The sequence below is a fragment of the Cupressus sempervirens genome, chromosome 7 (genome assembly GCF_028749045.1).
Source record: "Cupressus sempervirens isolate cs-2001-9-10 chromosome 7, ASM2874904v1, whole genome shotgun sequence".
Lineage (NCBI taxonomy): Eukaryota > Viridiplantae > Streptophyta > Pinopsida > Cupressales > Cupressaceae > Cupressus > Cupressus sempervirens.
This window is the reverse complement of record NC_143124.1, coordinates 707,640,360-707,712,448: the sequence shown is the minus strand read 5'-3', so window position 1 is coordinate 707,712,448 and position 72,089 is coordinate 707,640,360. Positions and strand designations below refer to the sequence as shown.

Here is a 72,089-nt window from a genome sequence, read left to right as displayed (position 1 = left end):
ACTTCTTTTTTGGTCAATTTTGGTCAAGTTGATCCTCCAACCCTAAAATAGATCACTAAAAAGATGAAATGTATCTCATTTTATGTATTTTTTATTCACAATGAAAAGTATTCTTCACATTATTCATTTTAATGGTTCTTACTATTAATTATCCCATGACATTTTTTGCAGGAAATGATACATTTTATAGGAGGCTTTATGACCTCGTGCTATGAAGATTCAAGCCCACCATATGTAAAAAGTGGAACATCATAACTGAACTAATTTTACCCCACTATTTTTTTTCATATCATTAATTGGTGCAACATTTCTCCTTTCATTCAGGTATTTTCTTATACTAGCTATATCTAACAATTTTGTGTTTTTTCTTAAAAGGTGGAACTACCAAGATCAAAAATTAAAAGATGAGCTCATCAAAGATATAGAGCATGAGTTTGATAGTAATATTTTTTATCATAAGAAATTGTTACAAAAAGCTTCCAGACATCTTAAGGTTGTGAGGGACACATATAGAAAGAGTCTCGTCCTAAATCCGAAGTACGAGCATCCTCTAGCAAATCCGAAAAGGTATGCAATAGTATTAACTACTAGTACATTAATGAGAAAATTTAGGGATCAACTACAATATCAACAATTTCAACTAGCTCAATTTAATCTATCTATTGATGAAAGATATGTAATTCATATGCTGACACAATTGCTTTCACCCTATTATGAATGCTCTCTAAAATTTGAGCATCTAATAAACTGTGGTGGTTGATTGCACATAGAATGCCTGTATACAACTATATATATCTCAATCTGGGCATAAATCCTACATAAGATATAAATAGTGCACTTATAACTTCACATATAGCCATATTATGTCTTGAAAATATAGTAATGCTCAACTACATGTACCATAGTTGTATGTGTTAGCAGTATAGGTGATAAATGATATTCAGTCAGTGTAATGACAACTACAATTTTTTTGAAAAACTTTGCAAGAATTTTACTAATGGTCACTCCCTTAAAAGTAATAAGCATCATGGTCAATGCCAGAAACACAAGTTAATGACAACTGAGCACTCTCCTAACAGTATGGTGTAGTTATGTTATAGGATGCTAAATTGGTATTGTACCTGTAGATGTCTAAGATGTATTTTGTCTAGCTACATTGGTACCTGATTTCTACTAAGATGCATACTATCTGATTGATGATCTACCAATCATATAGTTATGTGCAACAAAGATAAATAATGGGTGAGAGTTAATATCGAATTCGTGAAGTTTCCACAGTCCTTATGATTTCAAGATTTTTTTCCCTTTTGTATTAGACCATCTAGATATTTTGTTGCCTATGTTTTGGATCAAATTCTATGATTCATCATCAGGGTAGATGGCAAGAGAAGAACTAACATTGTTTTTAATCCATATGGTGGCAAAAATGCTATCAGAAAATAACTGAATATGATTTTGGCATGAATGTTTTGGTTCACTTTTTGTGATCTATCAGATTCATTATCAAGATGAGAAATGATATGTAGATCGTAGTTGTTAATTTTCTATTTATATGTTTGTTTTGTTTTGTTTATGTTCTCATAAACCATACTGTAAAAACCCTTTGATGAATATTCCTTAATTTAATCAAAATATGTTTTACTCCCCAACCTCTTAGCCCAATTATTTCCTAGACAAATGTACCACATACAAACATCTGCATGTGGCACTAGCATCTCGCAAAAAATCCGCAACTGGGTTGAATGCTGAAACATTCCACTTTCAAGTGTTTTGGCAGTGTAACACCTCTATCAACCCTCCCAGGCATCGTAGATGAATCCAAACCTGCTATATTGATGGTAAAAGCTCTATTTTTCTGCTATTCAATCATTGATTGAGACTCTCTGAAGCTCCTTCACAACTGCTCTAGCATTTATCTGCATTGTTACTCCTCTCCGACATGCAGCAGCATATCAGAATTCTTATTGCCACATTGAGATTATTGTTGAAGTTTTGAGATCGCCCTTTCTTTCTTGCAGCATTTTTGTGAGGAAACTCTGTCCTTGGACACTTGGTCTTCCTCTTCTAAAGGATTAGTAATTTGCACATTTGAAGCTTTCTTATGTGATAATACCTTGCTTTTTATTTGGTATCTCCATCTATCTTCATTGTCCATGGAGGTGGGAACACCAAAGTGGTGATTTGACTACGGCAAGATCCTATTCAATCATCACAATACAAACAAAAACCTTCAAGACTTCCTAAATTAAACCACAATCTTATAATTAATTGAAATCCAACGATTGTGTTTTTGAGTGTATTGTAGGATTTGAGCTCTCAAAAGATACTTATCCTTTGTAGTGGTTCACTTCCCACAATCTACAAGTCATGCAATTGCAAGAGATTGGATCAATTTTTTTTATTTGTTTATTATAGATTGTTCCAAAAATTATCCCCTATACGTCACAAACTCCATGGATAAATAGCATGATTACACATGTCAATTAAAGGTATGATGCTATAATTTCTTCCCTTTTTTCATATTTTTGGTGGAACATGCTACTTTATGCTAAAACCTTCATACCAATATATAATAATCCACTAATTAGTATTCATCTTTATATCTATATCATCTAACATATTTCAAACTTTTCATAGGTTGCAGGACATATCAAAGGCAACGAAGGCGAGGCTAGAAAAGGTTGGGCAGCACAGACTTGGCTCTGGGGGATATTCAAAAATCAAAGCACGCGTTGTAAGTAGCAATAAATGAATTGCAAAGAAAAATTATTTATAAAATGAAATTAATTTTTTTAATTAATAAAAAATGTAGGGTGCTGATTTTAATCTAGAGGCCACGAAAGAACACAAAAAAATTGCCTTCAAGCAAGGCTATGCAACGGTGGCTGAATGCCTACAGCAAGCTTCCATTGCCCCAACCGAATAGTCTCCTGCATCATGTGCACAGGTAAATATGCCAAAAAATATATTAGAAATTGAATACTTGAGCAACAATTTATTTGATAATAATGTGCATGACATTGCAATGCAGCCTGTTAATCATGACACAGATCATACGCAGCATCATGAAGCCCCTGATGTGCATCGTACTATCTATGGAGGTGCTCATTTTTTATTTAAAACTAATTATGTAATTATTAATACAATTTAACATCTTTAATTGAACTTAGTGTAACCTTTTTGTGTTGAGGATATAGAATTATGTCGTGTTAAACGAGTGTCGGAGGATGTTTAGACTGATCAACAGGTAGATCATGTCACACATTCAGGTAAAGAAAATCTATGTTTTGTTCTTTTAAATTAATTTTTTGATTTATAGTTCTTTTACTTAAATAAAAACTCATAATTCACTAATATAAAATGGTGCGAATTTAACTCATGAAGTACTTGTTATTGCAGCGGATCCCCCTTTGGTGCAGCGTCCTCATGATGTTCCTGAACGGATGAGGAGGAGACATGTGTTAGAACCATTAAAGGAGGGGGATGACGAGGATATTGATATTCCTCTTAGAAATTTTATGAAAAAAAGAAACGACAAGAAAGCAAAAAAGATATGATTATTCATGAATGACTTACTCTTGAATATTGTTAATGAATATTGTGTTAATGAATATTATTCATTAATGTTGGGTGTTAATGAATTATTCATGAATGACTTACTCTTGAATGTTGTGTGTTAATGAATTTTGTGTTAATGAATTATTCATGAATGTTGTGTGTTTATGAATTTTATGTGTTAATGAATGTTATCCTGTGATTATAATGATTTAATATTATATTTCAAAAATGGATGAATTGAATGTTATTAAATGTTAATGGGGAATTTAGAGTGATGTTGGGGGGGGGGGGGGGGAGGGGAGGGGCCAAATGAGCTTCCACCTTCACGTGGTTGGCCCTGTTAAGTAGAGAATATTTAACTATTCTTGAAACCAAGTGAAGCTCAAACTTTAAAGATAAGCTTATAGTTAATAGTGACAACCAATTAGCAAGTCAAAATGAAGTTCTTCGTTACAGGTACCTTTTTAGTTTTTAAAGCACGATGTCATGTTTTAATATTGTATAGTTTTTTTTCTTAAGTTAAAGTATTATTTTGGGTGGGGGCCCTAGCTCAGTTGGCTAAATATTCCCTATTGCAGGGGGTTTGTCACGGGTTCTAGTCTCCCCGATCCCCGTGGTATCAGTGGGCGTGTCGCGTCAGCACTACCGATCATGTTAAAAAGTTTACCCGGTGCACTACAGTTTATAGGGGGGGGTCGTGCTGCACCCGATTCCTATAGTCTAATAAAAAAAAAAATAAGTTAAAGTATTATTTTACTATAACAACATAATTTATGACCATTTTAGTAACTATTCTAACATCGCTTTATGACAAATCCTATTTTGGCCAAGATGGGGAAAGTGGTGTTGTCTATTCCTTGGGAGATTGGATTGCATAGGTTTGTATCTCAACATCATTTGCATGTGGTAGAAATGCATACTTACAACCATTTCATTCTACATTTAAAAACATTGATGATAATATTTCTTGTTTTAATTTAAACTACATAGTTGAATACTACAATAATTTTGTGGTTAGGCAACGATAGCGATTCTTCTAAGCCAAAAGATGAGACAACTATGTTTCATCTTAAGATGGCAATAGAGTTATTCATGTATGATTCCTTTCTTTAATGGTGATTTGGATGTTTGACTAGTTCTAAATATATTGCTATAGTGCCTATTCAACCTTGTCTGTGTATATTAATTTTTTGTAGTGTAAAGTATATATTCAACATCTTTTTGCAGCTCAAGTGTTCAGACAGGTTGAGAAATACTCTATCCACATGCATATTCCATAGCAGACTACCTTTGCTTGTCTTCGGTAACCTTGGTTTCTTGAGCTTTTTTCTCTGGTCATGATCCTTCAAACTGTTTGGTTATAAAAATATGTTGTGCCAAGATAAGTATTGCAAATCTAAAGGTAGTTTGACAATAACTCATAGCCTTTTTTTTTTAATAGGATAAGTTGATTTTGATTTTAACTAAATAAATAACCATCTCTAGCAGTTCTGGTCTGAAGCATGCTAACGGTTGTTTCTTTTCTGTCCTATATTTTCAGTTTAGTAATGCTTGTTGGTCATGATGGTGAGCTTCCTGATAAGCTATGTAACTTGGAACCACATCTGATAGAGCATGTTAGCAATGAGATAATGGACCAGGATCTGAATGTTCAGTGGGATGATATTGGTAAATTTAATATGACTGAATGAATTGATGATAATATTATTCATGTTTATTTCTATGTACCCATTAACATTAATATTTATTTTTCCAAAATTATATTGAAGTTGGGCTAAAGCATGCCAAAAAGTGTGTGACGGAAATGGTCATATGGCCTCTATTGCAACCTAACATCTTTCAAGGCTATCACTCTCCAAGCAAAGGGCTCCTCTTATTTGGCCCTCCTGTAAGTCAGTCTGATTTATTCTCTGTTCTTTATATGTTGGAAATTCTTTTTTTTTTACAATAAAGTACATCTAATTTGCTCTTAGGGTACTAGGAAAATGATGATTGGATAAGCTATGGCAGGAGAAGCCAAAGCTAATTTCTTTTATATTTATGCCAATTCATTGACAAGTAAGTGGCTAAGTTCCTAATAAAATCATGCTTTCAAGTTCTTTTATTGTTTTGATTCTTGAATGTAGAAAGCCTTGTATAATTGTTTTTCTAGAGAAGCACTTGTGCTTAACGAAAGTCTTACATAATAAAGATAACATCAAAAAATATAACAAATGGTTTCTGTTTGTGAGAAATTATACACATATAAGGATTGCATGTGCAGGTGCAACTTCTAAAGCATATACCATGGCAGGAGTTAATGACCAACAAAATTCAATAACAAAAAAAAACATTTTCCTATGATTGATTTCTGGAATTAAATATTGATTTAAGGGAAGAGCGCAAATTGAAAGAGGCTATTGGGCATCTGTTATCATTTACTTTTCTGTTTTGGGTGACAATACAATACTGTTAGATTAGGGTATTGGGCATCTGTTATCATCATATTAGAACATGGCAAATGGTGTGAAATTGCACTTTCCTTAGTCGTGGTTGCATATTTACTGCACTCTTTCATTTGAAAAATGAATAGAAATACCATATCTAGTAGCTTCTCTATGTTGTATTCATTTATTGGTAATGATTCAATGTCATGCCATTTGATGGTAGCTTCTAGAGTTTCATTTAGTTGTAAGGTGTGTCTTATCTTTTCAAGTTTGTATACTCCATTTGGCAGTTTGGTATTAATTGATGATGTCTGGGATCTTCTACCTTCACTGTAGTCTTCATCATCATCCAACTTGTTGTTTCATATTTTCTATGTTATCCTCTATTTCCATGGTCTTCAGCATGGTTGTGTATTTTATCTATCTAGTTCAAAGACTCTATGCACCTAAGGTGGAAGCCATTTAGAACTAATAGTTGAAGAGATCGTGTTTCCCCTCGTAAAACTAGAAAATGTCACGAGTTTAAGGTCAAGAAGGAAGAAGTCGTAACATTTTGAGTGGCAAAATATGCTTAAAGATACATATTTAGTTGATTCTTTGGTGAAGTTTCTTATTTCAATTCAATTGATTTTGGTTGTCAACCAAATTCCTAACTCCAATGTATATTGTATTTCAATGCTACATTTTCATAGGGATCTAAGTAAAATGATAGTTGACTATTATTTATATTTGAGAATTTGTGTTGTGCCTTACTATGATATTACTTAAAACTTATATCATTCAGATATATAATGGTTTCACAATTTATTATTGTTTTATATTTGCTTTTTGTATCTGTTGGCACATTATATCAACATTACTTATTGTTATAATTATTGTAATATCCAACAATAACTTCATGAAAGAAGGATTTAGCAAACTAATTTTTTCTGTTAGCTAGCATTTGTTAGAGAAAATAAACATGTGGTCATATACATGGATATACTATTTTCATAACTTAGGCAAGAACCTACAACACAAGGATAAAATTGCGAGCCTCTTATGATTTTGGGTTCAAATCTACTATAATATAATAAATAATAATAGTAATTAATAAAAACGTATAATAATAATTAATCTTAGCTTCGACCTCTTATCAATCAAAAAATAAACATCAGAATTTATTGATATCTTGTACTTACTATTTACATCTTTCACTACCATAACTAGATCAGCCATTTTTAGTTATCAAACTCTTTTATCTAGTTAACTCGTGAGTAATCTATCTTGCAAATGATTCTAAAAACCAAAACATACATTTCTCAACTTCAGTTACCAAATTTGTTCTCTCATTTCTCTACAAATAGATATCAAGATATCTAGAAAGTTAATGATGCTCACATTGATAGTGAGGGATTATGCGTCTATGCTCTTCATTAATCTACAAGCTTTCTTCTAATACAAAAAACCATAAAATGGCTTTTTTTTTTTCAGTTTTATCAATGCACATTCTTCATCATTGGGTCAGGTAATCTATCCACATATTTCCTCTATGTGGTACTATAGTTACCACATGTAATTTTTATTTGCTAGAAATTGTCCAGAAAAATGGATCAAGAAGATTTCATGTCTTTCTCATGGCAACTTTGGTTATTATGTGTAAAATTGGCCTCATTCTTTTAACAATTATTTTCATGTTATCTGTAGAAATTTTTTTATCATTTAAGTTTCTTGTTCTTGCAAGATGAACTATGAGATGCAGTGTTAATGGTGTTTACAAATAAGTAGGATATTTTCAATGCAATGAATGTTGCAGAGATCATGATAAACTTGGGTTGCATTCTCTTAGGCAGCGACACTTGTGAGTCTTACATTCTTTATAATTTTCAGTATTAAAAATTGTAGATACTAATCATCTATTATGCTCCACTATTTCTATTTTGCATATAGTTTATCATCACTCTAGTAAACGAGAAAAAAACTGGAATGTAAGTGTTGCTTGTGAAACAGCTTGTATCATGTCCTAAGGTATATACAAAGCATCTGTGATAGTTTGTTAGAAATAAATCCTTTTATTTTAGTTCTTATGGATTTTGTTTTATTTTACAAGTTTGAAAGATTACAGTGGAATAGGGTTCAAGAATTTTGTATTACAAAAACGTGTTATTTCTTTATTGATACGGATAGATTAAGGAGGTAAAATTTTAGTTTTGATGCATACTCATATGTAGTATGCAAACTTATTTTGATGTGACATTATGTGTGTTCTCTTTCACATTTTACTATCCAATTTAATGACCCAAACTACTGAGAAAAATTGTGAAGGTCACAATTGCTATTAAAATCTTGTACTACCTTTTTATGTTTATCGCTTACCTATCTACAACTCCACAATCGATATTGACAGTCTCTTGCACTCACCGTGCAACTGAACTACTTTAGTTTTATTGATGCAGCTGAACTATGAGTGCCTTTTGTATTCTTGACAAATCATAAGCTTTCAACTTTTGTGAAGCCATTACGGATGCAAAAGAACAACTGGTGAGGTGTCAATTTTAAGGCAATTTTTTGTTTCTATAACATACAATTCAATTGCTAGAAATATTCCATCTAGATTGTTAGTTGATAGATTGTTAACTTTTCATGTCATTTTCTACTTTGGTTGGGTAGTTCTCCTTGCATTTGTAAATCGTAAATCTTGTTGCAGTCTTTAGCCTAATGATAGTTTGGTATTACATCCAAGGTGATAACATAGTTGACTTAAAACTTTGCATTAAAGAAAACATCAAGGGGTAATATTTGAATTGTGGATATTTGTAAATTATGTTGGTTTTAGACATAGTTATAGTTATAGTTATATATGCGCTCTTATGATGATGTGATTGGGACTATAAGTTTTTTTGTCACGTTTATTTGTTTGAAAAATAGATGAAATTATTGGCTTTCATTCCTGATAAATAATTCTTTCCTAATTTTATTCTTCCCCGCATGAACCAAAATTTAGACGCGTTGTGCCAATTATTGCAAAGACTTTTCTCTCATAGGAGCCTTCTAAACTGCACAAAATTTGAGTTGTAAAGCATAATTGCTCAGTGGAGACTCAGGATATCGTGCACATTTCTTCCTCCTTCCCATTGTTTTGTATGAAATAAATCATGTGATGAACGAAACAATGGTGCGGAGGTAGAAATGTGCACAATACCCTGACTCTCATGCACCAAGCAATTATGCTTTAGAATCAAGTTTTGTGCAATTTAGAAGGCTCCTATGAGAGAAAAGCTTTTGCAATAATTGGCACAGCTGGTCGAAATTTTTACATATCGTGGTCTCAATTTCGACACAAATGCGTAGAAAGGTAAGGTGTTTTGGTCGCAATTTCAACACCAAACTGGTTGCTTTGACGTCACTTGTATGGCACCGGCGTAGAAAAGTAAGGGGTTTTGATCACAATTTAGATGCCAAATTGGTGAAGGTTTATGTCAAAATTTTGACTAGCGATGCCCGCAAATGAGGAAATAACAGTTCAGGTTGGACTAGGGAAATCGACGAAATTTGCATCGATAAGTCCACCTTTATGAAGTCAAAATTTCGACGCAAAATGTATGTGGCGAAAAACCGACCAAAAAAGGCCGACAGCAAGCTTGGTCACCTTATTGACCTACTCTTGTCAAAATTTTGACCTTTTCATGTCGAAATTTAGGCCTAAATTTACTAGTGTGGGGAGGCCTCTATTAGAAGGTCTTTGACTACTAATGCTCCTTCTTATGTTGGTTGAGCATGTTCTTTCTCAAGTTGGGCTTCTTGGTCTTGAGTAGTCAGCTCTACCTGAGCTTCTTCCTCTTGACCCCTTACCTAAGTGGCCCTCTTTTTCTTAACCTATGCCCTTTCTGTCTCAAAGTACTCCACCTCCCGCTCATGTTGGTGTACCATTTTTGGCCTCACTAGTGATTTAGCAAGGTAGGTTGGTACGATGACTTTGGTTCCTTTTCCTTTCTTAGGTTGAGCTTTAGCTTGAAGAGTTGGAGGCTGAGGAATTGGGTTCAAACGAAAAGACTTCTTGATCCATTCCCTTGTCAATTTGACAATATGTTGACCCCAATGATCAATATCATCATTTTCTTCTTGCCCAATTTCTACATTCATAATGGGCCTTTCGTATATCTTGTCCCTATTGTATAAGAGATCCAGCACTTCGAAGGCATCCTTGTTCCACTCCTTAAGAGGTATCTCCATGTTAAGCACTCTTTCAGCAATTTGTAGACTCCTCCTACAATAGTCTCTAATTCGGACATCGTAGTCATCTACGGCATTCATCCAATGATCTTTTAGTGCCACTTCAGGCAAAAACTTCTTTCCCACAAATGTTGCACCATCCTGATATTGTCAAAATATGGGCGGGGTGACTAGTAATCCTCTAAGAGGATATTGATCTCATTCTGAATCAAATGTAGCAATATCTTGTTTCTATTTGACTTCAAAGGCCCCAATGGTGATTGCCCACACCCAAGCCTTCTTGTGATGCTTCCTCACCCTGTCGTAAGTAGAAGTTAGTTGTCTTGTTATCTCCAACAACAACAATCGATCCGATGGATATCGTGGGGCTTCTTTGGGCACAAGAGGGTACCAGCTACCCAAATATAAGTTGTGCAGAATTGGTCAGCACCAGCAAAGGCCTCCTTGTGAACATTCACATTTATCTTCAATTGAGTTACCTAGCTGGTTGAAAAACAACCATCTAGAACCTTTGGTCATTGATCAACTTTTCAATAGAGAGATTTGAAAGGATTTATGTCGTTACGCATCATGCAAAATGACAGCTCAACAATATCCACTATGTTACAATAAATAATTATTTATTTATTAATTATTTATTCTATTACTTAAGCTTACTTAGGTAAATGCATTTATTTAATATTTTGTATTTAATGCATGTAGTGGTTAGTTGTTGACAACAGGGGAGTTTGTTCCCTTCTAGCATGTTCCACCTTTTGTGAATGTGTGTTGAGTTGTCATCCTTATCTTCTACCACCTTCTAGCTTGTTCTACAAGCTTCCTAGAGCTCTTTATAAGCGGGCTCCCTCATTGTATTTTCAAATCACATCACTTCTTGTATATTGTAAATACATTTTCTCTTGTGTTTGCATATGTGGTCTCTCATGTCCGTTTAGGGTTTTTCCCTTGCTCCATGCTCTTCCTCTCCTTGGCTTCTCTTTGACAGGTTTTTGCATGCAAGTGATCTTAGGCGTCTTCGGAGTTGGCTTTCATCAACTCCAACACACTATGTCTCTTCTTATCATTTCCTCTACTGATTCCATCATAATAGCTTTGATCAAATGGTTTCTTCCTTGCAACAATAAGTTGCTTATTTAACTCACTCTAAGTACAACATACCTACATGTGACATCGCTAGTCGTCTATATTTTGACATTTTTATAGCTATTAATTCTCGAACATTGAGATTATCCTTCTTGAGACCTATCATGGTAAGGGTGATCCTATTACTCGTTAAAAAAATTCAAACCTTGTATAGTGATTTTGCTCATGATTATGGGTTCATGGCTAAACTGTTTACTAGAACCTTTCAAGACAACCCCTTGCAATGGTATTTCTCCTTGCCTCCTAATCTAACGCTTTTATTCAACAATTTCAAAATAATATTGATCTTAAATTTTCTTTGACTGACTTAATGCATTGCAAACAATGAGTTAAAGAAAGGGTTGGTGACTTTATTGATGGATCCAAACTTTTGTATTCTCATATTTCTTAATGTTGATATACAATGCAACTTTATTTGTAATTTACAAAAGGACATTAGAGATGATTCTTTTTACTATATTTGCCTCGTTCAAAATTATGTGCAGTGCTTCATTATTATTATGGTATTTTCGTGTCTTTATGGAAGTTGTTGAATCTTAGAAAAGTTATTGGATAGACTTAGGCAACTTCACCTAAGTAAACTTACATGTTGGACTAACTTTATGGTCACCATCAAAAATTTCAGACAAATCACTAAAGCATACACAATGTGCAAGTGCAAACCCCCATCTTGATGTGGAGGTTTTCATTTAAGCTCCATAATGAAATGTTTTGAAAATAATTTTCTCCTTGATCAACTATGTGAAACAAATGCACAAACAAATATTGTTAACTAACAAGGCATAGCCATAAGTTGCACAACATTTACCAAGTCATTTCACAATAGAATAAGAGCTGATAAGAATCAACAATTCAATTTAATAATTGAATTTGAAATTTTTAGGTCAATTGTAAGCCCGTTGAAATTAATCCTGAGCAAATGTTGACCTAGAGTGTTGTACAATACGAAATGGGGATTGTGTCCAGGGGATGAGATCATATTTCCCATTACAAATTAGGAAGGAAGATGACCCCATATGCTTGAAAGGTTCAAGTATTGAATGGGTATATGATCATTCGCTAAAATAGAATGATGGGAAGTAGGATAGTTGATAGGGAGATGTGAGATCTAGGATGAAATTAAGGAAAGAATTGAATTTATGAGGGTATAAACTGATATAAAACTGATAAACCATTCTGATGCCAAAAACAAAAACCAAAAATAGTGGATTCAATTTGAGGTTGTTCTTTAAGGTCTAGGGCGACTTAGTTGACCTATTCCTAGGACCAGATCAATTGGGTCAACTTTTTCCCTGAACTTTTGATTATTTTCAATTGCAGATTATCTCCAAGGTCTTGAGTTTACCATCCTAGTGTTTGCACCACTTTATCTTCACACACAAAAAAGGAACTTATCGTGTAGAAAGGGGTTTGTCTCAATCAAACCTTAGTTTGGAATCAACCTTGAAATTGAAATGAAATAAAGAACATACTAACATAGAGAAAAATATAGATTTGAAACTCTTATACCATGGGAATTCAAGTTCTTTGAATGTGATCAAGAATGTTGATGCAATAGCTTTACACACAAAAGCCTAAAAGTAAATCATCAAAGACATGCCTTGCATATTGATTGTTTTAGTCTGTTACAATGTTTGATGTAAAAAGAGAAAAATGACTTGAAGAGACAAAGGTTTTAATACTTAGATGTTATGATGCTTGAATGTATGTGGATGAATGCTTATGTTATGATCATTTTCCTTAATGGCGGACTCCTTTACTTGGTCCCGAATGAGGGAAAGCAACTTGATCCATGGAGAAGATTGCATTGAGAACACCTTGAATGCTTGAGATCTACTTTAGAAAGCTTGACATACAAATTTGTAGGAGAGAACTTGAATTCTTATGTTGTCTTTTTTAAAACAGGAGAGGTAGGTTGCTTATATAACTCTCACAAGTATTTTGCAGCTCAAGACTTGACAAGGACTGGCAAGAATTTAGATTTCCCCCCTTAACCATTAAGCCTAAAATCTAGATCAAATTTCAAAGGGTTTATAGGCATTCCTCCCAATGAAATTTAAACTAGGTGTCCCAATTGAAGTGGGTATGCTAGAATAAAAAGTAAAACCATGGTTGAAAAATTGAACATCAACACAAGAGCTCCTACATGCTAAAATGGGCCCTAATTGAGCATCTATTATAAGTGCTTACAATTTAGGACACTACAAGTGCAAATCTCGAGTTGCAAATGAATATTAGTATGTACAAGCATGTGCACAATAAATGGTTGAGAATGGGAAAAATATGAGAAAATGTGCAACTAGGAACATAATAAATATCAAATGTATGAGTATGGGTGCAAATGGATGTTGAATGAAACCATGTACAAACTAGAGAATGAGTAGAACTTAGCACAAAGGGAGTGGCATTTTTTTGTATTAATTTTATAAGACATTTTATCTTAATGGGCCTAAAACTAAAAGAGATTATATATGGATGTGCAAATTGCACCATTACACAAGCAATAATGTTAAAACGACTCTAATTTTGAGATTTTGTACAAAATTTATTAATTAATTGAACTAAAGCATAAAGTTTTTTTATAATTCTTCAACCAAAGAGTCATCTCAATATATTTTGGTTATTTCCTTTTATGCTCTTTGCCATTCCGTCAACATGACATCATAACATCTCTATATTGAAAGCAGATTTCAAAACAAGCTAGCTGGGAAGAACAATGTAATATTTCAAATCTAATTTATTAAAAGTTGATTTCAAAGCAAAGCCGCTTGCAAGAGCATGTTTTTTCCAATTCAGTTTATAGGCATGTGTCATTCATCTTCATGAATAAGTTATGTTTAACCTAAGAAAATTGTTTATCACTAGACACACTATGGATATCAGTCATGTCATTACTTTATATCCAAGCAGCCAAAGACCAATGGTAAAAGCATGAGGCTTCCTCTTTAGATGTAAGGGTGCCATCAATCTTGGTTCCATACAAAGGAGAATAATCCATATTTCTTGGCGACATCTTTAATTTCCAAGCCTCCTATTTGATAATTTTTGGACCTTTGGATACAAGTGTACCATCGTTCTTGGATCCATACAAGGAAAAAAGTTCAGATTTCTTGGACTCGTCTTTAATTTCCAAGCCTCTTGTTTGATAAATTGTGTGATTTCCCAAAAATTCAAAAGTTCTAAAAATGTCAAGGCATGCTGCTACAAATCAAGCTTTCCATAAAATTCTAGTTGCCACCCATTAAAAGAACATACAGTAAATTCAGCCCAGTTGCTTGAAATGGAATATTCATCTTTTCATAAATACAATGAAAACCTTACAACAAATAGAAAGAACTCAAAACATCTAGTCACTAGTTGTCTTAAAGTCAAATCAGCAGTTTGATATGAGATTCTTTTAAAGGCTGGTATGTTCCCCATTGAGGCTTCAGCAATCATTGGGTTCTTCTGATATTTATGGAAGGTTGAAAATATGAATACACACATCTAGCCCAAAGTGATTGTCAAAGAGGAGCTAAGTTGTAAGAAAAAAACTTGGAAGAAACAGAATAGGAAGTGGAAGAACAACGGGGAAATAACTCTGCATGATTGACCTAACACCAATGAGAAGATAAAAACATGGATGTTAGAAAAAATAAGGAATACCATTTGGACAAAACAGCTAGGCAAGAAAAAAGCATACTATGAATTTAACCCCACGTGGCAGAATGGTGAGAAAATTTAAATGAGAAGTATGAATATGGAAAAGGCTAAAATTTTAAACACACAGTTGAGGACTAACTCTCATCATTTGAGATTTGAAATTGGTAGATGGAAGGTGCCCAAAGAAGAATGAAAAGGACTTCCATTTACTGTAGGAAAGTGGTAGCGGAAATGGAATGGTATTTCATCAGAGAGTGTACAGCATATGTAGATATTTGCAGTCAGTTTGAAAATGACTTAAAAGTGTACAAGCCTGAATGAGCATTTTGAAGAGACAAGGCTTCACAAAACAGTTAGTTTCTTACTCAAGATTCATAACAAAAGAGCCAGCATGGAAAAGAACTTGAGAATGGATTAATTTGGTGTTACTTGGTCCTTTAGACCAGTGGGTCTCATGGATCTCACTAAAATACCTTCATTTGTTCATATTAATTTAGCTTGGGCACCATTAATACCCGATTCAAGTACTGATAATTCACAGAGATTGTCTCCAACTAATAGCCAACACATTCACAATTAGAAATCATGCCCGCTTCAAAGAAATCTTTTCTTGCTGCAAGAAGATAATTTTTCTAACTGATACTGTTGTTCCTGCCAATCAATAAAAAAAATAGACAATACAATGATATCTGAGATAATTTTTCAAACTGATAGTGTTGCTCATGTCTGTTGATGGGATTGCAAGATCCGTTAACCACTAAAAATTTTGATTGCTGTGAAGAACATTACCACAATAGAATAATACACAAATCTTGTCACCATAAAATCAAATATGATATTAAATTTATTGTTACTGAAAAATATAGCTTGTTACTCCTGTCAAATATTTGTGACATCCTATCTTATAATCTTATCATGGATAGGTAAAAACAGAATTATTTCTAATGCATAATTTACTTCTAAACTTCCTTTTTTGTAACTGAAATTCTATGATCTTAGTTAGGCATGTAAACTCACTAAGAATTCTACAATAATGTCTCACAAATTTATCAGAAAATATAGTAATGGAATACATAGTACGAACCTTGAAAAGGCAACACTTGTGGTTCTATTATTTGTATTGCCATTTTCAGGAGAGAATACTTGGTTATTTTTATCTAGTCTACTAACTGATCTGTGCAGATCAAATCACATATACCTAAGTTCATGCTGTATATGGTTTATCAAAAAGAACTTAATATACAAACCTATCTAGTTCATCATTAATATGCGTTATTCACAACTTCAAATACATAATCATCCAGTTTCGGATAGAGGTTTTTCTTCAGCATGAACTGCATTTAAAATGAACCAAGGAAACTCAGGCAATCGTACAAGTCTGTATATTTAAAATTATGTACCATATCTCTGATTCTTAGTAGAGAACTCCTCCAATGCCTTAAGCAAAGAGTTTAACGTCAAGGATTTTAGCATTCCCATATGGCTGCACACAGATATCATGTCCAGCTGAAAGTCAGATAAAGTGGACTAAAAAGCAATTCCATATTAGATACTTCACGCACTTCAGATTCCCAATATAATAGAGACAATCTAAAATTGTTGTGTCCTAAAAATTAGGAATTAACAGTATCCAAGTTGAAATGTACAGTCGTGAAATTAAAAAATAGTAGTTCGCATATGATACTTGGCCTTAACAAGATGAAGAAAACAAACAAAACTAAATGTAAGAAAAATTTAAAAATTTGTGCCTAAACTAAATGGAATCATAAGGCGTTTTTTAAACATCTATCCTCAGTTACCAAAAGTTGAGTGGTTGCAGATTCAGGACAATGCCTTTCTCCAGATTCGGAACAAAAAGACAGAAACTCATAGCCAAGCTTTCATTTCTTTAGGAAAAAAAAAAGATTCCTACAGAAGAAGAAAATTGCAGGTGTCATTTGTATCTGTATCTGGCAAGGAGACATAAATACTTCAATAAATCTCCCAAATTGTAATAATGCCCTGGAATTTTTCTTGTTTCTCAAGAAGAAATTATTAACATGAACTAGAATTTATAAGAACATACTGCAGTTACTAAACTAATATCAAGATCAGCATAGATTCATATGTTGTTGCACTAAACATAATAGAAATTCATGTTTAAGATTGTAGTTGCGATAGAGATCTTTATCTCTGATTTTGCTATATATTGAAATTGGAACAATACCTCTGTATTATGTCAACAGCTCGAGGAGATATTTATGATAATATGTCAGATAATATTATATGAAAATACATGTGTCATGCAAAGAGTCATGCATTTGATAATATGAAGTGACTTGTATTTGAAAATTGAAGAGACCTTCGGTTGTGATATGAAGAGTCTCTCAATTCTGTGTGTGTGTGTGTGTTTGCTTTGTGATAACGGATTAAACAGAAAGCATAAATTCTTGTGCGGCCGGGTTTTTCCCTCCTAGCTGAAGGAATTTCCTAGGATAAATTCTTGTGTCTTTTGTGCCTATTTTGATTCTATTTTTCCTTATAGCTGTTGATATTTATTTCTAGGCAAAATATTAACATGGTATCAGAGCGGGTTTGATAACAGCAATGAAGGAAGCTTTTGTTTCTCTAGTTTGTATATCTAATGCAGATTGAATAGGTGTTAAAGTTTTCAGCTGAATTAGAGATCTGATTATCTGATAGTTCTCTGAGGTTTATCTGCAGTTCATTTCTTGAGTTTATTGGTTGCGTCTCTCTCATTTTTGGTCTTCAGCATTCTTCTGAGCTGCTGTTGTTTTTAACTGTATTGCTCTCTTGTTCAAGCTTTTGTCTGTGCTAGTATCTATTCTTTTTGGTGGCTCAGTTCTTTGTTTTATATGTTGTCTTCCTTGATGTATGACTTGGCTGCTGAGTCAGGTTCATTTGCTTATGTGTAATGTTTCTACATCGTTGTGGCTTCATTAGATTTGCAGAGGTTACTTGAACTCTTATATGTTTCTTGCATTTTTATTATGGAGCTGCCATTTTTTTTTGGAGCTATTTTTCCTCTTCATATTACCGTCAGGTCATTTAGTTAATAAATGTGCCAATTGGCCTCTTCTTGCGGTAGCCTATGTGTGTAACTGTAGAAGCCCTTTTGTCTTCTCATCCTCATCTTTGTCTTGCTACCTTTGTCGGGTATTCAAAAGGGGCCACTCCTTGTAGAACCACAATTATTCTCTTAGTGTTTGGGTGATGATTAAATCTATTCAGTATCACAGTATTTTGTAATATCTTGATCAATCTAAAAATCTCTGCAAACAATTCATGCTTTGTTGTGTATGTAAACAGTATTGAGGTGAATTGTTATTCATTGTGATTAGTTTGTATCAGATATATTTTTTCTATCGTGCGTTCAAGTATTCTTTCAAGGTTGCTCTTGGTCAGTGTTAAAGTTACTGCCCACAAATTGAGATAAACAGCAATTAGGAACAGCCAAAATAGATACAAGAGACACAAAATTACCCTGAGAAAACCCTTCCAAAATTGAAGCGAAAAACACAGCCACACAACATAATATCACTTTATTGATCATAAAATGTTCAAGTGTACAATGTTCTTCCCTTGTGATATTTATAACAAATAGAGAAACTCTTCACATTACAACCGAAGGTCTCTTGAAGTTCCCAAAATATGACCCTTCATTTTCAAATACACAACCCTTTGTATTTCCATGCCTCAACACGTCTTTATATTTAATATTACAATTATTATCATAACTGACCCCTTCAGCTCAAGGTGACCATAATGATAACAACGCCCATATATTTCTACAGATAAAGATCTCTATCGCAACTACAATCTTCAACAGTCATATCCATTAGTTGCTTATGAATCTCTTTTGATTCGCATTCATTACTGGATGTCCATATTTATCATTTCCGTTTTCTCTTGCTGTCACCGGAGCCTAATATTCCTATCGTGGATGTTGTGCATTAGTGGAAATATTAATTCATTGTTTACCAATTCATTCTTGTATTATCGGTGTGTTATAAGTTTCTTTGGATACCTTTGTATCATATCAGTTGTTTGTCAGGTAGTGTAAACATACATTAATATCAGTTTTATATTGGTTCTGATGTGTCGGCGGCATATATGCTATCTGTTGAAGTTCTGGTATAGCTTCAAGACAGATCTGTCTGCCTGCTCCAGTTCTTTATTCCGCTTCAGATAGTATGCTTCTTCAAAAATTTCTGCTCGTTACTCCTGTTGAGCATATGCTGAGTTTGCTTCGTATGCATTGTCATCTTATTCGGACTTCATCAGTTATAGTTCAACGTCAAGTGTTTTTATTCTATATACATTGTTAGATTTGAATAAACAGTATGCCATTCACTTTTCCTGCAAATCACGTGGCAGAGTATTATCAGGATTTTGTCTTCATGATCTTGCACATTATGTTTCAAGAACATGTTGGCTGATCTTCCTGACCATCTGCTAAGTCCAAGGCGTGAACCATCTTTCTTCATAGTGTGTCTCGTGTTTGCAAGAAAATATTGAAAGAAGAATTTTGCGTGAAGAGTTTTTAGTATTCAGGCAGTCGTGCTTCAGTTTTTATCATTATCTGCTCTCAGGAGAGTTCGTAGCTGATATAGACAGTTGCAGGAGTTATTGTGTTGGTCTCAGTGCACTTGAAAAGTTCATGGTTAACATTCAAAATTTGCAGGAGTTTTCGTGATTGAGTCATCGCACTGAAAATTCGTGTTTGGCATTCGCAGTTTGCAGGAGGCTTTATGTTTAATATATTTTGCTGAAGAGCTCTTGTTAAATACTAGGATACTGATTCATCTTCTACAGGCTAGGCTTCCGCATCCGATGCAGGCGGATGCCGGATGCATCCGGAAGCCCTGCAGATGCTTCCAGATGCATCCGAGAGCTTGCAGATGGCTTCCGGCCAGCATTCGCAAGGCTTCCAGATGCATCCACGGGCCCAGTGGCTAGAAAAGGCAAAAAAAAACATTTAAAAACTTTTTAAAGCACTTGAGTTGCCCATTCAATACATGTTGTAATTGCATATTTTAGGTTTTTTTTGCTATGAAACCCTAAAACGACTCCAAAGGTGAATAATGAAGCATTCAAAACTCATTTTGGAACTTTGTTTGCACCTACAGCCACTTCTCATTTGGTCTCTAGTTTGCATTGTCATTTTGAAGCTAAGTTCAGCATTTTCAAAGAGGATCGGTCAAAGAGGGAGAGATAGCTTTCTCAAAGGAGTTTAAATCATTCAAGGTAAGTGATCAATTCCATTCTTGAGTATTTTGATGAATTTTTTCAAGTTCTTGAAGTTTTTTTCAAGTTTTTTTATAAATTCTTTTTTTTGAAAGATATGTAGAAGCAAGTTTGGGTATCTATTTTAGTAGTTTTTTCTCACTTCTTTCCACTTGTATGCATGATGTTCATAGTTGTTAGGACCTAATTTAAATTTATTTATTTTCTTATAGAATAGGTTGCAAAAAACTAGGCAAGAATGGATACTGGTGGTAGTGCTTGTCAAAGTTCAGTGGGGAACCAAGGGGAAGGGACTAATATTTTTAAAATTGATATAGGTTCTCCTTGGTGGAGACATACAACACAGATATCACAGGTTTGAGGAGGTGGCTCATACTATTGGAAGTGCAATTATTGTCAAAGTAACAAAGGAAAACCTTTCAATAGCTCATATTCCCGAGTGAAGCTTCATTTTATGGGCCCTACTGGCAAAGGATCTGGAATGTGCAAAGGCAAAAACGGTACTGGGATGACCAGTGCAGAAATACTTTCATTTGTAAGAGAACAAGAAGTTACTGATGCATTGATTAATAGATCAAAAAAAAGCTACTATCCAGGTCCTTCCTCAAAGGGCAAGTTGAATGCATCCACTGAACCAATTGCATCCTCCCAACACCCATTCTTGCAAGCACCTGTGTCAGGAGAGGATGAGAAAGAAGTGGGAATTTCAACCCACAAAAGAGGCCTATTGCACACCGCATTTAAAATGGAAGCAAGAGACCGTGCTGATGAAGCTATTGCACATTGCCTCTATGTGAATGGGCTTGCTTTCAACTTGGTGAGATCGCCATATTGGAAGGAAATGGTGGCAGCAATCAAAAAATCACCAGTTGACTACACAAGCCCGAGGTATGAAAAGGTGCGTATGACTCTATGGTAACAAGAGAGGCCACGTATAGAGAAATACCTTCAACCAATCAAAAAATCTTGAAAAACTTCAAGTCTAACTATTGTGTCTAATGGTTTGGAAGGATACAAGAAACCAGCCACTGATTAATGTGATTGCAATTTCCCCCAAAGGGGCAATTTTTTTGAAGGCTATTGATTGTGAGGGGCAAGTGAAGGATTCCGAATTCATTTCAAGAATTCTCATCGAGGCCATCAAGATGGTAGGTAGTGAGAATGTGGTATAGATGGTCACAAACAACGCCAAAAATTGCAAGGGTGCGGGTGCTTTAGTTGAGAGTCAGTATGAGCATATTTTTTCGACCCCATACACTGTTCACTCCCTTAACTGATCATGCAGAGGATTGGCACTGAAATAGAGTGGGTGAAGAAAATATACCAAGAGGGGGAGGACATACAGATGTTTGTGACCAACCACCACATGTTACAATCCATTTTTAGAACATATTCCAAATTGGAGTTGCTGAAGGTAAATTGATTTTTTAAAATTACTAAGTTTCATGGATTTGTAATTTAGTTAAAAATTAAAATTTATAAGTATATTGTCAATTGATATATTGTTAACTTGCTTAGGTTGTTGACACCCGTTTTGCATCCCATACAATTGTTATGAGACAACTCCTCAAGGTAAAAGTTGCATTGGGCCAAGTGGTCATCGGTAATCAATGGGGCGTATCGAAGATCTCAAATTCAGAAAGAGCACAAAGGATCAAGGATTTGATCTTGAATGAGAGTTGGTGGGCTTGTGTGGCATATGTATTGGATTTCACTGAGCCCATCATAACTATGCTCTGTTTTGCTGATACAAATACACCTTGCTTGGGGGATGTGTATGATGGCATGGACACCATGGTTGATAAGGTAAAACATTTTATACAAAGGTAAAACATTTTATACAAGCACATGAGAGTGACTCCACACAATGCAAAGCTTTATGCAAACAAGTGCAAACAATTATCCACCATTGCTGGAATAAGATGACTACCTCATTGCACCTCCTTGCATATGCCTTATCTCCTAGGAAATATAGTGAGGAGGTAGTTGGTATGTCGGGTAGAGTTGCACCATTTGCGGATGAGGAGGTTGTTGAGGGGTGCCACAAAGCTCTTACAAAACTCTTCCCATTGGAAGAAATGCATGAAAAAGTGAGGGAAGAATTTGGGTTGTTTGCTTCAAGGCTAAGGCATTCTCCATTTGCACTTAAGGACCAAACTAGAATGGGAGCCATCACATGGTGGTACATGTATGGTCAACCTTTTAAGCATCTTCAACCTCTTGCAATCAAGGTCCTATCACAAGTAAGTTTTTTATTTTGTTTTGTAAATTCGTTTTAAACTTTTATGTTTACACTTGCATTCTAGAATTTAGTGTTTCACACATTCATTATAATTAATTTGCTTTTCATTTGTATGTTTTGTGACAACTATCTAGGTTGCTAGTTCTTCTGCTGCTGAAAGGAATTGGAGTAGACACTCATTTATCCATTCAGTGAAGTGCAACCAGTTGGGCTCCAAAAAAGCTGAGGACTTGGTCTTTGTCCACACCAACTTGCGTGTTTTGTCACGTAAGAATTATCATTACAAGGAAGGGGCAACAAAGCTTTGGGATGTAGCCCCTAAGTGTGCAGATTTGGATGTAACACTTCATGATCTTATCACAGTCGGAGACGGTGACGATGATAGCATGGCACGTGGTGCATCTAGCATAAGTGGAACCATGTTCGGTTCAAATGATCTTTCAGCAGTTGGAAATGATGATGAGAATGTGGATTTTCTTGCAAATCCCTATGATTGAGAGTCAGACTCTAATGCAAGTTGATTGAATCTTCAATCATTAACTATGTTTTTATTTTGTTGGAATCTTGAACATGACCTATTTGAACTTATTGTCTAAGACTAAATGCTAATATTGGACAAGCACATATTGATATATCATATGAATTTTGAAATATCTTGAATTTTGATAAAAGGGTTTAGTATCATAAATTCATAGGCATACTATCAAATGATTTGTTTTTGTATATTTCTTGCATTTCTTTGCATATATTATATTATATATATACATGTTTCCTCCCGCATCCGCATCCAAAAAAAAAATCCCCGCATCCCGCATCTGCTTCCGAAATCTGCTTCGGAATCTGCATCTGAATAGGTAACTTAGGTTATATATATATATACAATTTGCAGGAGTGCTTGTGATTCAGATTTATAGAGTCTAAATAGCTCATGTCTTGTGTATGTTGATTCAAAGCTTGTTCATCTATCATCAGGTTTCAGGATTGGTGATTTAGATCATATGCTTCATATGAGATATTGCTGAGAAGTTAGGAATCATTTGTGTTGCAGTGAATTCTGCATATTTTGATTTTCATCAACTGGATATTTTTGTTGGGTGATCTTAGAAGGCTCTTTTGTGAGTGTTCTAAATTGTCTCTATTTTTGTTATAAAAAAAACTGTGAGCTCAATCTGAGGCTTCAAAGATTTGTTGTAAAAGGTTGAAGATTCTGTATTTCTTCCTTGAAAATATAATAAAGGTACCATTTTGTGGGGTTGGGTTGCTTCCCTCGGAGATGAGGGTTTTTCCCAGGGTAAAGAAATCTCTGTTCGGTAAAGCTTTGTGATTTTTGCTTAATCTGGTTCAAAAATTTAACACTATCCAATATCGTAACGATAGCCGTGTGTTTTGATATTATTGAAGAAAGAACGAAGTTAGAGCAGCCTTATTGTTACTTGTCATTTTAGGTGTGTAAGTATGTGCATCTGGTTTGAAGAGAGCCATTTTGTCAGATATCTTTATAGGCAGCCAATCTCCTAGAAAAATGCACCAACAACAAATGCATAAGGTTCCAGATCAGTACATGTTTAAGGACATATTGGATGCATTGTTTGGAACAGCTGATCAATAATTTCTTTCACTGTGACTGGACGGCTGAGGAAAATTGGACTACAAGGAGACTAGTATTCTATGATCATATCTTGAAATATTGATTTTTTATTATAGCATTGGGAATAGTGTTTTCTTTTAACATTGATCTTTATATATCTGTTCATAATAAGTTGATTTTATGAGTTAATATTAAACCCTCATGATTGCAAGGCAAGAAGCAATGAAATGATGAGAGATTATATGCAGATGGAGACGCTGCCTGCAGTCTTGGACTGAATTGATGTTGCATATCTTCATAAAAGAGGAAGATCATATACATGAAATATCAAAAGGGTGATTTTCCAGCTTTAGAGGGAGGTTAGAATAACAAAGGGAGGTGTCTAGTTCTTTGCAAGCTTATGTGGCGGTGTATCAATTGGAATCAGCTATCTTATTGTGATCATCAAAGTTGTCCCTGCTGAGAGGGAGTCTTTGTTGAGAGAGAATCTCAGCCAATCTTATAAATGTCATTAATGAGTTTTTCTCTATGCTCCACAGGGACGCGTTTCCTAGGCTTTTACCCTTGTACCCGTACCGTGTACAAACCCGGGACATGGGTACTTAGTTTTGCCATCGCATGCAACATCCCAAATTGGGGACAAGGGGTACCGTCCCCGAGACACATGAAAAAAAAAAAGCCAAGAAATGGGGGGACAGAATCCCGTACAAGGGACTCCATTCCCATCCCTTGACCGTCCCCTTTTGCAAACACCGTCCCCCTTTTCCCAACCCGGTGATGGCTAAGTTAAAAGACAAAAGAAAATTGTTTTTTAATTGTTTTTCAGCTCCGCTCAGGCCCCACATGGACATTGGAGATTACTAAAATAAGGTAACCCTAATGTGGCTTAAAATAACAAAAGGTAAAAGAGTATTGTTCATTTGGAGTTGTTTGCAAGTTGGGAAGAGGAAGAGGAAAACAACAACAGCAAAAGAGGAGTGTGTTGCGGAGGTGCAAGAGGAGGTTTTGCTTTCATTTCTTCTTCATTCCAAGTATTTTTTTATTCTCTTTTTGTTTAATTCAAACTTTATTGTTGTCATTTTTCATTTTTTCCAATTACATAGAGAGGGCATGCTGAATGGAACATTGAAATGTTTTTTTTTTCCATAACTTGCAGCAGTATAATACTATAATACATTGCAAAATCCAAAGGCAAAAACATGAGCAGCAGTGAGAGTGAGGACAGTAGTGATAGCATGGATGTTGCCATGCAAGAAACTGAAGTGTCACATTTACAAAGACCAAGAAAAGGACCTAAGGCAGCCATGGATGATTTTTCAAATGAGACTAATATAGATGTCCCTATGGAAGATGCAAAGCCTAATCCATTTGAGTGCCCTCCCACAGCCCTAAAAAAATATGCCAAAGGCCCATTCAACCCTAAGAAACCTCTCCTACAATTTGCCACAAAAGTAGACAATAATAAGAAGAAAAATTCCAGGGGGGGGGGGGGGGGGGTGTAGTAGGGAGTGGGAGTGTCATATATGTAAGAAACATTATTTTGGTACAGTCCTCTGCAGATGGTACAGAAAACACTGCAATGAAGGCTGACAAAAGGGAAGTGAACTTGGACATAAATATGCTCACCATCTTGAGTAAAATCTGCATATGGTGGTGAAACATTCAATTGCCTCCCACAGAAAAGGGACTTTTGAAAGTCTCTAGTGCATACACCCTTCCTCATCTATCCAGAGCAAAGTCAATGAGAGCAGATCATGTTTAAGGGGATTGATTAACCTGTTAGCAGTGTTGATGTCAAGCTCAACACAATGGTGATAGCAGCAAATCCTCAAGTCAGTTGTTTCATCACGGGGAAGAATTCAATGAAATTTCTAGGATTGATCAGTGGAGGATTTCAGCTTGACCTTGATTTTTCCTGTTTCAATGGCTGTCTCTTTTTTGGGATTTTTTTAGTACTTGGGTTATTCTCATATGTTGGATGTTGCTCCCTTTGTCTGCTAGAACCCAGTATGGATTGTTCATGAAGGCTCTAGTAAATTTGTTAGTTTCTTAAGTTGTGTTCTCTTTAAAATTTGGGGTGGTGTCCCATAATATTCCCTAGAAAATGTTTTCTCCAATAAATGCGCTAGACAGAATTTCTGCAAATAATTGCTTGAAAGGACTAGAAGCACAACTGTAACATGCAATTTGCAAATGAGATCCTCTACAGGGTAAAAAACATGAGACCAATGCCATGTTAATAGACCAGATTTTTCATCAAACAAGTTCGCCTCTTTAATCTTCATCACTTTCAGATTTGGAAGAGATAATAGCCATGAAATATCCTTTGGACATCATTAATAGATTCACTGATCTTTAGGTTTGCCAACTTTCTTAAACATATAATCTGAGTGTAAGTGACCTTGGGATGGTGTCCATGAATCTACTAAACAAGACTATTTCTTTGAGAAGCCATACTCTAGATTCCATCTCATCCATCGAAACAGAAAGCTTGCAGGGAGTCTCCAGGTAGAGATAGCAGCCATTTTCTTTATTAAAAAAATTGGACCTTAAAATGGCTCTCTAAGCATAGTAGTGCATAAAATGGTGCAGCTCCTCTTTACAGATTTGAGAAGGACTATTTGAAACAGCTTGGATTAAGCTTTAATTTGGACTGTGAATGGGAATGGTTGTGGATGGGGCTATCGACTCCTCCTTGAAACAACCCTTGGGGGCAATCGATTCTCAAACAGGTCAGTAAAGTGGATAAGAGCTGGGTGAGATCGATGGCAATGACGGCTCTGAATACGCTCCCACAGGCTAGTGTTTGGCGCGGCTAGGGCCTGCGTGCCTGTAGCCTGCACCTTGGCACCGCTGCTGCTCTCCACTGGACGTGTTCGTCCCTGCCGCTCTGGTTGGTGGTGTTGTGTGGGGGTCGGGTTGTGTTTGCAGGGAGGTGTGGGAGTTTTGGGGGTTTGGGGGTTTTTTGTGTAGAGAGTTTGGGGTTGGCTGGGGCTGCCTGGGGTGTGCAGTCTCTATCTTTTGTTGGGCTGTGTGCATGGTTTTTTGTTGAAGCCAGAAGGATAGATATTTTCAGATTGGAGTTTGAGCTTTCTGGGGTTTTTGATATGGGGCAATCAAAGATTCTTGCATCCCAGGCTTTGTCCGCTGATATGGAGATGGCTGATTCCTCCATACTGATGTGGATGGGGGCTAAGGACCAGACTGACAGTCTCCCTTCTGGGGTGAATGCTTCATCGTCGAAGGGTTTTGTTCGTATTAAGAAAACGAATGGGTGTTTGGAGCGATCTGATGATCGACCAGTTTTGGTTATTCAACCAGAGCAGATTTCAGAAGATGTAGAATACTAGGGCAAGCATGCGCTCATTTGTAAGTTTCTGGGTCTCCGTCTTTCTCTTCCTGTGTTGGAATCGTGGGTGCACCGAATTTGGAATCCAAAAGGGGATATGGAGATTCTTCTGGCAGCCAACAACTATTTTATGGTTATTTTTTCAAATATGACAGATAGGAATAAGGTGTTTGAAGGTGGTCCATACTTCTTTAACCAAGTTGGGCTCTTCATCAAACCCTAGCACATCGAGTTCAACTTTGCTAAGGAGATTCCCTCTAGGGATTCCCTCTAGGGTCCCAGTGTGGGTTTGTCTCCCACAACTTCATTCGAGAGAAGATATTCTTCATTCGATCTCGCTTTTGCTTGGGAAACCGGTAGGGTTGGCCACGCAAACTCAGGATTGAAAGGTAATTTCATATGCTCGAATTTGTATAGAGGTTGATCTTAATAATCCGCTACCTAATTCTATGGAAATTTGCTTGAGCCGACCTCATGGATTCAACAGTTGGACTATGAGACTTTACCTTTTAGATGCAAGATATGCCGGGAGTATGGGCACTTACAGCATAAGTGTCCCCGAAATAAATTTTCTCAACCATTGGCTACTACTGAGCCAACCTCTAAGGTGGATAAGGGTAAGGCCCCTATGCTAGAGGGTTCTGGAGACAAGGAAGGTTTTATCCCAATTAAGCCACGCAATAAAGGAAAAGGGAAGAAGAGGAACAAGATGGACAGACAAAATGATGGCACTTTTAACAGGTTTAATGTTCTGGATAGTTTGGTACAAGAGGAAGGCATACTAGCTGAGCTGCCTTCGAGAGATGGTTCTCTTCAGAGGACACAGGTGGGGAAGGCAAGGAGTTTAGCCCAGTTACCAGATGAGGAACAAGGTCAACCAGTTCCTTCGGATGGATTGGTTCAAGAGGAAAATTGTGATGCCCCTAGCGGATCACAACCTAGGGATACTCCAAATATCACAGCTTCTATACTCCTTGGCCAGAAAGGGACGCCAGACATCGCAAAGGGTACTAAAGTTGCACCTTCTTTAGGCTTACAGCAAAAACCATTTAAAAAAGGGCCTTTAGAGAAGTCCGCTAAGAGTGGAAGACTGATCAGGAGAAGGTTAAGATGATGGGAGAGACTTTAGTTGAGGCTAGGTTTCTGAAGCCCATTGATTCCCACTTCTCGCATTCTTCTAAATGATTATTCTCTCCTGCAGTGTGCAGGGGTTGAACAACATCCCTAGACAAAAGGCTGTTCGTAAATTGATTGATTCTCATTCTCCAGATATTGTATTCATTCAGGAAACTAAGCTTACAATTGATGATTTGGATAGCTATGGGCCAAAATTGTGGCCCCATGGTAGTTGGCAAGGAGTGGGTGCTCAAGGTTGCTCAAGTGGACTTGCCTATTTCTGGAATCCTAGGAAGGTGACTCCTCTATGGTGGATTTCAAGTAGGTCCTCTATCACCTTGATGGCTTCTCATTTTGAGACAGGAGAAAGGTGCATGTTCTCCAATATTTATGCTCCTAAAGATTTGGCGAGTAAATCTCTTATGTGGTCTCATATCACCTTTGTTCGTTCCTTCACTCCTTTCCTCCCTTGGATTGTGGCTGGAGACTTTAATGTTGTTACCAGTCTAGAGGAAAAGAGAGTTGGGAGTGCTCGATTGGGCCCTTCTTCAAGTATGCTTACAGATAATATTGGCTCTTTGAACCTCATTGATGTTAAACCTGGCTCTAGTATTTTCACCTAGAATAACAGAAGCGGGACGGAGACCATCTAGGAAAGGCTGGATAGGTTCCTTGTTTCTTGTTTTTGGATGGATATCAGATGGTCTACCAGATCAAAAGTTCTTGATTGGAGAGGTTTTGACCACTGGCCTATTAAGCTTTTTGTCACTCCTTTTAAGGCTTCTAAACATCCCTCTTTCAAGTTTCAGCTGATGTGGTTGAGAGAGCCTTCTCTGCATGATCTTATGATAGCTTGGTGGCATGAGGGCAGGCCCCCTCATGGTACCTCCATGTACTCCTTTGAGAAGAGGCTCCAGCATGTGAAATTCAGGCTTAAAAAGTGGAACAAACAGTGCTTTGGGAATCTTCAAGGTCAATTGAGGGCAGCTCAGGCTAGGTTGGACAGTGTCACTCGTCAGATAAGGGACCAAGGAATGACTCTGGATTTAATTTCTGCAGAATCCTCAACTCTAAGGGTGTTAGAGGAATGGGAGCTTCAGGAGGAAATCTTTTGGAAGGAAAAGTTTCGTGTGGATTGGCTGTAGGAGGGAGACAGAAACACTGCTTTCTTTCAGAACGCGGTTAAAGCTCGCAGGTTTGGTAATTCTATCTCTTCTCTTGTTTCTACTTCTAGAGATCAACTCCCTTCCAAAGAGGCGATTTCTCTAGAGGCCATTAGACACTTTTCCCAACTCTTCTCTAAGGAGGAACCTTGTTCAATGGTGGAGACAAGGACTATTTTAGATTGCATTCCCCAACTTGTTTCTAGCAATACGAACAAGAATTTTTTAAGGCCTAGTTTGCTTGAAGAGCTAGAGAAGGTGGTCTTTGGTATGAAGAAAGGTAAAACTCCAGGCCCGAATAGTTTTCCCATTGAATTTTTTCAAGAATTTTGGGAGATTATTAAATTTGATCTTCTTGAAGTAGTCCAAGAGTCACATCAGAACAAACAAATGCTCAAGTCTTTGAATGCTACCTTCCTGGCTCTCGTGCCCAAGATTGATGGGGCGAATAGTTTGGATCAGTTCAAACCTATTGCTTTATGCAATGTCACTTACAAAATTATCACCAAATTGATTGTTGAAAGGCTCAAGCCTTATTTGGCTACTTTGATATCCAAGGAACAAGGAGGCTTTGTTGGTGGCAGACAAATTCTTGATGGGGTGGTTATTGCTTCAGAGGCCATCCACTCTATGGCCACGTCTAAGGAAAAGGCTATGTTTATTAAGCTGGATTTAGCAAAAGCATATGATCGGGTTAGTTGGGAGTTCTTGCAGCATGTGCTTCTAGCTTTCAGATTTGATATGGAATGGGTTGATTGGATTCTCAGTTGTGTGACTTCCCAATCCTTTTCGGTTCTTATTAATGGAGAACCTACTAATCTTTTCTCTACTTCTCGAGGACTTCAATAGGGAGATCCTCTCTCTCCATATCTCTTTATTATTATGGTAGAGGGCTTAGGAAGATTTATAAAATTTCAAGCCGAGCAAGGACTTGTCCATGGGTGGAAGTGGAACAATAATATTCCCGCATACACGCACCTCCAATTTGTGGATGATACTGGACTGATGGGCTTGGCTACCATAAATGAGGCTAGAAATTTTACAATTATTTTAGACACTTATTTGAAAGCTTCTAGGCAGCAAATTAATGAAGGTAAGTCATGCATTTATTTCTTTAATACTCCATAGTCGATCCAGCTCAGGATTGCCAGGATTCTCAGGTTTCAAATTGGCTCTCTTCCTTTGATTTATCTTGGAAACCCCTTAGCTCTGGGGACTTAGCTGAAGGAGTATTGGCGAGATCTTTTGGACAAATTTTGTAGCAGGGTGAGCCATTGGACTCATAGGTGGCTCTCTTTCATCAGGAGAGTTATCCTTCTCAAAACAGTGATTCAGGCTCTTCCCATTTACAGGTGTCTTGTGCATGCTCCTCCCATTGGGGTTATGAAAGAATTTGATGCTCTATCTCGACAATTCCTTTAGTCAGGTAATCTTCTATCTTCTAAGTGGAGCTTAGTCAATTAGGACACGGTTTGCTTGCCAAAGTTTGCTGAGGGTCTGGGCCTTAAATGTATGGTTCTTGGTGTCAAGGCTTTATCTGCTAAGTTATACTGGAGGTGGTGTAATAATCATGATCGGGATTGGGCTAAGATTCTGGCCCAAAAATACTTTCCGCAAGTGGAGTATCACGATATTCCTAGATTGGCTCTGGATGGAAAGGGTTCCTTTATTTGGGATACTCTTAAAAAGGGAGCTCCTGTTATCAAGGAAGGCCTTTTCTGGATATGTAATGAGGGCTCGAGTGCATTATTTTGGCAGGATTCTTGGGATGGCCATCCTCCCATTCTTTCCAATTACCCTCACTTTTAGGCTCTTGGTCAAATTTTCACTGCAGCAGGATGGACCAAAGTGGCTCACTTCAAGACTATCAAACGGTGTGGATCGGTGAATGTGGCTTGTTGGAAGGACCCAAGTGAGTGGCCTTTGGGAGGTTCCTTGGAGATTCAGGCTGATCTAGCTAGTCTCCTTTCTAATAGGTTGTACAGCTCCTCTAAGGACAAGGATATCCTTGCTTGGAGTCCAAGTCCTAAAGGCAAGTTCAGTGTGGCCCAAGGTTATGCTTGGCTAGATAATCAATGTCATGGAATAATTGAAGTTCCCTAGTGGAAGAAGGTTTGGAATAAATTCTCTTGGCCGAAGTGTAATTTTTTCTTATGGCTGGTTGCTCAGAAGAAATGTCTTACTTGGGATAACCTTCAGAGATGAGGATTCCAAGACCCTTCTTTCTGTTCCCTCTGCTGGTTGAATGGAGAGAGTGTTTCTCACTTATTCTTCTTATGTCCTCTCTCTAGAGAAATCTGGCATAAGTGGTGGGAGGCGTGGTGTCATGGTTGCATTCATGTTGAGTCTCTTATTGAATTTTGGGATAGCCTTGGCAAACCTCCCTCAAAAACAACATTCCTCCAGGTGGCTTGGGTTGTTGGACCTACTCTTATTCTTTGGAATCTTTGGCTGGAACGTAATCGCAAGATTTTCTGTAATTCTAGTTTGGGAGTCACTAATCTGTGGTAGAAGATTATGAGCAAACTTCAGGAAACTATCTATGCTAAGTGTGATATGCCTGAACCTGTGGACCCTGGGGGCTACAATATTGTCAGGAATTTGGCAGTAGGGGACAAAGGATCGGGAGGCACCAGTGGTAAGAGATCTCAGCCTCTCAAGAGAAAGGTTTGTAGGGTGGAGAGATGGAGACCGCCGCCAATAGATATCCTTAAAATTAATACGGATGGATCTTCCCGTGGTAATCCTGGGCAGGCAAGTGTGGGGGGGATTGGAAGAGATAAAGATGGTAATGTTATTTTTCTATTCTCTGTTTTTAAAGGAATTCATTCCAATAACCTAATGGAGGCCCTGGCCATTAAGATTGCTATTGAATGGGGATGCTCTTTAGATTGGAGGAAGATGTTGTGTGAATCAGATTCTCAGATTGTTGTGGATATGATCAATAACCAAAGTCTGGATGATGTTAACTGGAAATTAGCCACTATTATTCATGAGATTCTTTATCTAAGTAACTCTTTGGATTGGATCTCTTTCTGTCATATTCCAAGGTAATGGAATGGAGTGGCTGATGTGTTGGCAAAATGGGCGTCGGAGAAACGAGATGATTGGGATATTTCAGGAAGACTTCCAACTGAGTATATTGGGACTTTTGAGCAGTTAGTGGAAAAGGACAGAAGTTAATTGTTCTTGGGTTTGGGTCTGGTTCTTTTGGGCCTGAGGCCTTCTGTAATTTTTGGTTTTGATTGAATAAATATTTTCCCCTCCTTTTTTCAAAAAAGAAAAAAAGTGGATAAGAGCTAGAAAGAAAACATAGTTGTTGGAAGTAGTCGTCAAAGTGAGCATGAAGAAAATGATTGTTTATATAGGTACACTGGCCATCTCATGAATTGTTGCACATAAATCAAAAGTATTATAATAGAATCTAAGATATTCTCTACTGGTTAGGATTTCATCCAACATTGTAAATCTTTAAACTAAATTTCAACACTAACAAATTAAGAAAAAGGCTACAAAAGAGCAACTATATGCAATATTCTCATTAACAAAATCCAAAAAAAAAGTAAAGGAAAGATCAAGAAAAATCATAAAGAAATCTCACATGATTTCTGTAAATCGAACCCTCCAAGCAGGGAACCCCAACAAACACCGAGTAAATCCAAATACAAACAGAAGATCTGGCTCTGGCCCTGCATACCCTGAATTTTAAATTTAAGAGAACGTTCCATGTTAGTCACTTGTACATGTGAAAATACATATATAGGAAAGGGTATCTTGCTTTTCTTCAAAATTTTAGAATCGTGGACATCCCATCTCCATAAAATAGTTTTCCATAATGAATAACTGTTTCAATGTAAAGATACAGATTCTGCTTAAGTCATCACCCACATGGTGAATAATAAATATACAGTGCAAATTGTGACTGAAAAAAAGAATACAGCAAATGGAAAGAGGTACCAACCCGTTGCTTCCAATCCTCTGTCAATGTCAGCCTCTGTCAACTTTAAACTCATATGCTGTCCATTTAAATCACTTTTTTGTGAACTGTCTGAACAGAGATACCTGGCAGCCTTCGCAATACCCTCTTTTCCATCACAGAGAGACAATAATTCCACTGTCATTGTAGTTTGCTCAGTGCTTGGGTAATTGGAGTTCTGTTTTCTACAATCCTGTCATTTGGATTATTCCTCAGACTTGAGCAATTAATGGCTAAAGATTCAGTACATTTCACTTGTGTGCATAAGACCAGTCTTTGCATTAATGTTGAATCAAGAGGAAAACTTATACCAGATTCTGCTATTTGAGAAATGTATTTTCAAGTAAAAGAGATGTCGAGAGTAAACCTTACAATCATAACACTCTTATCAAATATAAAATATAGAGGATACAATTACCTGCCATGTGTCAATAAATTGTATCCCTTCGTTAAGATTGCATGTAGTCTTCTCAAGCACCCTCCTAGATTGTTTCAAAACACCTGGAAATACAAATTTTCTGTGAATCAACTAACACGTTACAACCATGGCAAACCTCTTTAGTGTTCAGACATACAAATATGAAACCTACAATTCAGTTAGGAAAAAGAATGAGTACTAATTCACATGCACCTGTGCCCTAGTTTGTGGAAATAATTAGGTAATCTCCTGTGTACAATTTATAATGCTGACATTCACAACAATAATGAAATCAAATTGCACAGAAAGCAAAAACAGCTTATTTGCAGTGACCACGATTTCAAAGCCTAGAAAACACTTCAGAAAATTAAAAGCAATGAAATGACAAGCTTCATTTCGCACTATATTTTAAATCAAAGCTACACAATGAGAGTGCATGCAAGACTTACAGCAGAATGAGGCACTTATATTGTTTGTGCATTTCTCAGACTACAATAACTTTTAAACCAATGCCAAAATTCAATAACAGTAAGTAACCAACCATCCCCACAATAAATAAATTAAAAAGAATTTTAACTCCATAACGTTAGAGTAGCAGTTCTTCAAGGAATACTATTACTTCACCAAGATCTATTATGCCTCCTAGACTTTCTATTATAAAATGAAAAAGCTCCTTGGAGATCCTAAAGAAACACTTCCCAACACTTACTGTCTCTCGATGCAGTAAATATATATTGAACTTTTGCCTGGTGAAAATCAATTAAGTACAAATGCACTCAATATAAATCTACAAGAGGTTATTTATTGGGTGCTTCCTAATTATCTATTCAATCATTAAACTTTTGGTGGTATTAAAGGTCTATTAAAGCCCTCATTCATTCAAAGCAATATTACTTGGACTGATGTTTCTTTCACATGAATAACAAGAACAGCAAAACTAAAAATTTCAAGCTCTGATGCCCATCTTCCTTTCAGCAATATTATTTCCAGAATAGTCAAATCATGTTCAATTGTTTCTAGAAACATACTTATTACATTACAAGGGACCATAGCAGTTCAATGTATTTCAGTTCCATATGACTTTTTTAATGTTTATATTTTCTTCATTTTCTTCCCGGTGAGAAAATAGCAGATAGAAATTAAGGATCAACCAAACAACCAAATGGAAATTAAATTACAACCATATCCAGACAAAGCCTACTCATTACCTTCGGTAAAAGCAGGCATTCTTACCTTCCATGTCGTAAAGGGACACATGTTGCACACCGACTTCAGATAGCCACAAAAGGAAATCACAAATTTTAGATACCTCAGTGCCAGCTTCTTGACTTTCTATTACCACGCCCACAATTTGAGGTTTCTTTCCTTTTGAAGCCTTGTATTTTACTAGAGATCTTGTGGCAAACAAAACATAACCTAGACTGTTGATCACACTTGTGACAAATATAAAGATGGTGACTACAAAGTGAAGAGTATGCCAGCATAAGACATTGATAAAACTGTATGTTTCTCTCCTCCTTGAAATTGCTGGTAGACCCTGCAAGATTCTCAAAGCAAATTATAAAAAGATCTGTTAGTTGTCACTTCATATGGTTAAAATCTTCTAAATGATTTTACATTGATTCTTCTACTGCTAAAACTGTAAAATCTTCTAAATGATTTTACATTGATTCTTCTACTGCTAAAACTGGCAACCCCAAGAAAACAGTCTTTATAAATTATAGAACCATTCTTCTGTGCCCCAACAGGCAAAATATTGACAAACAAAAATTTGCATTTCAGAATGAACCTTACAATGGGCATTTTGGGCATGACAGTTCAGTATTCCCTACCAGATAATAGAACTATTGCCTTAAATAAAACCTGCACTATATACAAAACCCTAGTTATTTCTCCCTTTGGATGTCATACTCCCTTGTTTCTTGAAAATACTGTCATTTAAGTCTTGCAATTCTCCAACACATATTAACATTACCACCGTGCAATAGATAGTCATAGAAGAAATTTAGATTTTCTAATTTTTATTGATGTTGAAACTTTTAAGGCCATATGCATTGTGAGGTTTAACCTGTTTTTGGTCTATGACATGTATTGAAATCTAATTCTGATTTATATTGAAAGAAATCAGTTATACAAATTCAGCTATACCTGTGTTTTGTAAGAATATTCTAAAACTTTATGCAGCTCAAGCTTTTATATATTCGATATATTTTCTGAGTTGTTGCCAAGCCTGGAGATTTGAAAAAATTTGGATCCGCCAAGTAATTGTCAAGTCCACATTTTTCAACTATGAGTGAAACAATCTCTAGTAGGGTTTTCTCATAGAATATGGATTTTATTGCTGGCTTCTCCAGCAGTAAGCAATAATGCTAAAAGCCCACATGTATTAATGAAAAGATTCGGCAAAAGGAGGTCCCCTTGTAGCAAATTATGAATGGAAGAGGAAAGATGTCCCAAATGCCCAATAGCTGCAACAGATATTAATAAGCTAGTAGCAAAACTAGCAGCCAGACGGATCACATTAAGAGCCTAAACCGCAAGAGATACCAATGCAATGACAAAAAGTCATCAATATATTTAGTCTAATGAGCACACCTGATAGATTGACAATGCAAATAATAGATGATTTCCTGAAAAGCTATGATATTTTCATATCTATGACATACATAAATAGGGCTAGAAAAATGAGCTAATACAACAAAGGTCTGAACCTCCTCTCTATGACCATAATGATTATTTTGGTGGCAATATTTCATGGAGAAACTGGGTAGAGGACTTGAAATTTGTCTATTTCTGGTATTCCAGGGGGTAAGGCAAGGTCTGTCATACTAATGAGCCTTGGCAATTATTTTTCTTGGTAGGATTCTTATATCACATGTAACAAGTGTTAGATATTTTTCCCTCCAGTTCAAATATCCACCATAAGATCCCAACTTTGTCAAAAATTTAAATGCCTTAGTGTCTTTCAAAGCTCAATGCAGTATTCTCAAAGAGAGTTTTCTTTTCTTTAAATTCAAAATTTTGAAGTAAGCTTTCCTTATGTATTTCTTTTATGAAAAGGGGTCTTTGATGATGGTGCTTTTTTAAAAGGGGAACAAAATCAAAGGTTTCCTTGATTGAAAAGTATTCAAGGTATATTGAAACTTTGTATTTTTCGAGGAAAGAAATTAGATGGGCTTTCAAAGCAATTAAACTCTAAGAGCACCCATGAGGACAAAAAGTAGCAGTTCTTGAATGGAGGGATCATCAAGACAAAAGAAAAAGCCCAAAGATGCTTGTATTGGTCTCAAACAGTAGTTTTGGATACAGTTGCATTATGGGAAAAATGTCATGAATGTTATCATTCAGTGAGTCCTCAAAGGGAAAAAACAGAAAAGAGTGATCCTTTCATGGGTGGAGTTGTTTTCTTAATCACTCTGGAAGAAAGTTATGCACGCGCTTCAGAAGTTTTACAAAATTTTATACTGCAGATAAAGAGTGGGGGTTTGCACAACAGTGAGCAGCATATTCAATACTCAAAGAAAAATCCTTGACAAGAGTAAAGGTACCAAGACAAAGGTTGGGTATTCTTAAAAGAACTAGCGGTTTTCAAACAGTAGAGATATACATGATTCAAGCCCAGTCTGTTCACTATCTGAGGGTGGGTTGTCTTCACCATTTTTGAGGATTGATTTCACTATTTCATGGCTGGAAGTGATTTTCTTACAGCATGCATCCAGAGATTTGAGAAGGTGATTCCATTCGCTGTTTGGAAACAGAGAGATCCATGAAGGTCTAAGACTTATTTTTGTTATCATAAAATGAGCAAGGGTTAAGAGCAAAGCAGTCAGTGTGAAGAATGCACAAAGCCAATGACAGTGAATAATGGTATAGCATAGTCTAGTAAACGTCAGGGTCTGCACTATTGAGATTAACAACCATGTCAAATGTGATGTGAATAAGGATAGGTCTGACGTTTGAAGTCATGTCAAGGGAAATATTAGTAGTTATATATAGAACCATATCCCCTACTTCAGCAACAAATAAGAAGAGGACAGCATGAATGCATTCAAGGAGTGGTATAGGAATGTATACATGGATTCATCAAAGATACAGCTGCAGTCAGATCAAGCATATGGTACTATCAAAGGGCAATGATTTCAAGAGTTTCCTACACTATTTGAAGAAGCATTCACAGTGTGATCAAATGTTTTCTATTTCAACATGCATTGAGTTTGTTTAAATAGCAGTGACAAAGAAAAACGACAGTCATTGTCAGAATTCAGAGAGCGCATCTTTGAAGGATCCAAGGCTATTAAACAATAAGGAAGGACAGTGACCATGACTGTTATAAGGATAGGCATCAGATAATGCAAAGAGATCATGAGATAAGAACCAAGGTGGCATATGCTCTCATAGTGGAGTGGTCCATTAGACAGTGAAGCATATAATAAAATACCAGACCATGACAGTCAGAAATAATAGATGGCTTGTCACAGTTGATTAAAGATCAATAACAGACAAATGACTAGAAGCAGCAATGACAAGTACACTACTAAATGATGCTATACTAAATGATGCAAAGAAGAAATGCTTCAAGAGATTGCTGACAGAGATGTCACTGTCATGCAAAGTCATTATTATAAGGAGATAAATGATAGTCATCAAAGGTTCCAGCACCATGAGTTCACTGAATAGTGTGGACATTACTGTGTAAAGAAAGTGGTCAGTGAAGCATCAAGGCAGTGATTTCAAGTGGTGGGTATGAATGACTAAAAAGATGGTAGTAATGTTCTTAATTACCATATGCACAGGTATCATTGAACAATTTAAAGGGCACTCATTCCTTCACGATTTGAACAAATTTTGTAGAGATGTGCTATACCTGATCATAAAGTTTCACAATGGTTCATTCGGAAGACTATCAAAGGTCAAAACACTGATAACTGATGATGAAGACAGTGACAATACTATTTCTTGCTGAAGATGAAATTGTAAAATGTTAAGATTTGTTGTTACAATGTCCAAAACAGTGTTGGTTAATGTTAAAATACTAAACAAAGAGCACTGCTGGAAAGTTGTATTGATCACAGAGGAGACAGAGATAAGGATAGAGATCACTATGCTTCCAAAATGGTGAATTAAATGCAATGAAGGCAATCATATATGCATGCTGATAAGTTGCTGTTGATAGGCTGTTAATCTGTATTCAGTGGATTGCACTTGTGAAGGCATTGTTTTCCTTCATGCAATACTGAATTTGAACCATCTTATCTAATGCTTTTGCATTGTATGTTCTAGTTTGGTGTTTTGAATAATCAAGGTCTTCTATAGGAATGCATTGTAAGTTTGAACTGTTAAAGCTTCTCATAAGTTTGGTGAATCGCCCTTTAGCATTTAGTGTTTCATCCCAAGCATTTCTACGCCTATCCCTCAAAAGAATTAGTCTAAAGAGAGTTTCAAAGGGAACCAGCCCTGCAATCTAGAGGTCTACTTTCTCTATAGGTCACCCGCAACCTGAAAGTAGTCTCATGTATCACAAGACTGTTGAGCTTTCAGCTTAATGTTTCAGGTAATCCTACATGATAACAATTTCTGGCATGCCTGATAGGAGACAATCGATGGTTCCCATCGTCCACTGAGAGTTTTGGTGTTATTCTCAGTATAATCAGCCTTTGGATGCAGTTTTTTTCCCAAACACCATGGCAATTTACATGATAATTACATCTACTAGTTTATACAGCCTAATTGCTGATATGTTTCACAGAAAATTCTTTTTTATCAGCTCTTGTAATGAATGTCTTCATCTAATGAATATTTGTCTTAACACCCTCCATACCATGAAGATGCTACCCATGTACCTTTATTTTTGTCGTATCAAGTTGATCAAGCCACCGCCTGTAGCCAAAATAGCCTATCAACAGCAGCCTACCAGCATGCACATAATGCTCAGCCCCAAGCTATGTAACGTATGCCTTCTCCTTGTGATCTCCCGTGGAGTTAAATTCTTTGATATAATATTTTTTTGCACCCCTTTTGTTTTGCCCATATGAGACTCCTGAATCTTTCCTTCGCTAACTTTTTTGATATAGGAATGATTTTTTTCCTAGATGAGAAGATAAACGCACAATCAGCTCATTATATTTCAGATCAGCCTCTAGAAGAAAAGAAACCCATTATTCTGCATGAGCAGCCATCCCAACTACCTATCCCTTTTCAAGAAAGCTTTCAAAGATATAATTTTCTCCCATCTGAACCATTTCCAGGAGGACCAACAGCTTGGCAAAAGAGTTGACTAAATGATCCAAATACTGTAAAGGAAAAGAGGAATCTTCTCCTTTAGATGTGCCTTTGCATGAGCACCAAGAGGAAAAATGTGAATTATTGCAGCAATACAATGGGATTAACCACTTGGGGCAACAAAGTCAGGGTGAGGAAACAAGTGCAAAGTGGGAAGTTCTAACCATTTCATTTAATGAGATGCTTTGTTTTGTTGAGGAAAATGATGAGATAATGCCTGAGTTATTTAATGAGCTTCCTTTGTATGCCATTTATGATGAAAACAACATGCCTGTAATAACAAGCTTAGAACAGAAAGGACGTATAGAGGAACTTGGTGAGCAGTTGGATAATGAAGGAGAAAAGGTCGATGCTCATGTGCAAGAGGTTGCTATTAGTGTTGTGCAAGTTCCTAAATCAGAGCTTGCAGATGTTCTGAATACCTCACCAAGCTTTGAAAAGAGCAGAAATGAAGTCAAAAGCAATACTCTTCTGCAGAAAAGCAATGAAGACATTGAAGAGGAATTATTCTTGAATGACTTAGAGGCATTTTGTTCAGCCTTGGATGTTAAAGAAACACCTTCCAAAGAAGCAATTCATGAACAGAAAAAGCAAGAAGTGCAAAAAATGTGTACCAAGTGGTTCCAATCAACAAGATGTGGTTGAAGTGGTAGTCCATAAGCATGTGACCAGTAAGGCGAGCCCAAGTTTCAATCCTACAAGGGGCTGACCTATTAGATATTTAATACATTTGGAGGCCAAGGAGACAACACAAGTCATCCATGCATCTAAGTCTGAAGTTCAGTATGAAGTTGCAGCTGAAGAGGAGTAGCCCCCACTAGCATATCCACCTAAAGAGGTCTGCATGCACACCCAGATAAACAAGGTGGATGAATTTGTCTTCGTGCTTTAAGTCATATTGCACCAGCTGGTAAAATATATCTTTGTTTTTCATTTATTCTCAGCATCCATAATCATGCAGGGCAATTAAGAATGAAGAAACAGACAAATCCAATGAGCACATTGTGAGCTCAGTAGATGCCAATAGGCTTCCGTTCAAGCTCACTAGATCACCATGTTGGGGGGACATTGGTGAGGAGAATTAATGAGACACCCATGGGGTATACAATTACTTGTTATGAAAAGTCACACACCACCTTTTTGCCCAAGATAAAAATGTTTCTAGATGCTTCATCACAAACAATCAAGAATTCATGACCCAAACCAAGGGTGTCGATCATTTTTAAATTTTAATGAATAGAAAAATTACAAAAGCAGGCCCTTGATCAAAATAATTGCACTCTGACTGAAACAGGTAATGTTTCCTATGGAACTTAATTGTGGGGGGAAACAGAAGGATGCAAACTACATTGCTAGTATCCTCATAGAGTCCATCAAGATCATGGGACCTCAAAACATTATCCAAGTCATAAAAAAAATGCTAAAGATTGCAAGTTGCAAGGTGATTGTTGAGGCAAGATGGAGATTGTGGGCATCACATGTCCTCCATTCACTCAGTTTGATGTTGTGTAATTTTGGCCCACAAATCATGTGGAATTATCAAATTTGCACTAAGGCTGATGAGATTAGAATGTTTGTGACTATATATCATTTTTCACTAGCCATCTTCTAGTCCTTCTCCAAGTCGAGATCATTAAAGGTATGTTAATGAAAATTCAATTTCTCTAACTTATATTTACTAATTGTTTTGATTTTTAATACCATATTAGATTTTTGAGAATCAATTCATCTCATGCACAATCATCTTGATACTTGTCAATGTGTGAAAGGAACTGAAAAACATGGTAATCAACAACCTTTGGATTTTATAAAGGTGAGCCAATGGTTAGGCTCATGTGGAGTAAATGTTAATTTCACTAAGCCCATGATCAAAATTTACCAATGAGGATCGACCATGTTAGGAAAAAATACATAACAATGACTCTGATAAAAAATAGCGGGAAGCATGATAGCAAGTTAGCAACTACAAAGAATGATCCTCTACTAATATTTTTCAAATGGATGCAAATAACTACAGTTGAACAATGGAGCAAGACAACCACCCCTTGCATCTCCTAGGTATTTAATTGACCACTAAGTATCTCCTACCATAGATATACATTCATTGCCAGGAAGGTGCCACCCTGCAGAGGGAAGGAAGTTAGTAAAAGGTTAACGGCAGCATCACTAGAATTTTCCCTGAACTATATGTAGAGGTTATAGCCATGAGTGATTTTGAGAATTATATAGCTTCAACAACTCATGACCTTGGCACTCTTCAAGACAAGTACAAGAACACTCATACATGGTTCCAATTGATACCTCAATGACCTTGGATTTGTTCAATACAACCATTGCTCCCTAGGATGCATCCCCTGCCCTGGTTCCCCATTTCCTACAAGGGATGTTTTGAGGACACAAGGACGACTAAGAAATGTCCCCTCCCCATCCCCTTCCCAAGAAATATAAGGAATATTTTTGAAATGTGCCGATGATGTCAGGGGACAGCATCACCAATAGGACTAAAGGGTATCTAGGCATCCCCCAACCATCCTGGGGATGGTTAGTCATCCCAACAGGCCAGCACATTTTGAGTTGAGTTTTAAAACAGAAAATTAAGTTTTGTTTTAATTACAGTCTGTTATAACCCATCAATGATGGCTTAGAAATTGAACAGAGCAGTATGAACTTGAAGTCTGCATCTCCAAACAATAATAATGGTTGATGATTGTTTAGCCAATACCAATACAAAATGATAGAAAGCAATCTATTCTTAGTGCAACCACAAAAGAATTCAACAATACGATAAACCTTACAGATAGTAAATGATTCATAACAAATACAACAGATCTATACCAATTAATGATTGGTTCAACTAAGAGAATAGGGATATCATATGAAGAGTGCATTTTTATAGCTGCAAATTTACTATATTTGATGTATGTTTTCATTTTTTAAAAGATAAGGGTTGAGTGACTCCTCTTGAGCATTAACTCACTTTCTCTTACAAATTTTGATTCAAATTTTAAAGGAAAAGAACCACCTAGCTCGATTTTTAGTACAACTATAAATCAAATACTATGCAGTTCATCACTACTTATAATGCTGGGATCTGGTGGTTCTGTAAATATGAATTATTAATATCAACCTCTATCTGATTTCATACTATTTCAAAACAAAACTTCATATCCCTAGATAAACAAAACTTGACATTTCCTAAATAATTATGACCCGATTTACCGGTTTGGATTTGGAAAGAAATATTATTTTGTGTTTGTGTTCATTTGTATGACAAAACATACAAAAAGCATAAATATAATTTACTTGCATCCTAACAATGGGAATTAAGTTAAGAATGACACTGTGTATTATATTGTAAACCAAACGACCACAAGAATTCAAAAAAAAAAAGTCTACTTCAATAACAACTTACCAAGCTTGAATGTCATGATATATATTCATTGTTTGTAATAATATAATAAAACTAGCAATTAGTATAATATGGACCTCCCAGAAAAGCGATAAAATAAGTTTATTTTAGAGTTTCAAATGGTCTAGATAGAACACAAACTCACTTTTTTTCCTGTCCTAACTAACTTTCGCTCCAGTTGGGAGGAGAAAGATAGTAACAGCAATGGATTGTTCTCCCTCATTAACCTCCCATTCCTATTAGCTGGACGCGACCCTACCATTCTATGGGGGAATAGCATTTAATATCCCTCACCGGAGGTGAAGGAAGTAAGAGTAGCTCCACATTAATTCAATCTGGGTCCCTTATTACGGAAGTAATTGGTAAAATACTTGCTTGTTATTAACAGAGACCAAGAGGTCAATTTATACAAAAGAATAAAGCGATGTTTCCTTAGGAAACTATCAAAAAGAATAGAAATATTCTATTCTAACAGATAAAGTTAAAAAAGCGAAAGCTAACTAAAGCTAACTAGATATTTACAATAGATAACCATTAACTAATAATAGACGACTTATTTATTATTGCAATACCCTCCCTTAATGGTTAATCTATCTAGAACACCAAGCTGTCCTTTGAATTTGTCAAACTTATCAGGACCAAGAGGCTTGGTGAGAATGTCTACAGTCTGATCTGTGGTAGGAACATACTGCAGATCAATAATCCCGTCTTCAAACAGCTGTCATATGTAATGACAATGAATATCCACATACTTGGTTCATTCGTGGAAGACTAGATTCCATGCTAACTTGATAACCCCTTCGTTATCAACAAACAAAGTAGTCAGTCTTGCTGGTGACATCTACATATCCCCAAGCATCTAATGAAGCCAAACAGCTTCACATCCTGCCTTAACAGTCCCTCTATATTCAACCTCTGTAGAAGAGAAACTGCTTGTTGCTTCTTGCTGGTCCATGTGACTGCACCGGATCCCAAACTGAACACATATCCAGATGTTGAATTTTTATCATCAACAGAGCCTACCCAATCTGAATCTGTGAACCCACTGAGTTTAGGATTAGAACTTCGAGAGTACAGAAGTCCATAATCTAAAGTGCCCTTCACATAACCAAGCACACGCTTTGCTGCCATCCAATGATCAGCCTTAGGAGCTGTCATAAAGCGTGAAATATAGCTAATTGCGAGGCTAATATCAGGCCTAGTAGCAGAGAGGTAGATGAGGCTACCTACTAGTTGCATGTATGTAGTATCATCAACGGAAGGAGAATCAGACTTTGCTGATAACTTGAGACCTTTCTCCATAGGTGTAGATGCAGGTTTGCAATCCTACATTCGGAATTTGTCTAACAAGGCCCTGGCACATTTGGACTAAGAGATGAATATACTAGAAGATTGTCGCCAAACTTCAACACCTAGGCAATAATGCATGAGCCCAAGGTCAGTCATATCAAAAGACTGGCATAAGTTTTGTTTGATTCCCTGAATCAAAGATGCCGAACTACCGGTGATGATCAGATCATCCACATAGATAACTAGAAGGATGATGTCACTGTCAGTAGTCTTGATGTACAAATTTGAGTCTGAAGAACTCCTCTTGAAGCCTTGATCACTAAGGTACTTATCAATCTTCATGTACCATGCTCGAGGGGCTTGCTTCAAACCATAGAGAGCTTTTACTAATTTGAGAACCTGATGGTCTTTACCAGCAACCTTGAAACCAGGAGGCTGTGTCATGTAGACCTCTTCATGGAGATAACCATTCAAGAAAGCACTCTTTACATCCATCTGATGGACCTTCCAGCCAAACTGTACTGCCATGGCTAGGACTAACCTGATGGTGCTCATCTTTGCAGTAGGAGCAAAGGTCTCCTCATAATCCATGCCCTAACGCTGAGAAAAGCCCTTTCCCACTAAACGAGCTTTGTACTTATCCAAAGTACATTTGATTTGTATTTGATTTTGTAGACCCATTTGCAGCCAATGGGTTTCTTCCCTAGTGGAAGATCAAAAAGGACCCAAGTGTTGTTCTTCAGCAGGCTCTGGTGTTCAGATGTCATGGCCTGTTCCCATTCTGGAATTCCTTTAGCCTCAGAATATGTTTGAGGTTCAAACACCCTGTGAATGTTGGCCATAAGAACAAAGTTAACAGAATCTGTAGTATTGCTCTTTTTCCGAGCAATTCTCCCATCTACAAGCTCATCATCATGAAGATCAGCAAGTGTCTTAGCCCACCACTTAGGCCGGATAGGAGAAGGACCAACAATAGTACTAGGAGATGCTTGATCAGCAGGATCCGCATCAAAAGAAGCTAGATCAAACTTAGGTGTAGCATCTTCAAAACGAGGTGATCCTACAGGAGAAGCCGAAGGAGTCTGTACAGGTATCACTGGAATAACTAGAGTTGCAGGAGCTATTGGAGCCCTCCCATTAGGTGGACCTAATGGAAGCCGAACTCCCAAATCATGAGCCTGCATAGGCTGGTCTGCTGGATCAAGAACAAGAGAAATAGGCATGAATGGTCCTCGCTGCTCATCAAAGACTACATCACAGTTGTATATAAGATGAGATGTCTCAACATCAATCAGGCAGTAAGCTTTGTGAAGACTGCTATATCCAGCAAGCATCAGTTTCTGACTCTTGGCATCCAACTTGGTGCGTGAAGCATCAGGGATCCAAACAAAAGCAAGAGAGCCAAAAACCTTCAGGTGACTGATGCTGGGCTTGCAACCTAACCAAGCCTCTTCCGGAGTTTTACCTTTGACCGCCACTGTGGGTGACCGGTTCAACAGATAAATTGCAGTGTTAACTACTTCTGCCCAAAACTGCTTCGGAACATGTCTATGTTCGAGCATGGAACGAGCCATCTCGGTGATTGTCCTGTTCGGATGTTCAACTACACTGTTTTGTTGTGGCGTTTGGGGTGTGTTGAACTAGCATTAGATGCCATGTGTATCCAATAAGCTGGAGAAAACATTAGAACAAAATTCCCCTTCATTGTCTGATCTAAGAGTAATAATAGATCTCCCAGACTCTTTTTCAACTAAGGGTTTAAACTTCTGAAATACAGTAAATGCATCGGATTTCTTTTTAAGGAAATACACCCGCATTTTTCTACTGAAATCATCTACAAACAACAGAAAATACCTGTACCCAAGAAAAAAAGGAGTGGCCATAGGGCCGTAGATATCAACATGAACAAGCTGAAGTACCTGAGAAGCTCACCAAGAATCGCCACTGGGGAAAGGTGTGCGATGTTGCTTCCCAGCCTGACATGCGTCACAAACTCCAAGGTGTTGAGTTTGAATCTTTGGCAAACCAAGAACAAGCTCATCCCGAGCAAGTTGTGAGAGAGAATGCACATTTAAGTGCCCATATCGCTGATGCCAAAGTGTGCTTATGGAAGATCGCCGAGCAGCCATAGCTAAGTCCTGAGAATCACCAGAATCAGTAAGTCTGAAAAGACCATAATCCTCAAGACCAACTGCAACAGTAGACTTAGTCGCCCGATCAGTGATGGTGCACTGATGTGAACTGAAGGTGACTGCCAAGTGTGGAGAATGTCGCAGCAACTGACTGACTGAGAGTAGATTTAATTCCATCCCTGGAACGTAGTACACATCAAGGAATATGAGATTCCTCCCAACAGACTGAATCTAAATGTTGCCTTCACTGACAACCGTGTACTCTTCTCCGCCACCAAAAATAACAGAATCTGAATAAGGCTGGTAGTCAGTAAACCAGTCTCTGCAGTGAGTGAAATGTCGAGAGGCACCTGAATCAGTGTACCAGGCAGACGACTTCACATGATTCTGCCTGCTCAGTGTGCTTTGCACTGTTCGCTTTGGGTTGCGAACCGAATTGCTTAGACTAGGCAACTAAGCATTTCTAACATTCAACCTTCATGTGACCAAACTTGTGACAGTAGTTGCATTGAATGTTCTTCTTTCTAGTACCATCAGATCCTGGAGCAGAAGACTTTTGCTGAGATGGTTGCTGAAACTTGCCCTTATCCTTCTGAAAGGATTTCGCAGCAAAGGCTTGCTCAGTGGAGGTGGAATTGGAGCTGCTACCGCACTGTTGTTTCCACCAATCTTACTAAAGCAGTAGGGTGTAGAGATCAATGAACTTTAGATCAACAACAGTAGATGTGATGTTGAGTGTCTCAATAAAATGCTCATAGGATTTTGGTAAACTCCGAAGAGTGATTACCACAATATCCTCTTCCTCCATCTTGCGACCGATGGCAAGTAGCTGATCACGGATTTCTTGAATCCGATTCAGGTGTGCCTGGAGCATGGTCCGCTCATCCATGACAATAGAAAACAGAGTGTTTTTCAGAAAGAAGGCTCTGCTCTTGTCAAAAGTCTCATGAAGACCTTTGAGGTGTGTCCAAATTTCGGCAGCTGTCTTGCCGGATGGAATCTGAGAAAGCTGATCATCAGCCACGGATAACTTGAGAAGCATTACTGCCTCTCAATTATTCAGATCTCATGTATCTTGATCAGGACCCGGAGAAGTCGGACACTTCGTAATACCCAAAACAAGTTGATCGATGATCCGATATTCAAAGATTGCAATGATGCACTACTTCCAGGTTCCATAATTGCGACCATTGAATTTGGAGTTATGCTCGAGCAGAATATTTGTCAAAGATGCCATGGTACGTCTTTCAATGAAAATCTGTGAAGGCACATTGTTCGAGGCAAAAATATGGAAGACCCAAAAGAATAAAAGAGTGACCCAGAAGAGAGCTCGAAAAACCCAAAAGGAATATGCTGTTTTTTTGAATCCGCTGGCTCGAAAATCGAGACACAAAAAATGAGGCACCCAGAAAAAACGAACGACAACCCAGTTAAGCTCTCGAAAAACCCACCAAAAATTTTTGACCCCAAAAATTAGAGTTTCGAGCCAAAAAACCAATCGGCAGATTTGAAGGTCAAAGTAACAGAAAAATGGTGTTTGTATTAGAATAATCTTTAATGCTCACTATTGTAGTTTACTGTAAATATTAGAATGTTTCTAATATTTAGTTGTAGTGTAGAATAGAATGTTTCTATTCTATTCTATCGTCCTTTTGTATATATTGATCGTTTCGATCTCTGATTAATCAAGCAAGTATTCTGCCATTTACGTTTGTAACATGGTATCAAAGCGAGGTTAAATTTTCTTTGAAAATAATAATTTCTTATTGAAATTATCTGAACCTGGTTTTTGAAATTATTTCTTCCTAAATAATTTTGCTTCGTTATACCTAGTTCAAGCTAGGGTTTGGATGACTGTAAATCACGTTTTTCTATGGTAAAATCGCGGCTCTGGAAAATTTGAAAATCGCTGGTTTTTTAAAAATCACATTTCTTGTTCCTTGGTGATCTACGTCTCAGTTACAAACGGCGGATCTTTGGTCTATGCTTGCGACTGACATCAATCAAGATAAATATCTTCTGGTTGCAAAGACGTCAATCCGCCATTTATTTCTGCAAGTTCGCGATTTATTGGAGGTCTGACGTTCGCAGGTTTATGGTCGTGTTTTTTGCCCATTCGTGTGACCTCCAGGCGTCGGTGTTCTGATTTTCGGTGTTCGTATGACCTCCTCCATCCTGCCGTGACCTCCTTCCACCACTGGTCGACTGTAAAACCACCATTTTTTTTGCTAAATCGACCTTCAAAGCCAACGACTAGGGTTTTGCCCGAAACCTTACTTTGTGGGTCTAGACAAATTTTTCTGTTTGCAGATTCTTTGTGGGTTTTTTCAAGATCTTTAATGGGTCTTCATCAGATTTTTGTGGGTGTCTCGATTTTTGTGCCTCGATTTTTGAGCCATCAGATCCGAATTTCAACAGCGTATTATTTCTGGGTTTTTCAAGCTCTCGTCCGTATACTTCTCCATTTTTTTTGGGTCATTCATTTTCTCACCTCGAAATTTGTGCCATTTGAGACATTTGCATATTATGACCATCTGTATCAACAACATCAAAAGTCAAACTCAATTCAACAGCAAGCCAATGCTGCCTAGCACTCAGAGCAGAAAGAATCTCTCTATCATGCCTTTATGGCCAGCATACCTACAAATCATGCGAAATCTTCTGCCTGGTACATCGATTCTAGTGCCTCTCGACATTTCACTCATAGGCGTGATTGGTTTGTTGAATTCACTCCCTATTCTGATTCAGTCATCTTTGGAGGCGGCGAAGAATACAATATTGTCGGAAAAGGCAATGTTCAGATTCAGTCTGGAGGAAGAAAACTCATGTTTCTCAATGTATGTTATGTTCTTGGCATGAAACATAATCTTCTGTCTGTTAGTCAGATTATGAAGCACTCTCCTCAGTTGGATGTCGTCTTCAGTGGAAATAAGTGTTCAATTATTGATCGTGCTTCTCGCACTATCCTTGCTATCGGTCTTGAGGATCATGGTATTTATAGACTTATAGATTCAGGAGATTCTCTTGAGCATGCCTTCATCGCCGAATCATCCACTCTCAGCAGCCTCTGGCATCAGCGATATGGTCATCTGAACATGCAATATCTAGCACAACTTGCTCGGGATAATTTAGTCCATGGCCTACCTAACATCCAGACCCAGAACCATTGCGTTTGCGGAGCTTGCCAAGCAGGGAAGCAACATAGGACACCATTTACGAATGGCGAATCATGGCGAGCATCTAGAGTGCTACAGTTGGTCCACGCTGATGTATGTGGTCCTATGAATACACCTTCTATTTCCGGGAACAGGTACTTCTTACTCTTTGTGGATGATTTTAGTCGCAAAATGTGGGTATATTTTCTTAAGCAAAAATCAGATGTTTTTCCTGTATTTCAGCAATTTAAAGCTCTAGTAGAAAAAGAGTTTGGTTCCTCCATCCGTACTCTTAGGACCGATAATGGGGGGGAATTTTGTTCATCTGCTTTCTCTGTCTTCTGTACTACTCACGGCATTAGACGTCAGCTCACCACACCTCACACTCCTCAACAAAACGGTGTTGTAGAGCGTCGTAACCGTACCATCACAGAAATGGCTAGGGCTATGTTAGAACATAGAAATGTTCCCAGAAAATATTGGGCAGAAGCAGTATCCACAGCGGTCTATCTTCTTAACCGGTCACCCACTCTTGCCGTTAATCATAAAACCCCTGAGGAAGCCTGGTCTGGTCGCAAACCTAAGATCAACCATTTGAAAGTTTTTGGCTCTCTGGCATATGTATGGATTCCTGATGTCAAACGCACTAAGTTGGATTCCAAAAGCCAAAAACTTATGTTTACAGGATATAGTTACACACATAAGGCCTATCGGTTGATTAATGTAAATACTGATCGTTTAATCTTCAATCGTGATGTTGTGTTTGATGAGGAACTTGGACCATTTCCGCTCTCTAACTCTTCACTGCATTCTGAGATTCAGTCTTCAGCAATCTCTGACTTGGGTTCTTCTATTTTACACGAGTCATCTGATGCTACTGATACACCACCTCAGCCACCTCCTGATAATACAGCTATCCCGACAGCATTTGATATTGGCTCCTCGACTCTTCGGCCAAAATGGTGGGCTAAAACGATTAGTGATCTTCGTCCTGATGAACTCATTGAGGGTAGAACCTCCAGAAATAAGAGCATTCAGCACAACACAGTTAATATAGCTCTTATGGCAAACATCCATAGTATCCCTGAGCCCCAGACATATGCAGAGGCCAAAGGAATTCCAAAATGGGAACATGTAATGGATGCTGAGCTTCAAAGTCTTCAAAAGAACCACACCTGGGTTCTTTCAGATCTTCCTCTTGGGAAGTGTTAGGAACCTGTGTGTTCCTTCTGTTTATTTTGTTAGAGTAGAGTTGTTGGACGCATATGCTTTGTAAGTCGTCCCGTGAGTTTATTTTATTATCCCACATGCATAGGTAGTATTACTTTTCTAGATCGTACCCAGTATATAAGAATAGGTTGAGGCCCTTGATGGGCACGGACGAATTTATTGTATTGAGCTTGCTCAAAGGAGGTTACCCCCTCGAAGTGGCCTGCGATCAGTAGATTTATTCTGAGTTCTGCTATCACTTTGTATTCTGTTATTTCGAGCATTCTCACGATATTGCTATAAGGAGGTTCTTCTCATCTGGTATCAGAGCACTCTCTTGGGCTCGCTGGGTGGAAATTACATCAAATTTTTTTCTGTCGTGGCCTTCAGGTTCCTCTCACTTCTAATATCTCTTGTTATTGCAATAACTCTTTTCAGTTGTTCTGTCTGTGAGTGAATTTTTCTAAGTCGACTGTTCAAAAAAAAAAAAAAAAAAAAAGGTAAAAATTTTTCTGTTTTTTAGTCGTAGCTTCCTTGTTTGCTTTCTGTTTCTGCTCATACTTCCGCAGAACGTCTGCAATATCATTTCGCATACTTCCTTCCTTGGCGACCCAACCCCAAATTTTACATATCAAAGCCCTAAATCCCTCATTTATCTAATTTTAGGGTTTGCCCTATCTTTTTCACCTCTCATCCAATCGCCACCAAACTGAGCCACAAGATTCAATTCCTCATTTTGCTCCCTTATCCCTCTTGGACTGTTCGCCTCATTTCGCCTCCCTACCCTTGAAACCCTCATTTTTCTTTTTCCCTTGTCCCCAGATAGTCTCCCACCACCCGTCGAACACCCATTTCCTATATGAGTTTTACCCAAATCCAAGTTTGTCGTAACTAAAAAAGTTTTTGTTTCTCATCTTCTACCCATTTCGAAAAAAAAAAAAAAAAAAACCTTGTTTTATGGTTGTTACGCGTACAGGAGCAAAAATCATGGAAGAGGAAATTGCATCCCTCAAAACCAGACTTCAAGATCTGGATGACAAAATTCTGGGTCTTAACTTTCAGCAGTCAGCCATGAGCCGAAACCATTCAGGAGATACTGGGTCCTCTTCTGGCAATTTCCGTGGACCAAAGCTTGATTTTCCACGCTTCGATGGTTCTGATCCGACTGGATGGATCTATAGGGCAGAGCAGTATTTCAGTTTGCATAATACTTTGGATAACCACAAAGTCTCCCTTGCATCTTTTCATTTGGAACATGAAGCTCTTCAATGGTTCCGTTGGTACATCAAGGCTAATGTAGGCCCAACGTGGAGCGAATTGTGCACCCTCATTTTGGAGCGCTTTGGCCCTAGTTCCTTTGATGATTTCACAGGAGCACTCACTAAACTGCGTCAAACAGGCACTGTAAGAGAATACCAGACAGAGTTTGAAAAATTAGCTAATCACACAGAGGGCTTGTCTGATGAATTCTTCCGTAGTTGTTTTGTCAGTGGTCTGAAGGATGCACTTCGCTCAGAAGTCAAAATGTTTCGACCTACTACAATGATGGAAGCCCTTGGGTTGGCTAAGTTAGCGGAAGACAAGATTAGTGCTCTACAACGCTCCAGATCTAATTTTGTTCCATTCAGAAATACAGGTTCTCACAACCCTCCAGTCATACCAGCTCCCAGAACTACTCCGATCAAGCACTTGTCTGAAACAGAGATGCGAGTTAGGCGAGACAAAGGGCTTTGTTATAATTGTGATGAGAAATGGTCTCGGGGCCATAGATGTGTTCAGCAAAAGCTCTATCTCTTGGATGTGGATTCTCCACCGGAACTGGAAGAATATGTAGATGCTCAGGAAACAGTGGATGCTGAGGTTGAGCCTCACCAGCCTGAACCTCCTTCCCCAGAAGCTCCACCAGAGATATCTGTCCATGCTTTGGCAGGAGTCACTACTCCACAAACCATGCGGGTCCAGGGTTTCTTCAAGAAGATCCCTCTTACTATACTCATTGATTCTGGTAGCACTCATAACTTCATTGATCCACGAATAGCCAAACAGGCTGATTGCTTTATCCATCCCTGCTCTAGCTTTGAAGTCATGATTGCCAATGGGGGCACTTTACCTTGTAAAGGGAAATGTCGCAACGTGCGTCTCTCTATTGGAGATTATAACATGCGCTCTGACATGTTTGCCTTACCCTTAGGTGGCTGTGATGTGGTTTTGGGTGCCCAATGGTTACGCACTCTTGGCCCCATTCTCTGGGATTTTGCTGAACTTTGGATGCAGTTTTCAGCCGAGGGGCACCAACACACTTTGAAAGGCTTACAACCAGGGTCTCTCAGCATCATCAGTTCACACCGTATGGAAAAACTTCTTAAGAAGAATTCACATGGTGTCATCGCTCAGCTCCATTCCATTCAGATGCAGCCATCAGCAGTCTCTAGCACTCCTGCCGATCTCCAACACATTTTGGACAAGTATTCTGGTATATTTGCTGAACCTGTGGGATTACCTCCTTCTCGTCCAGAGGACCACCGTATTCAGCTCCTTCCTGGCAGTGTTCCGCCCAACATCAGGCCCTACCGCTACCCATTTCATCAGAAGACCGAAATCGAGATACTTGTCCGTGACTTACTGAAGCAAGGTATTATTCGCCCTAGTACCAGTTCCTTTTCTTCTCCAGTTCTGCTTGTTCGCAAAAAAGATGGGTCATGGCGACTCTGCATTGATTTCCGAGCACTTAATCATCTCACTATAAAGGACAAGTTTCCCATTCCAGTTGTTGATGAACTTCTTGATGAACTTCATGGGGCTCATTTTTTCTCCAAGTTAGATCTTCGTTCTGGGTATCATCAAATTCGGGTTAATGAGGAGGATATACCTAAAACTGCCTTCCGCACACATGATGGTCACTATGAATTTTTAGTCATGCCCTTTGGCCTCACGAATGCTCCTTCAACATTTCAGGCAGTGATGAATAACATATTTCGACCATACCTCCGGAAATTCATTCTAGTCTTCTTTGATGATATCCTCATATATAGCAAAACTTGGGCTGAGCATCTCCATCATCTGGAGCTTGTCTTGCAACTTCTCTCTGATTATCAACTCTGTGCAAAACTATCTAAATGTGTGTTTGGCCAGGAGGAAGTGGAGTATCTCGGGCATATTGTTGCACACCATGGAGTGCGGGTGGATCCTACAAAAATAGATGCCATGAAAACTTGGCCGCATCCTAAAACTCTCAAGAGCCTTCGGGGTTTTTTGGGGTTGACTGGCTACTACCGCAAGTTTGTCAAAGATTACGGGAAAATTGCAGCACCATTGACAGCTCTGTTAAAAAAGGATGCCTTCTCCTGGACCCCTGTTGCTGAGACTGCATTTGAACAACTGAAACAGGCTATGTGCAGTACACCTGTTCTCGCGATGCCAGATTTTTCCAAACCCTTCACTATTGAGAGTGATGCTTGCGGCAATGGATTGGGTGCTGTTCTCCTGCAAGATGACCATCCTATTGCATTCACTAGCAAAGCCCTCTCTGGTAAGAATCTAGCCCTCTCTACTTATGAAAAAGAAATGATGGCTATTTTGCATGCTGTACAGAAGTGGCGGCCATACCTCTTAGGGAGTCATTTTTGCATCAGAACCGATCACCAAAGTCTGAAATACTTCCTGGAACAACGGGTATCCTCTCCTACACAACAGAAATGGGTCAGCAAACTCATGGGGTATGATTATGAGATCACCTACAAGAAGGGTAAGGAGAATATTGTGGCAGATGCTCTTTCTCGCACATTTGATAATCAAGCTTCCCTTTCCGCTATTTCTAAGCCCATTCCCAATTGGTTAGAGTCTGTTCAGCAGGGCTATGACAGTGACTCTTCTTTATCTCAAATCATTCACCGGCTAGCCAATAATCCTTCTGCTATACCACATTACTCTTGGGATGGTGCTTCTCTTCGATACAAGGGTCGGCTAGTGCTTCCTCAGAACCCAGCTCTACATCAGGCTATTTTTTATGAACTCCATGCTTCTCCTTCAGCAGGGCACTCAGGCTTCCTCAAAACTTATGAGCGAGCAAGGAGAAACTTCTTTTGGAAAGGAATGAAACAGACGATTCAACAGATGGTGGCTGAATGTGATACTTGCCAACGCCACAAGGGTGAAACGACCCTCCTTCCTGGCTTGCTCGAACCATTGCCCATCCCTACACGGATTTGGACTGATATTTCTATGGATTTCATTGAAGGGCTTCCTAAATCCGGTGGCAAGACAGTGATCTTGGTTGTGGTTGATCGTCTCTCGAAATATAGTCATTTTTGTGCCCTCAGCCACCCCTATACTGCCTCCTTTGTTGCACAAATCTTCATGGACCAGATATTTCGTCTTCATGGACTCCCTTCTTCCATTGTCTCTGATCGTGATGCAACTTTTACCAGTCATTTTTGGACTGAACTGTTTCAGAAAACTGGCACCAAACTGAAGATGAGTTCGGGCTATCACCCACAAACTGATGGTCAAACGGAAATTGTCAATAAATGCTTGGAAACTTATCTTCGTTGCTTCACTTCCGAACAGCAACATCAGTGGGCCAAGTGGCTCCCTTTAGCTGAATGGTGGTACAATACCTCTTACCACACTGCCTCTAAAATGACTCCATATGAAGCAGTCTATGGTCAGGCACCTCCAGTGCTCCTTCCCTACACTCCCAACAGCTCACCAGTCCAGGCAGTTGACATAGTTCTCCGCAGCAGGGATCAGATTCTTCGTACCTTACAGGATAATCTTCACATGGCCCGTAATCGGATGAAACAACAAGCAGATCAACACCGTTCTGAGCGCTCATTTCAAGTTGGGGATATGGTTTTTCTTCGTCTACAGCCATACAAACAATCCTCCCTAAAGCTGAAAGGGCGTCATAAGCTGGCCCCAAAATTTTATGGGCCTTATCAGGTTCTGCAGAAGATTGGTTCAGTTGCTTATAAACTGGAACTTCCTCCTTCTTCCCGCATTCATCCAGTCTTTCATGTTTCTTGTCTAAAGAAAGTTCTGGGTACCACTGTCAGAGCACAAACTACTCTCCCTGAAATGGATACGGAAGGATCCATTATCCTGGAGCCGGTGGCAATCATTGACCAGCGCACTCGCCAGCTTCGCTCTCGCTCCATCTCTGAGGTCTTGATTCAGTGGCATGGCATGCAACCAGAGGATGCTACCTGGGAACCCCTTCTTCAGATTCAACAACAATTTCCACACCTTAAGCTTTGAGGACAAAGCTTTTTTCTAAGGGAGAGGGGATGTTAGGAACCTGTGTGTTCCTTCTGTTTATTTTGTTAGAGTAGAGTTGTTGGACGCATATGCTTTGTAAGTCGTCCCGTGAGTTTATTTTATTATCCCACATGCATAGGTAGTATTACTTTTCTAGATCGTACCCAGTATATAAGAATAGGTTGAGGCCCTTGATGGGCACGGACGAATTTATTGTATTGAGCTTGCTCAAAGGAGGTTACCCCCTCGAAGTGGCCTGCGATCAGTAGATTTATTCTGAGTTCTGCTATCACTTTGTATTCTGTTATTTCGAGCATTCTCACGATATTGCTATAAGGAGGTTCTTCTCAGGAAGAAACCCATTAGCTGTAAATGGGTCTATAAGGTCAAGTACCATGCAGATGGTACCTTGGACAAATACAAAGCCAGACTTGTTGCTCGAGGATTCACCCAACGTGAAGGCATTGACTATGAGGAGACATTTGCTCCAACAGCTAAGATGAGTACTATTCGTATTCTTCTTGCCATTGCAGCTCAGTATGGTTGAAAAGTTAATCAGATGGATGTGAAGAGTGCTTTTCTCAATGGTGAATTACAGGAAGAAGTCTACATGACACAGCCCCCAGGTTTTAAGGTTGCCGGTTCAGAACCAAAAGTATGTAGACTCAAGAAGGCCATCTATGGTCTTAAACAGGCTCCTAGGGCTTGGTACATAAAGATTGATCAGTACTTGGTTACTCAGGGATTTTAGCGCAGCCCGTCAGATAGTAATTTGTATATTAAACACCCTGGTAATGAAATTCTTTTTCTTGTTGTCTACGTGGATGATCTAATCATTACTGGGAGTTCAGAACATTTGATTTCAGATATCAAACAGGATCTATGCAAAACTTTTGACATGACCGATCTTGGATTGCTTCATTATTGTTTAGGTATTGAGGTTTGGCAGACTAACAACACTATTTTTTTGTCTTAGTCCAAGTATGCCAGAAGTTTGCTTGACAGGTTTCGAATGCAGGATTGCAAACCTGCCTCCACTCCTATGGAGACTGGTCTGAAATTGTCCGCACAATCTGATTCTCCTCCTGTAGATGAAACACTCTTCAGGCAACTAGTAGGTAGTCTCATCTATCTTACTACTACTAGACCTGATCTCAGTTTTGCAGTCAGCTACATCTCCCGGTTCATGACAAACCCCAAGACTGATCATTGGATTGCAGCAAAACGTGTATTACGCTATGTACAGGGTACTTCAGATTATGGTCTTTGTTATACAAGGAGTACTACTCCTCAGCTTCGTGGATTCGCCGATTCTGATTGGGCCGGCTCAGTTGATGACAGGAAATCTACTTCTGGTTATGTGTTCAGTATCGGATCTGCAGCAGTTACCTGGACCAGTAAGAAGCAACAGGCACATGCCCTCTCCTCTACAGAAGCAGAATATAGAGGAGCTGTCAAGGCAGCTTGTGAAGCAGTTTGGCTCCATCAGATGCTTGCAGATATGCATATTTCTCAAGCGGGTCCAACTTCTTTGTTTTCAGACAATCAGGCAGTACTCAAACTCGCCAAAAACCTAGTGTTTCATGAACGAACCAAGCACATAGAGCTTCATTGCCATTATATTCGACAATTAGTAGAAGATGGAACTATTCAGTTACTCTCTGTCCCTACCTCAGAGCAACCAGCAGATATTTTCACAAAACCCCTTGGTCCTGACAAGTTTGTTAAATTCAGGGGATCTATTGGTGTAGTAAATAGATTGAGCATTATGGGGGGGGTATTAGAATAATCTTTAATGCTCACTATTGTAGTTTACTGTAAATATTAGAATGTTTCTAATATTTAGTTGTAGTGTAGAATAGAATGTTTCTATTCTATTCTATCGTCCTTTTGTATATATTGATCGTTTCGATCTCTGATTAATCAAGCAAGTATTCTGCCATTTACGTTTGTAACAATTTGCAGGTCTGAAAAAGACGATTTTGATCTGAACAGGAGCGTTTTTGCCTAAGACAGCAGAGGCAAAGAGATTTTAGCATAAAAAACTGTGATTTCACCCTCAAAAATGCTGTTCCTTGACTGTAGAAAAACAGATGCCAAAACTGAAACCCTAGCCCGCAATTTTCAGATATGATGAGGATCCAAGTTGTAGAAAAACAACCTCCAGATCTGCGATTTTCAGCAGCTGAAAAATGACAGTGAACACACGAATTCTTCAAAAAATGGAAAACCCTAGATGGGTTTTAAGAAATCGCAGAAAAAATTCCAAAAATTTTGAAGCAAATAATTTCAAAAAAGAAATTATAGAATTTTTGAAAAAACTTCAAGTATTAGCTCTAATACCATATTACGGAAGTAATTGGTAAAATAATTGCTTGTTATTAACAGAAACCAAGAGGTCAATTTATACAAAAGAATAAAGCGATGTTTCCTTAGGAAACTATCAAAAAGAATAGAAATATTCTATTCTAACAGATAAAGCTAAAAAAGTGAAAGCTAACTAGATATTTACAATAGATAACCATTAACTAATAATAGACGACTTATCTATTATTGTAATATCCTTGCCTGCCAACGGTAATTAAGTCATCTACTGCTACCGTGGGAGGACAATACAACTTACGGCTATCCAAGCATGCTCTGCAGGTTGGTTAGAAAGATGAAGATCAATCCTTCTCCCCTCCCATCTTAATTTGCCTATAGATTAGTAGGGTCCTTGCTCTCTACTATAATCTGAAAGGGGGCTGCTTCATTCCATCGATAACTCCTTTGCCAGTTGTGCTTCCTTCTCTAATCTGCTCTCACTTTTTCTTTTGTGCTTTTATGGTTGAAACTTGTAGCATCTGGGCATTTTGTTTTAAATTTATAATTCTTATATGTATGCACATTGACAATGAAAGCATTTGAGTTTTGTTAATTTGTTTATCAACTCTCATGTAAAATCTTAATTTAAGGATAATGTTATATATTAAGGCTTTAAGCTTCTATAATGTCTACAACCAATGCTTTAACTCATGAAGTTAGATGGACAGATTGCATGTTAGATGGAAGCCCCCACCTACAGGTTTTATTAAGGTTGACTTTGATGGCTCATCTAAATTTAAAGGGAATACGGGCAAGTCAGCATGTAGCATTTGCTTAAGGTCCTAAGGAATCATTTGGGTGAGATAGTTGCATTTAAAGGGTCTTTCACTGCCTCAAGGCACCAATAATTTGGTTGAGGCATATGCTTTACTTCATGGATTGACTCTTGCTAAAAAACTGTGGATTCAGAAGATTCAAGTGGAAGGTGATTCATCTCTTATCACCAATGCTTGCATTAATAGAAAAAATCTTAACTGGAGAATCAGATATATATGGGATACCTTGGACTCGTTTAAAATTTGTCATATTTTGCATATCTACAGGGAAGGGAATTATGTAGCTGACCTCCTTGCCAATTGGGGCTTGAATATAGATTCTACAGGCATGGACATTTGTGTGAATAATTTTTCAGATTTGGAGTATTTAATCCTTGGACAAACGAAATATTTAAATATGATATTCATAGTCCAGTGTTATATGCCAGAGCTGTCAAATGGATTTTATATGATCGTCTCATTTTTTAGGACAACAAGATTATCCTTTACGCAGAATTCTAGTTATTACATTTGCCTGTGAAACAGCAATCAGAAATTTGAGAATATGGTCAACTTCAATTATGGCACAGGATGTTGCTGGAGCCGGGCACTATTTTATGCCCTGGGTTATTGGAACCCAAATCGGAGGCCATCTATCTTTGAGAACTTGGACACTGGATATCAAATGTGAAACAAAGACCAAGGATAATTTTTCCGTGACTGTGGTTGCCTCTGATCAATAATGCACTCTTGCAGAAAAGGCCACTGATGCCTTTTATAAACTGAGTGACACAAAGGGACAAGTTCAGGCATATGTTTTTGATGTTATTCGTTCTACTGTCCCAAAGATGAATCTCGACAATGTCTTTGAACAAAAGAGTGGGATTGCTAGAGCTGTTGAAGACGAACTTGAAAAGGTTATGTCAAACTATGGATATGCGATAGTGGAAACGCTTGTTGTTGACATAGAACCTGATGTGCTGGGGAAGAAAGCAATGAATGCAGCTGCAAGAATGAGGGTAGCAACACAAGAAAAAGCAGAGGCAGAGAAAATTTTGCAAATCATGAACAGAAGGAGAAGCATAACCAAAGTATCTGTCAGGACTTGGCATCACTAGGCAAAGGCAAGCAATTGTAGGTGGGCTGAGGGAGAATGTACTTGCGTTATCAGGGAATGTGCCTGGCACATGTGCAAAGGATGTGATGGATATGGTGCTGGTGACACAGTATTTTGACACCATAAAAGAGATTGGAGCACATTCAAAATCTTCAGCAGTGTTCATACCCCATGGGCCTGGTGCAGTTCATGATGTTGTTCAGCAGATCAGAGATGGACTGCTCCAGGGATCACATCACATGCCTTTCATCAGTAGATATATAAGTTTGTGTACCTAATAAGGATTTTAAAAATGTAGTGCCAAGCTTTTCAATGTCAACAGCATTTTATTGTCGCTTCTCAAACACATTATATTATCAAATAAGGATTTAAAAAACACAGTGCCAAGCTTTCTAATGTCAAAATGCATTTTATTGTCCCTTCTACAATACAATGTATTTGAATAGGACCAAAAAAAATTATGGTACAGGATGTTGGCATTTATGCTGGAAGGATTGTGTTTGAGTATGTTGGAGTGGATGTTCATTGAACAGCAGAGTGCTTGAGAGTTCATCTCTTTGTAATTTCACAGTCTGCAGGCCACAGGGTGTAGATCTCAATTGGTGGACAGAGCATCTGAATTCTTTGTATGCCAATCCCACATGAGCCAATCCCACATGATTGATCTTCAGCAATTTGTACATTGCATCAACTTGGAGGGGATGAGGGTTCCACTTTTGCCTTCAAAAAAATAGCAATAAGGTTCGTGCCGAACAATCAATTTGATAGATTCTAGAGCACAGAGACAAACCCCTTGCTTTGTTGCAAGGATTCTCAACAAAAAGTTGGACAACAAAGATTTGGACAACGAAGAGATTACCAACCATCTCCTTATCAACCATTCCTTCAGATCACAGTATTGGGACTGGCTACAATGGTATCTAGTCTGTAGTAGTCCAAGACAATAGGATATAATAGAATATATAAAGAGTAGAATAAAATCAAATGCTCATTGGGCTGGGATTTGTGTCGCAGTTTCATCTATGGCAAATCTGAATGGCTGTCAATTGCGTTTACTGGAGCTATGGATCTAATCTAAGACTATATTGTACACCATTCGTTCTACTATAATTGAGAGTCTATTCAAACAAGAACCCATAATCTCTTTAAATAAATCTAAAATACATTTGTAAACCGAAAGAAAAATAGGAATCTTGATTTAAATTGCTTAGTTCAAAGCATTTAGGGGCATTTTTGGTTGTTTGCATATTCGACAGTTACCACACTCTCTGTAAAGGTCTTTTGACAAACAGGCTGTGCGCATTTTACCAATTGAATTTTTCCTATGTTACCCGGGACACATTTCCATCCTTAAGCCCCAGGTTCCGGAAACGGGGATGGTTTTGGGGACAGGGGGATGGCCGTCCGGGGACGTTTCCAAGCCATCCCCACCCAGACCGGAAAATTGGAAACACGTCCCTGAAACTTTGGAAACGGTCAACAACTTTCCGAAACACGTTGACCGTCCCAGGGACTGCATTTTCATTTCCTACGCATCCCGGGGACTGCTACAAGTTTCCAGTTTTAAAAAATGATTATACCCAAAATAAAATTTATTTTTTTTAAAAATAATTACCCATACATGGGCCTGCTTGGAAGTCAGAGAATAAATTATAAAATAAATTTTATAAACTTTAATTGATAACTTTTTAACCAATGTACGTATCCTATTATAATTATTATATTAAAGTTTGATTTATAAAAATCGTGCATGCTCTTTTTTCTTGCATTTGTTTGTGCCCAACACGGCATAGAAAGCTGGGGAATGTTGACGGCATAGCAGGAAGCTGCTGCAGTCAAGCTGAACGCAGCAGGGACGGTGGAGGTTGAATGCAGCAGGGAGTGAAGTCTGAGCAGAGTCCAGACGCAGGTTGACTGGTGGTTTGCATTCAGCGTGCAAGACAAGCAAGGGTTTTTAGTTTTGAGAGGTAAGTTTTAAGTTTTTTTATTTCATTTTTTTAAGAGTTTCTTAGTTTTTTAGTTAGGTCTGTTTTCCTGTCTATCACAATACATCATGCTATGTTGAATAGATTAATCCACTAGATGCATATGCATGAGTTCTGACTTCTGAGTTTTGGCAATGTCACCAAAAAAATTTACAGTTTATTGTATTAAAAAATTTAATATTCAGGAATACTGTAATACTGTTACATGAGTGCCATTTTCTGTGCAACACACAGAATACATGAATGTTGCCATATTGCAATATTGCAGATCTTTTTTTCAAGATCTTTTTTTCTGATGTATCTTCATTGTTTATAGCTCGTTTAGTGAACAGAGTTCTTTTTTTTTAAACAAGAAATATTTTCTATTAATCAATAAAAAAATTATAAATATAAAATATGAGTGTCATTTCTTAAATTTTCAGTTTCCATTTCAAATTTTCATTTCTAATTTGTTTAATCTTATACAATGTATGCATTAGATTGTAGTCTGTTATAAGTTATTTTATGTCATGTGAGATAGAAGTCTGAATTTTGTTTTTGTTTTTGTTAAATTTAAAATTCTTGATCTCACAATAAAAATGAGCAGTAACAGCAGCAGTGATGGTACTGGTAGTGATGAAGAATGGCAGGGTGAAGAAGTTGGAATTGGGGGTGGTAATGCAAGTGTTGGGAGTTGATCAAGAGATAAAATCAACAAATTTGAAATCCCTTTAGTTGTCCTAAAAGACTTTGCATGAGGCCCTTTTAACCCTTATAAACCTCTATGTTGCCTTGTTCATCCAATAGATATCAAAAAGCAAAATTAAAGTGTAAGTAGGATATACAAATGTCATGTATGTGAAAATGAAATTAGAGGGAGCTACACAAGGATATGGTCTCATTTCTTGGGGGTTAAGGGCAAGGGAGTTAAATATTGTAAAAAATTAGAGGATGCAAAAATAGAGTTTTATAGATTACACATGGAGGCTGAATAGAAGTCTAAAGGTCTGCCCATTTTTATACCTTCACCCTCACAGCCATCTACTCATGGTATTCACTCTATGTCATCTACTAGTAGTGCATTTTCTAGTGTGGGAACCAAAAAAAATGAAAAAGGAAAGAGGAAGGCTAGTGATAGTGCGCAGCCAGGGTCAGTTACAGATTTGTTCAATGCACAAGCACAGGAAATGTTAAATTATTCAGTTACTGATTTCTTTTTTGCCCATGCCATCCCATTTCATATGGCCTGTTAACCATTCTTCAAGAAAATGTTAAAAGATACAAGTTTAATAGGTCCCTCTATGGTACCCCCCGGAGATCATAAAAAATGCACTACCCTCCTTGATAAAGCATATTCCAAGGTGGGTTTGGTGATGGAGGATATGAGGCGTACTTGGATGAAGACTGGTTGTTCCATTGTGATGGATGGGTGAACCGATATTAGACATCGGCCACTTATCAATATCATTGTCACATCCGCAGGTGGCTCTTATTTTCTTAAAGCTGTTGATTGTTCAGGGAAACACAAGGATGCAGATTTTCAGTTTGGCATTCTACGAGAGGCCATAGAGGAGGTTGGACCCTCAAATGTGGTTCAGGTGATTACTGATTCAGCACATGTGCGCAAATTGGCTTTCAAATTACAAGCACATCTTTTGGACTCCATGTTGTGTTCATGCATTGAACAATGTATTGAAGGACATGGGAAAATTGTCTTGGGTAAAAGAAGTGGTGACACAAGGAAGAGAGATTCAAATGTTTATTTGCAACATTTGCAACCACCACACTTCTCTCTTCAAGACATTTCCAAATGTGGTTCAAGTGATTACTGATTCAGCACATGTGCGCAAATTCGCTAGCAAATTACAAGCACATCTTTTGGACTCCATGTTGTGTTCATGCATTGAGCAATGCATTGAAGGACATGGGAAAATTGTCTTGGGTAAAAGAAGAGGTGACACAAGGAAGAGAGATTCAAATGTTTATTTGCAACCACCACACTTCACTTGCTCTCTTCAGGACACTTTCAAAGAAGGAATTCCTCAAACCTGTAGAGACAAGATATGTCAGCTACTACATTTTGCTAAAGAGGATGGTTGAGGTGCATGAAGTTCTACAACAGATGGTAGTGAATTCAGAGTGGATTAGATGATCTACAGAAAACACTACTAAAGGAAAAGCCATCAAACAAAGGATCCTTGATGACACTTGGTGGTCCACTGTGAGGTAAGACATTGTTGATTCTCATTTTCACTTGAAAATCATAAATTTCTTTCAATTTTCACATTTCTAAATATCTGATTTTAATTTAAAAGATTCTGATTTTCAGTCATTTACTTTAAATAAATAGATATTTGACATTATGTCCTTATTCTCATTGCAGATATGTTTGCTCAATCATCTCTCCTATTGTGGATGTCATCAGATACGCTGATATAGACTCTCCTAGCCTTGGGGAGATATATGAGACTATGGACAGCATGATTCAAAAGATGAAGTAAATAATTTTGGCTCATGATAATGATTTAGTCTTATACAAGGAGTACATTAAGCCAATTTTCTTGTGGAAATGGAATACTATGAATACTACACTTCACATGGCAGCTTGTGCACTAAATCCAAAATGGTATGAGCCTAGGCCTAGAAGGTGTGCTCCTAGCGAGGATGATGAGGTCAGACATGGGATTATGAAGGCCTTTCAAAAGATGTATTCATCTCAGGAATCTAGTATACTTTGTGAGCATTGAGTTGCTTTCACAAACCTTGATGGTCCAAACTTTGGCACAGCAAAGGCAAAGGTGGATAGAGCAATATTGGCACAGAAAAGCCCCATTGGTTGGTGACAATGGCATGGATCAGATGCACCATAGTTAAAGATGCTTGCAACTCGTCTCCTCTCACATGTTGCTAGTTCTAGTGTTGCAGAGAGGAATTGATCTACAAACAGCTTTATCCACTACGTGAAGAGAAATAATCTTGTCTCTAAACGAGCAAAGAAGTTAGTGGTTGTGCATAGTGCTCTACGATTTGCGGATCGTAAGACTCCAGAGTATCGACAAACTCCAATTTATGGTGGGATATTGATCCCGAGGACACCACCTAGGTTGATGAGGACAATGCACTGCCGGGACCTTGGCGTTCTGTTGAATGATGCATCCCTTGAAGCTCAAAATGATAGTGATAGTGGCTTTGATATGGATGATTAGGGGCAGCTGCCATAATATATTTGTTTTCATTTTGACTTTGATGTTTCAGACTTGGAACGTTTTGTCTTTGACATTATATGATCATTAATAGTTGATACATTGATGGAATGATTATATATTAATATGATCATTGATAGACTATAGTTGATACTTCGAAAGTTTGAAGTTTAAGTCTTTAACTTTTCAATGTTTTCATTTTGTTGAAAGCTCATGTTTTTCATTCTCTCATTTGATTCATTTCACGACTTGCTATTGGTATTCTAAGTACTTAAATGATGATTGAAAATGATGCTATTTTTTGTGATGATTCAATTAGATGCTAATTGTTATGCTCTGTGATCATTGATGAATCATTATTTGATGAATGGAATTGATGATTTTAAACTATATTACTGTGATGAATGTGAAATTGATGAATCTATTTGAAAATTCAGAGATATATATATATATATAGAGAGAGAGAGAGAGCCGTCCCCTGCTATGGCCAGAAAAAACTTTGAGGAAACCCGTAAACTTGGGTAACATAGAATTTTTCAAAAGCCTGCCTTTGATACCTTCATTAAGACATTGTTCAAACAACTCGCTTGCCTCTGTATGAGGTCGCGGCTGTACACAAGGTTGGCAAGGTGTTTAAACGTAGTGTTCACGGGCGTTTAAGCCAAGCTGCAAAATAATAAAGGTGACTTCCCTAATTTTCCGCAACACAAAATGAACAGTCCTAGTAGAGGCGAATGAGTAGTTCCAGATGACTATGCTCGGAACAACAGAAGATGTAAAGCAGGCATTGTAAGCTCAGAAGCAAACAGATTTTTGTTTTCAACCAGAGACTACTGTAGAATTTTACATTTCACAAAAAAATACTTTGATTATAAACAATCGACACCATAGATTGCAGAACTTGATCCCCATGGACGGGTTAAGGGCATGGACGTTATTTAAAATCTTTAACTCCCTCAAATCTTTACTTATACAATCTCGCGGTTACCGAGTTCAAAACGAGTTCCTATCGAAGTTGATAAGATTAAGCAAGCATATTGAAGCAGAAAGATGAAGTGGGTACCTGTGTTAGAGTTCCAGAGTAGCCCATGTCTTTAGCTTGGAAAGCCATTTTTAATGTGCCGCGCTGTTTCTGATTCTGCTTTCCGTGCTGAATCCATAAATAGAGTGGAAGAGCGTATGACGGGTAGGAAAGAAGTTTCCAGGGAGTGGGTGGCATACTCCACAAATATTCTATCGATTACTTTTTTTTCTAAATACTTACATTTTGACAGGATGATTGGGCTCCGTGATCTCAAATTCCTAACCAACTGAACGTGGTCCATATATTATTGTGTGGAATCTTGAAATATGGCGAGCCCGTGCCAATTCCTCTTTATTTTTCGGTTTTGTTTTAATTTTTGCCGTCGCTATTTAACCCGTTTACCTTCCTACCGGTAATCTTCTTCGGCTTTGATGTAGGGTTTCGTAATAGTTTTGAGGTGACATTCTCAAATTTGGGGGAAACCCTTTTTTTTTTCTTTCTTTTTTGAATTTAATTGGCCTATGGTTGCTACAATCATGAGTTTGGCACACAAGATTATTTTATTTTATTTTTTGCAAACCTTAAGGATTTCAAGAATCTATATAGTGAAAATTTTATAGATTACAATTGTTTGAATTGCATTTCTAAAGAGAGAAAGAAAATGAACAAGACATAGAGAAAATCTATCGATCATTATGAATTATTGGATTGTAGTTGTGACCTTTCTTGTCCTTTATTAGTGCTATGTTGTATGACCTTGCTTGGAATAAGATGCAACATGATATTTCTTTATATATTTGTGGCATATAAATTCTTTTAAGGTCAACATTTGTCCTGTGCAAGCATTGATTATCGATTGTTCTAGAATTTCTTTATCTATTTATAGCATTGGCTAATTGCTTTTTATTCGCATTTCTTTAAGGCATACGTCTCTTCCTACAGTAGCACAAGGTATGTCAGGGCTAACTTTATTCTTTTGCTTTTATAACATATTTTGTTGCATTTGATTTTGTGATCATGATATTTACATGAAATCTATTTGTGGAAGCTTTTTAAAATCTATTTGTGGAAGCTTGTTGCATTTGTTTTTGTGAGTTTATTTTTTGTCAAACTTAGGGTTTTATGGTAGTTTTGTATGCTATGTGGTATCTGTTCTTATTCATTCATTGGCCTCGTAACAATCGTTCCATATTCAAATAATGAATCTATGTGTATCTTTTAAATCAGAATAAGTTTGTGCATGGATCTATGAATTTTGATTGTTTTGGGTCACAAGATCGAGTCACATAGAGGATTAGAAGTCGGAAATGGTGTTGATGGTATCTCTTTGTTATATTTGCATAGTCATGGTTTTATCAGAGTATTCATTTGTAGTTATGGAGGTTAGTAGGGTTTTTTCTTGATAGAATATGCTTAGAAGTTTGCTAAGTCCTTAGAGATTAAATTTGGACTATTTTGCAAGCTTGTAGTAGGAGAACAAATGATGCCCTTTAAGGCAATAAAATCAGATAATGGTGTTCTTTTTCATGTCTCTACCTCACTTTTAAGTTGTTTGATCTTTTATTCTGAGTCATAGACTGGAAGGCCCAAGTCTCAAGCATGTCTTCATGGGGTTCGATGTGATGCTTCTAAGCATATCGTAAGCCTGGATATGTCAAATATGAGTCTCTATGGCTGATTTATGCCCCGACTAGGCCATTTCCATAACCTCGTCAATTTCACCATTGCTACTAATTCCTTCATGGGCCCATTCCTCTAAGAGATAACCAATATTGTGGATCTTTGTTTGCTTTGTAAATCAAATTCCTCAGATCACTTGCTACTTCCTAACTGCAAAAAAATAGATCCACCTCTATGAGGAACTTGATACCTCTCATACCCACAATTAGTTGTGGAAATCTCTCTGTATTACTTTCATCCAAATCAACAACATTAATTTTTATTTCCTGACCATGGGCACTTTGGGCAGGACCATGGTGAGCTTTTCGTTCCATTTAGTGGCTGCTCTGTAGAACACATATTGATTGGCACATGTTCATGTTGATTGCCACTTGTTCATTTTGAGGATGTCTTGATGAAGAGCCTTTCTTAATCAAGAAAATGTCACCATGCACTTAGTAAAAAAATTAAAATATTTACAAAATCATAACAATTGGCACTCATGCCCCAAAACAGTAAAGATTAATGATGAAAGCTCTCATTAGGGGAATATTATTTGGGGCAACCACCCTGATTGTGAGCAGGATGTTTTCTACATGACTCGCATGGGAAACATCTACATGACTCGCATGGGAAACATCTACAAAAGGCCCAAGATTTGTCATTCTCAAAAAACTTAAAGGATTTCTTTGAAATATGTTTAGACAAGGGGGGATTCCATTTGAAATATGTTAAAAAAGGCTTGAAAGGGAAATCTGAAATAGGTGATGTTAATTTTTCCTTCTGATTTTTTTCTCTTTGCAGCATATAAGTTGCTTATCTCTTCTCCCACCTCCCTCCCCCACTATTTGAACCCTAAAATTCAATGGGTCTACTAAACTCTTAACAATGAATATTACCTTCAAATTGTGAGAAAAACTATTCATGAATGCTTAGTCACTCTTTTCATAGAACAGTCATTCACCTATGTGACATTCCTATGATCTTTAAAATAGTCATTTGATCATTGATAGGATAGAACATCAAAAAAAAAAAAATCTCTTGAAACAGAATTTGAAATCTTTGAAAGAAACTCTAAAATCTAAACCAATGTAATAAGCTTTTAAGTCAGTGGATACTCTTTATGAATAGAATTGTGATATATTTTCCCCTTAAGAATCAGTGAATAGATATTCCTTATCAATTTAAGAGCATTGTCTATATCTTTGACAAATATGACTAATAAAGTGCAAAGAAATTGTTTTTATTGTTTGATATGTTTAGAGTAACGATAATAATAGAATCCAACAAAAAGCAAAGTCTCGTAAGAGAAAAAAAAATCCAAACTCCCATATGAACATAAACTTGCAAAGTAACAATTTTGAGACTTGCCTCTTTTGATTTCACTTTTCATTGAAAGGACATGACCATTACATATCCACACGAATTCAGGTATAACTTCTTTCTCAAATTTAGACTCATTTAAAATATTATTAAAAGAAGAAAGTGCATTGGAACTAATCTTCTATAATATAAGTTAACTTCCACATGTTAGATTCTCATTTTTTAAAATTGTTAATATGGTTAAATTTGTGCTCTTAATCTTGACTTAAGGAATTGTGAATATTCATTTGAAAATATATTATTTTGTACATTTGTGATTGTAATGGGGACCAATGTAAGAAATTTGATCAAAAGACAAAGAACAAGTACATAATGTGTATTTTTCACCTTTATGTTTTATTGTTAGTTTGATTTACATATTTATTAGAATTGAATGTGATCTCTATAATTGTGTATATAAATGTAATAATCAACATGAGACTCCACATATAATCCTTATAACTAATGGTCCATCTAGAAACCTACAAACAAACAAAAAACTTAAATAGGTAACTTGTGTAGGATTGGATAAGTAATAGCTAACGTTTATTTTAAAAGAGCATATATAACACTTTAAGCATAGGCAATACTTTGGTAGTATCTTTAAAAAAAAAACACAAGAACCATTTAGCAGTATAGGAAACATTAGTATGATCATGAAGTTGTAATGAACATGAGGTCATAAAGAGCATGAAGATACAATGTGTATAAACTCATAAAGAGCAAGAATAAAAATTTTGAGTGAAAGCTAAGAATTAATTGGAAGAAAGTCAATAAAGATCCATGATGAAATTTGATTTAGAAATGTAGAGATCACATTCGATATATATTTTTTAACAAAGGTCAAACTCACATGTATAATCTTTACATAAAGATAAACATAACAAAGTTCAGTTCAAACTATTAATGAATATGAGGTCATAGAGATCATGAAGATACAACATGTATAAACTCATAAAGAGCAAGAAAGTAAATTTTGAGTGAAAGCTAAGAATTAATTGGAAGAAATTCAATAATCCTTCTTAATCCTTTATATTTGTAAAAAATGTCGAATATATTAATGCATTGTTTATATATAAAACTTTGATAAAGTTTGATCCTATTATAGGGCCAATTGGGTCAACTACAATGTGACATGTCTTCTTATTCGATTGTTCATATGTTGAGCAATCTCTAGGGATGTTGATAGGTGAAGACTTTCTCAAAAATGCTTCGGGAACAGTCTTCTATGCTGATATTGTTTCACTCTTCTTGTCAAATTGTATGGGCTTGGTACAAGAAGCAACAGTCATTGAGAAACTAGCAAATGCTTATGTATGAGAGTACTTTGGACCATCAATAGGGTACCACAAAACAATTTGTGCATATCGAGGAACTCAACGTGCATCTCTTGTTGGTGGCGTATTTTCCCATGAAGCACTTGAAGAGTGTGAGGTTGCATCTTGTGTTAATAGTGTTATGCATATAGCTATTACAAATTAATATGATATTGTTCTAATACATGCATTAAATGTACACATTGCTCTCTTGGGTGAAGATCTTGTGACAAGAGTGACAAATGTGTACAATGCATTCATGTCTTTGTACACAGATCTACCCAAGCGAACTAATGTTCCATGTGAAAAAAATCATCTAGCCGAGCAACCCCTTCCAGCTGAAGCAGATCTAACTGCTCCAACTCCTTCAACTGCAAGCTCCTCATAAATTGTTTGATTTTCTATTGAGGCTATATATTGATTATTGTGCTCATAAATTGAAGTACTAATGTCCTAGTTTAATTATTGGGTTTTCCTTTTCCTATTATTACATGTATGTACAAATTATGGAAAAT

At 37.4% G+C, this 72,089-nt stretch overlaps 1 protein-coding gene and 1 pseudogene across 1 annotated transcript; one reads left to right on the top strand and one right to left on the bottom strand.

The window, feature by feature from the left end:
* Nucleotides 1-16,004: 16,004 nt before the first annotated feature.
* LEW1 (Undecaprenyl pyrophosphate synthetase family protein) lies at nt 16,005-67,347 on the bottom strand. The gene is made up of 6 exons (XM_089792590.1): nt 67,277-67,347; nt 35,314-35,617; nt 34,081-34,163; nt 33,648-33,855; nt 33,288-33,384; nt 16,005-16,464 (listed from the first exon to the last, which is right to left on the bottom strand). Exons 1-6 carry the CDS (start codon nt 67,322-67,324, stop codon nt 16,374-16,376), a joined length of 831 nt encoding a protein of 276 aa, XP_089648716.1. The 5' UTR covers nt 67,325-67,347; the 3' UTR covers nt 16,005-16,373.
* Nucleotides 53,045-62,931, top strand: LOC149549180 (uncharacterized; annotated as a pseudogene).
* Nucleotides 67,348-72,089: the final 4,742 nt, after the last annotated feature.

Bases quoted from the DNA above. Each gene is read 5' to 3' on its own strand.
- LEW1 (XM_089792590.1), bottom strand. From the start codon at position 67,324: ATGGCTTTCCAAGCTAAAGACATGGGCTACTCTGGAACTCTAACACAG. The intron at 35,618-67,276 runs GTACCCACTTCA...AGAATCTTGCAG, and splicing joins ACTCTGGAACTCTAACACAG to GGTCTACCAGCAATTTCAAG. The intron at 34,164-35,313 runs GTAAGAATGCCT...TTGTATTTCCAG, and splicing joins GTCCCTTTACGACATGGAAG to GTGTTTTGAAACAATCTAGG.